Here is a 72,089-nt window from a genome sequence, read left to right on the forward strand (position 1 = left end):
TCCCGTGCCAGCCAACGTGCTCTAGAAGGTGTAAGTCAACTACCCTGGCCAGCAAGATCTCCGGATCTGTCCCCCATTGAGCATGTTTGGGACTGGATGAAGCGTCGTCTCACGCGGTCTGCACGTCCAGCACGAACGCTGGTCCAACTGAGGCGCCAGGTGGAAATGGCATGGCAAGCCGTTCCACAGGACTACATCCAGCATCTCTACGATCGTCTCCATGGGAGAATAGCAGCCTGCATTGCTGTGAAAGGTGGATATACACTGTACTAGTGCCGACATTGCGCATGCTCTGTTGCCTGTGTCTATGTGCCTGTGGTTCTGTCAGTGTGATCATGTGATGTATCTGACCCCAGGAATGTGTCAATAAAGTTTCCTATTCCTGGGACAATGAATTCACGGTGTTCTTATTTCAATTTTCAGGAGTGTATATATTCAACGACCCGCTAAATATCTCAGACCCGCTAAATATCTCAGAGTTTTCGAATTAGTGTTTCAGCCAGATCTCAGTTCCAAGAAAAATTTGAGCGCGAGAAATATCCTGGAGGGCAGTAAATTCGGTAACTTTATTACGAATACTTTGACGGTTTATGATAAAATCGTCACAGTCGAAGCGTCTATTCTGGACGCCGTTTGACTTCCCCTGCGGGCCTGTGTCCATCAGAACACCTTAAATTACCGCCTAGCCTGAAAAAACACTAATCGTCATGCGATAGGCGTCGCTGGTGCCGACGTGAGCAAACTTCTGCACCCTGAACGTTCGATAGCCACCGGTAAGGTCGCCTCCACATCTCGGTAAGGACGCCCGGCAGACATACCGAGTGAATATGCCTTTCTTTCCAGCCCTACATGGGTAGGAACGATCATCAAAATAAAATAAGAGAAATCAGAGCTCGAACAGAATGGTTTAGGTGTTCGTTTTTCCCGAGCGCTGTTCGGGAGTGGAATGGTAGAGAGATAGTATGATTGTGTTTCGATGAACCTTCTGCCAAGCGCTTAAATGTGAATTGCAGAGTAATCATGTAGATGTAGATGCACACCACAGGTACTCTGTTACCTACGTAACTGCATCCTGACCTATGAAATGTTCACAAATTCCCACACGGTAATGCAAATCCAGAAATCTGCAGCCTAGATCGTCACAGAGTCGACGAAGCCTTTGGTCGAGACCCTCCACTGGCTCAAAGCCAGAGGACCACAGTCAACTCTGGGAACGATGCTACTTGCACCCTGCTGGCGAGGCCAGCAGTCTTCACCTCCTCCGCCAGTACCCTTACAAAAACGTGAGATTAAACCTCTTAAACAGAGAGACACCCACAAAATTTAATAAATATACTACGTGGAAAACACAGCAAAGGATAAACAACATGTCTGGGCTGACTCCATGCAAAACCGAAACTGGAAATAATGTACAACTGGCACCTGTGAGCTAATAATTATGGTCTGTTTCCATGATGACTTTAAAACAGTGGGTGTAGCTGGGTTGTGATAGTTAAAAAAGCAGGATCGAACGATTCGCTAAAGTTTGTCGATGAAGGGAAGTCGCATTGGTAACTACCTAAGATTTTTTGAAAGATATGCTGTCACTGATGTGTTATTTAAAATGTTACAAACGACCAGTCTCATTGAATTTTGAATGTTCATTGCTCATTGATACCTTTCGTAATTATTTTTGTCTTCTGACAGGCAACTTATTTTTAACTGATCACTACTCTTCACTGATACTTCTGACATAGCTGAGTAATAGTTATCATATTCAACATTAACAAAAAAATTGCAGTTTTAGGATATGTGTCTTTCAAGGAAACCATTCCACAAACTGGCTAGCACACCTACGTAGTATTTAATCAAGATACTTTCTCTAAATGCGACTACCTTGTCGCCAATTTGCTTTCTCTCATATACAGTTTCTGCCAATAATGTGCTCAGGACAAAATTTTCTTCGAGACATTTTAGTAATATTAATTTGTAAAAAATTGCGCTGTGGCATCTGGCTTTCCGAAGTTTGTTTTACCCTGTTTCTGATCTATTTCTGTATGAATGTATCCAAATTCTATGCAAAAAACACACAGATGCCGACAACGAAGAGGCAAAGAACCTGCTACACCTACCAAATATCGTGTATTACCCCGCGAGCATGCAGAATTGCCGCAACACGGCGTGGCACAGACTCGACTAATGTCTGACGTAGTGGTGGAGGGAATCGACACCGTGAATTCTGCTGGGCTGTCCATAAATCCGTAAGAGTACTTGGGGATGAATAGCACGTTGTAAGGAATCCCAGATACGCTAAAGTTTGTGTCTGATGAGTTTGGTGGCTAGGGGAAGTGTTTAAACTCAGAAGAGTTTTCCTGGAGCCACTCTGTAGCAATTCTGGACGTGTGGGGGGTCGCATTGTCCTGATGGAATTGCCCAAGTCCGTAGGAATGCACAATGGACATGAATGGGTGCAGGTGACCAGAAAGGATGATTATGTACGTGTCACCTGTCAGAGTCGTATCTAGACGTATCACGGGTCACATATCCTTCCAACTGCACAGCCCAACACCATTACAGATCCCCTGCTGACACGCAGGGTCCATGGATTCATTAGGTTGTCTCCATACCCGCACATGTCCATCCGATCGAAACAATTTGAAACATGACTCGTCCTACCAGGCAAAATTTTTCCAGTCGTCAACAGTCCATTATCCTTTTTGAATGGCCCAAGTGAGGCCTAAAGCTTAGTGTCGTGCAGACATAGAGGGTACACCAGTGGGCATTTGGCTCCGAAAGCCCGTATCGATGATGTTACCTTGAATGGTTCGCATGCTGATACTTGTTGTCGGCCAAACACTGAAACCTGCAGCAATTTGCGAAAGGGCTACACTTCTGTCACGTTGAAAGATTCTTTTCCGTCGCCGTTGGTCCTGTTCTCGCAGGGTCTTTTTCCGGCCTCAGCGATGTCGCAGATCTGATGTTTTACCAGATTCCTGAAATTCACAATACACTCTTAGAAATGGTCGTGAGGATAAATCCCGACTTCATCGCTCCCCCGGAAATACTATGTCCCACAGCTCGTGCGCTGACTCTAACACTAGGTTGAAACTCTCTTCATTCTCGATAACCTGCCTTTCAACAGCAGTAACCGATCTAACAACTGCGGCAGACACTTTTTGTTTCATATAGGCGTTGCCAACCGAAGTGCCGTATTCTGTCTGTTTACATCTCTCTGTTTCTGAATACGCATGCCAATACCAGTTTCTTTGACTCTTCAGTGTACATTCCTTAATTTCATTATTTTTTGAGCAAATATGTATACACGAGCCTACTCACGTTTAGGAAAACACAGAACACCTTGAACGATTAGAGACAGGACGTTCATATTTACAGGACCTGTTACAACAGTGTATTGCGCAGAAACCCGTTGGTTGAAGGTGAACAAAGTACCTCTGGTTCTGATTATCGCCATAAACCGAAGTTAATGGATCAGTGTGCGATTTGAGACGGACAGGATGCCTCGCAGACAAATGCGCAAACCGTATCGTCAAATCAGTGAGTTCGAAAGAGAGCGAATTATTGACGTGAGATTAATCCATCTGTGAAATTGCTGGTCGGGCGGGACAAAGTTTTTCGGCAGTTGAGCGCGGTGTCTGCAAAATGGTTCACGGAAGACCATAAAACGCGACGAGAAGGGTCAGCTCGCACCACCCAGACCATCCCCGGAGAAGATCGACACCTCGTCCGAATGGCGTTCCAGTGCAAGAACATTCTGCGGGGCATTGATGTATGGAACGATGTCTCTGGCGACAGGAATGTTATGAAATGGTGTATTCGTACGAGTCCAGGTACTGTTTGTTTGAAAAAAAAAATGCCCGTCTTTTGGTTTACCGCGACAGGGGCAGCGGTATCACAGTGACCGCACTGGTACAAGACATACAGCGACAACTCAAGTCCTTATGGTGCAGAGTGGATTTGCGTGTCCAAGTCACAGTGACCACTTTGGACTACATGAATGACAATTTGCGATCTGCAATCGTACCCTTTCTCCCCAACTGCCCAGCCGCCATTTTTCAGCAAGACAGAGCACGACCACACCACACCACATTTCTTGGTGTCACAGGATGTTAGCCTTTTCCCCAGGACATCCACATCTCCATACTTGTCGCCAAAAGAAAAGTTGTGGCATATGGTACCTATGGCCTAAAGGGACGGCACGGCACTGAGTAAACGGATCAACGATCAACCTGAACAGGAGTCATCGGACATCCGCAACGAACTAATTCAACGAACACCCTAGAACAAAATGAGATAAAAAAGGGGTAGCGTCCTTCATTCATAATAAAAAAAATGTCTTTGGTCCCGGGTTCGAATCCCGCCACTGCTTAAATTTTGCTTAATAGAAAGCACTGGCGGCCATAGACCTCCGGCATAAGAAGTCACCCTCATTCGGCAAACGGCCTTGTCATAGAGGGCAGAGGAGCGGACAGAGGTTCAGGGCACTGTTTTCCTATGGGTGGGAAACTGCCAGTAAAGGCGGAATAATCAGCAATGATCAACGGCATGAGCATGTAGAGGGCCATGGAAACCACTGCATTAAAGACACGTAACGTGTATCCACACGAAATGTGGACTGCAATTGAAGTAGTGTTGTGATGATATCTCCATTGGCAAAAGATTCCGGAATAGTCCCCCATTCGAATATCCGAGAGGGGACTCCCAAGGGATAGGTTGAGAAAAAGACTGAATAATCAACGAAAGGATAACGTTCTATGAGTCAGGGCGTGGAATGTCAGAAGCTTGAACGTGGTAGGAAATTAGAAAATATGAAATGGGAAATGCAAACGCTCAATCTAGGTATAGTAGGGATCACTGAAGTGGACTGAGAATAAGACAACGACTTCTGGTCAGATGAGTATAGGGTAATATCAGTAGCAGCAGAAATTGATGTAACGGGAGTAGGATTCGTTATGAATAGGAAGATAGAACAGAGTGTGCTGCGTTGAACAGTTCAGTGACAGGGTTGTTCTTATCGGAATCGACAGCAAACCAACACCGACAACTATAGTTCAGGTGTACATGCCGACGTCGTAAGCCGAAGATGAAGTGATTTAGAAAGTGTATGAGGATATTGAAATGGTAATACAGTATGTAAAGGGGGATTTAAGTCTAATAGTCATGGCGAACTGGAATGCAGTTGTAGGGGAAGGAGTAGAAGAAAAGGTTCCAGGAGATTATGGGCTTAGGACAAGGAATGAGAGAGGAGAATGACTAATTAAGTTCTGTAACAAGTTTCAGTTAGTAATAGCTAATACTCTGTTCAAGAAACACAAGAGGAAGAGTTATACTGGGAAAAGACGGGTGATACGGGGATATTTCAGATACATTACGTCATGGTCAGACATAGATTCCAAAATCAGATACTGGATTGTAAGATGTAGCCAGGAGCGTATATAGACTCAGATCTCAATACCGTAGTGATGAAGAGTAGGCTGAAGTTAGTCAGGATGAATCAATACGCAAAGAAGTGGGATACGGAACTACTAAGCAATGACGAGATACGATTTAAGTTCTCTAAGGCTCCAGATACAGCAATAAGAAAGGGCTCCGTAGGCAGTACAGTTGAAGAGCAATGTATATCTCTAAAAAGGGCCACCACAAAAGTTGTGAAGGAAAACATAGGTACAAAGAAAGTAACAGCGAAGACATCATGGGTTAAAGGAAGAAATACTTCAATTGATCGATGAAAGAAGGAAATACAAAAATGTTCTGGGAAACTCAGAAACACAGAAATACAAGTCGCTGATGAATGAAATTAAGTAGCAGGTGAAGGGAATCTAAGACGAAATGGCTCCAGGAAAATTGTGAAGAAATCGAAAAAGAAATGATTGTTGGAAAGCCAGACCCAGCAAACAGGGAAGTCAAAACAACCTTGGGTGGCATTAAAAGGAAGAGTTATAACATTAAGAGCGCAACGGGAATTCCACTTTAAATGTAGAGAGAGAGAGAGAGAGAGAGCAATGTGGAAAGAATACACTGGAAGCCTCTATGAAGGGAAAGATTTGTCTGATGTGATAGATGAAAAAAAGGAATCGATTTAGAAGAGAAAGGGTATCCAGTATTAGAGTCAGAATGTAAAAGAGCTTTGGAGGACTTAAGATCATATAAGTCAGAAGGAATAGATAACATTTCATTAAAATTTCTAAAATCATTGCGTGATGTGGCAACAAAACGCCTATTCACGTTGGTGCACAGAATTATCGCACAATCAGCTTAACATCTCATGCAGGCAAGGTGCTTGCAAGAATAATATACCGAAGAATGGAAAAGAAAATTGAGGATCCACTAGATGACCATCAGTTTGGCACTGAGAAAGGTAAAGGCACGACAGAGGCAATTGTGACGTTGCGGTAATTAATGGAAGCAAGACGAAAAAATAATCAAGGCACGTTCATGGGATTTGTTGGCCAGGAAAGAGTGTTAGACAGTGTAAAATGGTGCAAAAGGTTAGAAATTCTGAAAAAAGTACAGTAAGCTATAGGGAGATACGGGTCGGGTCATATACAATATGTACAATAGCCAAGAGGGAATAATAAGAGTGGACGACCAAGAACGAAGTGCTCGTATTAAAAAGGGTGTAGCCTTTCGCCCCACTGTTCAATTTGTACATCGAGGAAGCAGTGATGGAAATAAAAGAAAGGTTCAGGAATGGGATTAAAATTCAATGTGAAAGGATATCAACATACGATTTGCTGAAGACATTGCCATCTTGAATGAAAGAGAAGAAGAATTTCATGATAAACTGAACGGAATGAACCGTCTAATGAGTACAGAGTGTGGATTGAGAGTAAATCGAAGAAAGATGAAGGTATTGAGAAGTAGTAGAAATGAGAACATCATGATTGATCGTCATGAAGTAGATGAAGTAAAGGAATTCTGCTACCCTAGGCAGTAAAATAACCAAGGAAGGACGGAGCAAGGAGGACATCAAAAGAAGACTAGCAAAGGCAAAAAGGGCATTCCTGACCAAGAGAAGTCTACCAATATCAAATATCGGCCTTAATTTGAGGAAGAAATGTCTGAGAATGTACGTCAGGAGTACAGAATTGTGAAAATGAAATATGGGCTATGGGAAACCGGAACAGAAGAGCATTTGAGATGCGGTGCTACAGACGAATGTTGAAAATTAGGTGGACTGATAAGGTAAGGAATGAGGAGGTTCTGCGCAGAATTGGAGAGGAAAGGAACACTGATAAGGAGAAGGCACAGGATGATAGGACATCTATTAAGACATAAGGAAATGACTTCCATGGTATTAGAGGGAGCTGTAGAGTGCAAAAGCTGTAGAGGAAAACAGAAATTGGAATACATCCAGCAAATAATTGAGGATGTAGGTTTCAAGTGCTTCCCTGAGATGAAGAGGTTAGCAGAGGAGATCAATTCGTGGCGGGCGGCATCAAATCACTCAGAAGATTGATGACAAAAAATGGTGAACTGACGGGTGCAGAGCTACGACCCAGTGCCAGCAACCACAGATAAACTTCGGAACCACGTGATTGCAGCGTGGATGGCTATGCCACAGGATGCAAAAAAATGTTCAAATGTATGTGAAATCTTATGGGACTCAATTGCTAAGGTCATCAGTCCCTAAGCTTACACACTACTTAACCTAAAATATCCTAAGGAGAAACACATACATCCATGCCCGAGGGAGGACTCGAACCTCCGCCGGGACCAGCCGCACAGTCCAGGACTGAAGCGCCATAGACCGCTCGGCTGATCCCGCGCGGCTACAGAATGCCATTGGCTTCTTATACATGTCGATGCAACCACCCTTGGAACACGTTATCCGGACCTATGGCGGACCCTATGCCTATTACGCAATAGGAGACGCTAAACCGAGGTGAGCGAAATGCTAATGATTTCTGCAGATTCTAATGTAAATGTCCTACGAATATGAACGACCTATCTCCAGTCGTTCAGGGTGTTCCTTTTTTCTTAATTGTATACTTGAGAGCTGGTCTGAGTTACCCAGAAAAACCTTACTTTTATCGTCTTTACCTGTTATCAGCGCAATATCTTCCATTTCTGTTCAAAAAGAATGACACAAAAGTCGGACCTAGGTCTACTTCTTTTTTGTGTTACATAAACGGAAGTAAGGGCCGCAAACCGCTTCGAGTCTACCTTTTGAGTGGAGTCACAAGGAGGTAGGGAGAGGGAGAGGGAGAGAGAGAGAGAGAGAGAGAGAGAGAGAGAGAGAGAGAGAGAGAGAGAGAGAGTGAGCGAGAGAGTGAGCGAGAGAGTGAGCGAGAGAGTGAGCGAGAGAGAGAGAGAGTGAGAGAGAGAGAGAGAGAGTGAGAGAGAGTGAGAGAGAGAGAGAGAGAGAGAGTGAGAGAGAGAGAGAGAGAGAACAGATTTTTTTTTTTTTTTTGCTTGCAGTTGTAACTATACACAAATAAGTCTGGCTGACCTGATATCAATTTTAAGAAATTAGAACCTATTGGGTCCCTGACTTCTAGAAACAGCTCAAAATGCTGACATTCGCTAGATTGCATTTCTCCTGTAACACTGCTCTCGTTCTCTATTCTCTAACATACTGTACCAAAGTCCATCGTAATTATCCCACTTCCTCACATAATCTCGCAGTCTTATGCCTGGAAAAGATTTAGCAGAATACACATTTTAATGATATTCTCTTAAAATTGAATCGAGGCCCACGCTGGGCGCCATTTTAATGATATTCTCTTAAAATTGAATCGAGCCTCACGCTGGGTGCCATTTTAACGAAATTCCTGGAATGAATGATTTGAAATATCGTAGAAATAAAAAAAAAGGAAATAATAATTTTATTTCTTGCTTAAAAGTTAATTTGCCTTAGTGCGAACTTTGTTGTAGAACCACTCTCTTCATTACGTGTGGTAATAAAAAAACAAATTTTACTTTCTTAAGGATTACGTACATTTAAATGGAAATTATTACGTGCACTCATATTAATTGGATAGTACTATCTGGATAAGAACTGAGTCTCTTAAATCATTCGGCCTTGGCATACACTTTCCAGAATGCAGTGGGTTTTTCTTTTTGTGAAATATTTTTACTGACTTTTATCCCGGCACTAGCCATAGAACACAAGAATATTTTAATTAACAGAAAATGTCTTAATTATTGCCAAGCCGACATTTATCACTGATCAAACCTACTACATTACGCATGTGATTTATAGATGACGTGGGCATGCTCATTTACATAAATAATTCACACTTTTAATGAATACTAATATATTTAGCCCAAACAACAAGTCAACTCACATTAATTCGTACGCTTTGATTAAAGGCGGCAAAGTCCCGACAGATACAAAAGAAGTACATCTTAACTCTGCTGGATAACCACGATGCATACACAACCTTTAGTGCCCACAATGCGGGTTAATGAATCAGGCGCGTCTAATGGGCGCGAGCGTAGCTGCACATCGCGTCTGCTAGAGCGATCAAGGATTAACACTTCCTCACTTCTTCCTCACTTCAGCTGCTCTGTCCACAACTGACCCTTCCTCACACTAGCGGCTCTGTCCACACACTGACTCTTCCACACACTAGCTGCTCTGTCCACAACTGACCCTTCCTCACTCTAGCGGCTCTGTCCACACAACTAGCTGCTCTGTCCATACAACGACAGAGAGTCTCCACATGCCAAAGATAAACAACGGCACGACTATTACGATTATTAACATTTCTTTGTAAATCGATTTCTAGCAAATATCGCTGATACCGCAAATACTGACACTTTTACATTCACATAATAAATATAGAAATTTCCTATCCTAATACAGAGAAATGTTACAAAAAAATATAATAAAAATAACAAACATATTTCATACCACATTCAGTAATATTAAGATATATATATATATATATATATATAACTTGCCCAGATCGGCGTATATGTTACAAATAAATTGTGAAAATGCCAGGGAACGTTACAACATCCAACCTGTATCTTATGTAAGGAATAGCTTACCAATTGCCGCGCGGGGTGGCCGCGCGGTCTAGGGCGCCATGCCACGTTACGCCCGGCTCCCCACTGTTGGAAATTCGAGTCCTCCCTCGGGCATGAGTGTGTGTGTTGTCCTCAGCGTAAGTTAATTTAAGTTAGATGAAGTAATGTGTATGCCCAGTGATCGATGTCCTCAACAGTTTGGTCCCATAGGAACATACCCCAACGACCACCTTATCAATTACTAAGTTCTGTGTAACAACGGTTCTTTTTCCATGTACTGGAAAGCTACAGATATGAAACCACAGAAATTCATCAGAGGTATTATGCCCATATTCCTATGACATGTTTTCGGCGACCGTCCTGCTCGCGGCTACCAGAGGTGAACTACACGCCATGCAAGATATATCTCCGGAAATTACTTAGTATGTTTCCAAATCATTAGAGTGGCAGGATATACTAGAAAAAAGTCGCTCCAGGTAAATGCTGTGGTGATTCTTTTGCAAGCACATAGCCAATTTTCCTCCCCTTCCTCGGGACAATTGTCTCTCATTACCTAGTTGTCAGCAGAAATCTCAATCCTAAACTTCGTTCCTCCCTAAAACTTCCCCAGCAAACGCCACAAATTAACTCACCCTTAAACCGTCCTCACTTGCTCATGATATTTGACATAAACATACTACATGAAAACTAGATACGTTATCGACATGGCTGTGTCAAGCGGAATACCACTAATACTGTTTTCAAACATTACAGGACAGTCTTTCCTACTCATCTGCATTAAATTACACATTTCTACATTTTAAGCAAGAAGGCATTCTTTACACCAAACAGAAACTCTACGTCATCCTGCATTCTTTTACAGTCACACAACGACCATAATTTCCCGTAGACTACAACGTTATCAGCAAACAGTCACAGATTTTTCCATCAGATTGCTTACATTCACAACAGCGGTCCTATCACACTTCCTTGAGGCACTCCTGATGACACCCTTGGTGTGGCGATTGCACACTCTAACCTTGTATACCAGTAACACAACCTGTTTGTAGTTGCAACACTTCTTTATTGATTACACATACACATGAATTCCGCAGCAGTAATCAATTAACAACATTTGCATTTCAAGGACCTATCCACAATTAGTATTTACAATATTAACCGTCACAATTGTGATAGTGGCCCCTTTACGTGGCAGTAACAACAACAAAAATAATAGATGAAATAGATAACCAAATGTTTACAATGTCGGCTATCGCCTTTCTCACTCAGTCTTACACTTACTGAAAAGGTAAAATTAATTTGATGCTATGTAACCTGAAGGGTACTATTAATTGTTCTGTTTACACTTAGCATCCTACTACGCACAACGTCCGGAAGATTCTAGACTTTAGCAAGCTTAAGGCAAAACGTCAATTTGATGAACATGTGATAGACACGAGCAAACGTTAATCTATTACGATATCACAAACACACGACCCATTGGGTGAACTTACACTCAACTTTGGGCAGTAGGAAATCTTCAGCCTAAAACAAGCCTCTCGTTGAATGGAATAGAGAAATCTGGCGTTAACGGGGTCAGGACGGCCCTGAGTTCAAATCCTGAGATTTCCGTGACACTGCAAGCTCGCGGGGCGAGGTTAGCTGCGTCGACCACTGTACACGTTTCTGAAACCAAGAAAACGCGAGCGGCAGACACACTGTAGCATATACAAGTTACACAAATATATATACTTTCATATAAACATATTACAAGTTAAACAATGAACAGAATTAAAGAGCTTAGTTTCCTTTTATAATAAATATATATATACGTGAAAAGATTTGTCAGTCCACACCCAATGATCTAAGGTTCACCTTACAAAATAATCTGCCTTTGCTGAATGGCTGACACCACATAAAACTTCAATAGGTCGCTAATGCAATAAGCACGTCCCCTATGGCCACAGACCATAAAACACAATGTGACCTATATTTATCATGGCCACTTGCCTCCCATACACACAAGACATTATTAAGAAACAACGACCACTAATTCGTAAAACCAGAAAATTCTAAATCTGTAACTAAATTAAGAAATGATGTTCACGTGGACGAGCTACCTTCAGCGTGCCACTAAGCACCAAATACAAACTTACAAATGCGAAGCGCTATTTCTAGCCTTCTTAGTAACAATTTCATGGTCGTTCCAGAACATAACTCGCCTCGCCACCACTGCAGTGAATGTTTTGCCGGTCACTAGCACGAGCAACTGCAGCAGTCAAGAGTCCTTAAGTCCACAATAATATTCACTATATATAGAAGGAGGAGCCCACCACGAAAGCTTGGCGATTAATTTTTTCTTCTTCATGTGAAATTCACACGTTATCAATCCACGTAGCTCTCGAGGTATTAGCAAATCCTGGTCGCCACTGGCCAGTCGTGTCAATACAACTTTAATACTCTCCGGCAGCGGCCCATGCTTCTTCGTTGCTCCAACTCAATCGGTGCTCAAGGCATACGGCCGTGCCACGTGACATGGTGTCGCCAACTCCCCACAACGACAACATCGAAAGGATGTCACGTCACAGACTGACTCGGCTCATGCGCGAACCCACTCTCCGCCACCATAAATAGCCAGCTTCAAAGACGCAAAGAGAACAAGGCACAGAGACAACGATAAAAGATGAAAGTAAGAATTGATATCGCCTAGCACCAGAAACCCACCGGCTCAACCCTTGTCTGAAGAATACTCGCCATCGAGGACTGATGCAGCCTGGCGATGCAGCCACTAGCCTTACAGTCGTGTACTGCGGGTTGCAGCAGCCCTGGCCTTCTAAGCACACCATCTCAGGAAATCGAACGGAAACGATCTAATAACCACACAGATACGCCGGGTTGTTGACAGCCAAATCTCCAGTAGCTGCCACAGTTCTGTGTTCCACCACTCTCGCCGCCAGGAGCATAAGCATCGCTATAAATGGTGCTGCCATTGCGGCACTCCATCGCCTCCGAGAGCCGCATGCCTTTGCTGGTAGCCTTCCGCCAGGTAACTGCCTAACCGTTCTGCAGTTATTTCATACTCTGAACTTTAGGTCGAACACACCTGCTAGATCCTCAACTGAAGCTTTTTCACCAAGCGTAATCTTCCCTCTGGAACGTATTCTTGTCTGCTTAGCAGTCGATCACTTGATATTCCTTTCGTCAATTGCACACTACGCTCTATACTGTATGCCACCACAGCTCACAGATTCAACGGACTTCATCGATTCCTTTCAAGCTCACCTCCAAACTCATCTCCTCACAGTACACTGTCACCATGGATTTCATTAATGTATGAGCATTCCTCTGGCAGTCAGCAGTTACCTGCTAAGGCATTCCAGAGCTTCACTGTTTAACAGTAGCATCAACACCTGTTCTACTATTATTTTATTTTGTTTATAAGATTCAACGAAGGTCTATTATTAATGGCTACCTGATGAGATCAGTAGTATTGTCACGAACAGACAATGACAAAGTATTAGGTTCTGTAACTTGAGAAGCCTTCTAGAAAATCACATATATGGGAATTTATTTCGTACACTTGGGCTTTCGTTACCAGTGAGCAGTAAGATACCATGTCAATTGCCCTAGAAATGGGGAACGTTGCCTCTCATCCATGGTAAGCTGGATTTGGTGTAATGAAAGTGCAAGAGTTTTGTACTAACGACGCTTTTTAAGTCAGTCCTCATTTATCGACAACGGCTTTTATATCTCTAGGTGATTTATTATATTCGAACTTAAAGAATTCTGCAGCACACTGATGTTAAGGATATGGCTCTGTAATTTTGCAAAATGGTTTAAATGGCTCTGACCACTATGGGACTCAACTGCTGAGGTCATTAGTCCCCTAGAACTTAGAACTAGTTAAACCTAACTAACCTAAGGACATCACAAACATCCATGCCCTAGGCAGGATTCGAACCTGCGACCGAGCGGTCTTGCGGTTCCAGACTGCAGCGCCTTTAACCGCACGGCCACTTCGGCCGTAATTTTGCAGATCTGTTATTTTATCCGTCTAATATAGAGGGGCTGCTGCGCTTTTTGAAGGCCGCTTGGGAATTAGCGCTGCGCGAGAGATTTATGTTAAATTCAGGCTAAGTGACTAAAGCAGCTGATTATTTTCTGTAAAGCAGAATCAGGATTCTGTCTGGACCGAGCGACTTACCTGTTTTCAGCACTATCAGTTGTTTCTCAATGCCCATTTTTATGTCCTCGGTACGAAAGTCCGTGCTATTGTCAAACGATGGTATGTCTGTACTATTCTCACAGGTGGACGACTTTTAAGTGCGAAATTAATCTCGTTTTGCTGTCTTCTATTCCGGCCGCGGTGACCGTGCGGTTCTAGGCGCTCCAGTCCGGAGCCGCGCTGCTGCTACGGTAGCAGGTTCGAATCCTGCCTCGGGCATGGATGTGTGTGATGTCCTTAGGTTAGTTAGGTTTAAGTAGTTCTAAGTTCTAGGGGACTGATGACCACAGCAGTTGAGTCCCATAGTGCTCAGAGCCATTTGAACCATTTTTTTTTTTTTGTCTTCTATTGTCAAACCAGACTGGTCGACGAGTGACTTGCTGGAAGCTATCGACCCACTTAGTGATTTTATATAGGAACAGAATTTTGTCGTGTAGTCGGCAAGCTAAGACACTGTGGTATTTATGAGGGTAATGGGGGAATGCCAAGTGTAGTAGTTAACGCTTTGAATGTTAATACTGTTGATAGTTACACGGAAAACTCAGATTTTAATCCCCAGATGATACTCGGTGGCCTCCTGAATGTGACACTTTCAACCAGTTAGATATGCCAGTGTCATCAAATCTGGTCGATTTCATTAAAGAAGTCTGCGCTCACTTTCCCTACAACAACTGTGGGCAACTTGCTTACCAGTCGTCTTGTAAAGACGTCTTGTAGCCTTTGTTCCAATTGGTTTCTTCTCCGCTGGCCGGCGGCTCTCACGTGAATGCAGTAAAGTGTGAATAACGGAGTGGCAGACGGGAAAGAATTCAGGGCTATCAGAAAAAGAAATACCACTTGATCGCCGGCCGGAGTGGCCGAGCGGTTCTAGGCGCTACAGTCTGGAACCGAGCGATCGCTACGGTCGCAGGTTCGAATCCTTTTTTGGGCATGGATGTGTGTGATGTCCTTAGGTTAGTTAGGTTTAATTAGTTCTAAGTTCTAGGCGACTGATGACCTCAGAAGTTAAGTTGCATAGTGCTCAGAGCCATTTGAAGCACTTTATCTTTTTAATGTTCCCGATGGAACCACAAAATCAATAAAATGATTACGAAACCAGTCTGCTACCAATACTCAAATTTTCTGAGTGCTTGTTATTTCTAGAGCACTGCAAAAAAATCACAACAAAATGCTTCACAAATGCTTCAACTGTTATCCCAGGAAACTTCTAGCCGTTCTATCAGTCCTTACGCTAACCAGATTCGGCACATGGCTTCCCCGGAAACCGATCGTAGATTCTTAGTGAGCTACCTTAGCAGTTCGGAGCCTACCCGCAAAGGGCGTGCCTATGATTGCCCCATAGTTTTCAGAAGTAAGCTGAAATATTTATCAAGTTCTTACATGTGGATCGAAATTCGTTGAATTATTAACAAGCTATCAATGCAGGTAATGTGAGAAATACGTCGGTAGATGTATATTAACATTTAAGTAGTAAATGTAAATAATAAGAGTTAGGTTCCTTCCCGGCAATCCTGACAGGCAAATGCCTGCTGTCTGTACAGGTTCCAGCACGATATGGCTCTCTCTTACCACATCGTTCTCACACTCTGAGACCATCTGTCGCCTGACATGAGTAGTACGATTTCTCTAAGTCCCTTGAGCATCTAGTTCGGCAGCCCACATGCAATGGTTACATCTTAGACCTTGTAGCTACAATTACGCCATACCGTACCGAAAATTTCGGTATAGAAACGGGGATTAGCGATCATGATGTCGATATAGCTACCATGACTACGAAAGTTAATAAATCAGTCAAGAAACCTAGAGTAGATAAGCAGTTATTAATAACATACTTAGCCAGTGAATAGGCATCCCAGAGTAAGAGTAAGAGATTCCTGTAGTGTACGTTAAAATAATAATAAAATTTAACTACATGAAGGTGGGGCAGTGACATAAACGCGGCACTCTGACCGTTGATTTATACTTCGCCCATCGATCTTTTTAAAGACTGCTTAATTTCTAATAACTTTTGGCTCTCGACATTTCACCCTAGTTTCTGACTCGAGAGTGCGACAGTCTCTGCTTCCTCGCCTCTTCCGAATTTTGTTATTAAGCGACGCTAGGTCTTGCTCGTCTTGAATACACTTACTCGACACATAATTCTTCAGGACGTGATTTACAATCAGTTTAGACCTTGCCGTAATTCCTCCACATCCATCATATTAGAACGAAGTGATGTCCATTCATTTTCTCAGTTGATTCTTTGCTCTTTCAAGCATATATACTCTCCCAGCGTCCTTGATGGATTTTTTAACTGCAGTAATCATCTTCTCTGCGATGACATCATGATCACCAATCCATATCTGTATACTGACACTATTGGTAATTTCAGATCTATTTGTAGTTACGAGGTATAACGTATTTACAGTGCGCGTGTGACGTCTAACTACCTGCTCAAATCAGTTTCCGAAGATCGTGTTTAGGACTGTTCCACACGACCATTGTCCGTTGCATTTGCAATGAAATTATATATGTCCAAGCCAGTACTCGTTAGGTTATAGTCGACTTCATTAATGAGAGGGATATTTCTGTGCTATGGCGCGCTAAATTTCTTTGAATGACCCTACAGCTGATGTGGTGGACTTGGATAGCCTGTAGAAACATCCAGTTCACCTCGGCTGGTTATAAGCTTCTAACTGCTAGAGTCGATTTCGGTCACACAGAGATAGAAAATACAGAGTCACAATTATTGAACTTTTTTTTATCAGCCTTCTAACTGGTTTGATGCGGCCCGCCACGAATACCTATCCTGTGCTAACCTCTTCAACTCAGAGTAGCACTTGCAACCTACTTCCTCAACTATTTGCTGGACGTATTCCAATCTCTGTCTTCCTCTAGAGCTTTTGCACTCTGCAGCTCCCTCTAGTACCGTGGAAGTCATTCCTTCATGTCTTAAAAGATGTCCTATCATCCTGTCCTTCTCCTTATCAGTGTTTTCGATTCTTTTCTGTTCCGGTTTTCCCACAGTCCGTGTTTTACCACCACACAATGCTGTACCCCAGATGTACATTCTCAGATATTTCTTCCTCAAATTAAGGCCGGTATTTGAAATTAATAGACTTTTCTTGGACAGGAATGGCCTTTTGCCATAGTTAGTCTGCTTTTGATGTCCTCCTTGCTTAGTCCATCATTGTTTATTTTACTGCCTAGCTAGCAGAATTCCTTCATCTACTTCCTGACCATCAGTCCTGATGTTAAGTTTCTCAATGGTCTCATTTCTACTACTTCTCATTACCTCCGTCTTTCTTCGATTTACTCTCAATCCATACTCTGTACTCATTAGACTGTTCATTCAGTTCAGCAGATCATGTAATTCTTCTTCACTTTCACTCAGTATAGCAATTTCATCAGCGAATTATATCATTGATATTCATTACCCTGAATTTTAATCCCATTCCTGAACTTTTCTTTTATTTCCATCATTGCTTCCTCGATGTACAGATTTAACAGTATGGACGAGAGGCTATATCCATGTCTTAGACCCTTTTTAATACGAGCACTTAGTTCTTGGTCGTCCACTGTTAGCTGTTGTATATAGTGTACATGACCCGTATCTTCCTATAGCTTACCCCTATTTTTTTCAGAATTTCGAATATGTTGCACCATTTTACATCGTCGAACGCGATTTCCAGGTCAACGAATCCAATGATCCAATGAACGTCTCTTGATTTTTCTTTAGTCTTGCTTCCTTTATTAACCGCAACGTTGCCTCTCTCGTGCCTTTACCTTTCCTGAAGTCAAACTGATCGTCTTCTAGCGCATTCTCAATTTTCCTGTCCTCTCTTCTGTAAATTATTCTTGTAAGTAACTTTGACACATGACATAATTATCGCACTTCTCAGCTCTTGCCATCTTCGGAATTGTGTGGACGATGCTTTTCCGATGGTATGTCGCTAGACTCATACATTCTACACACCAAAGAGAATAATCGTTTTTTTCTTGCCTCTTCCCACAGTGATTTTTGAAATTATAAAGGAATGTTGTCCATCCCTTCTGCCTTTGAGCGGTGCGGGGCTCGTTTTCATGCCGTTCATTGCTTGGCATCTTGGCATTGCGGTTACGGAATCTCGTTTCATATTCGATTTACTGGCGTCACTAAATTGCTGGCTTTCCTGCCCGTGAGTGGCAGCAGCGTAACTTATCGATACGAGTACTGTGGTACTATCTTTGGAGCGACCGCTAGTATTTCCGGGGCCACGTAGCGTGGAGTAGGGGCTACGAATGGACATCAGGTCGGTTGGGGGCGCAGCGGCGAGCAGGTCTGTAGAGCGCAAGGGCAAGCAATGGCCGCTGGCGGTGTGCAGTCACTGCCGGATCGAGCAGGGGTAGCTGCGAGAGCGACGACTTCGTCTCACGACAAACCATGACGTTTGAGTGAAGAGATAACCGCTAATGCAACCTCGAGTATTCTGAGATATCGCCTTTGATCAGCGGGTTGTTGCTCCCAGGGCCGCTGAGCCTGGCGGTAACGAGTGAAGTGTTTCGAGGCGGCGAAATATTGCAGCCGTCTTTCTCTATTTGTTATTCATGATTTAATTTAGTATTATTCTTATTAGTGAAGTGCAACCAGTGGTATTTCCTGCCTTGAGGTCGCTAACGCCCCAGTTACCTGCCTTGGAGGTTAGTGTACTTTTCTGGCAGTGTACCTTTCCTCGTCATGTTGAAGCTGTCCGACACGGTGTGTAGTTCGACAGCCTGTTGTATAATGTTTTTATTCCATTCTTTGATCACAATATCAATTCTTTTGTCGATGACCGGTTTCAGTCCGTAATGACCATCCTCAGATCTACAATATACAGATATATACACCTAGTGAGCAGTGTGTCTTTCAACACAATACAGCAATACATTTCACAATATACTATCATACACCCAGAGAAATGTACAGATAAAATATGGTAAAACGTACCTTTTCTACACCATTTCCTAAAGTGATAAGGCCATAATGGCATCGTCAAGACAGATAAATACAGGGTGTTACAAAAAGGTACGGCCAAACGTTCAGGAAACATTCCTCACACACAAATAAAGAAAAGATGTTATGTGGACATGTGTCCTGAAACGCTTAATTTCCATGTTAGAGCTCATTTTAGTTTCGTCAGTATGTTCTTCCACCTACCCCTCAATGGAGCACGTTATCATGATTTCATACGGGATACTCTATTTGTGCTGCTAGAACATGTGCCTTTACAAGTACGACACAACATTTGGTTCATGCACGATGGAGCTCCTGCACATTTCAGTCGAAGTGTTCGTACGCTTCTGAACAACAGATTCGGTGACCGATGGATTGGTAGAGGCGGACCAATTCCATGGCCTCCACGCTCTCCTGACCTCAACCCTCTTGACTTTCATTTATGGGGGCATTTGAAAGCTCTTGTCTACGCAACCCCGGTACCAAATGTAGAGACTCTTCATGCTCGGATTGTGGACGGCTGTGATACAATACGCCATTCTCCAGCGCTGCATCAGCGCATCAGGGATTCCATGCGACGGAGGGTGGATGCATGTATCCTCGCTAACGGAGGACCTTTTGAACATTTCCTGTAGCAAAGTGTTTGAAGTCATGCTGGTACGTTCTGTTGCTGTGTATTTCCATTCCATGATTAATGTGATTTGAAGAGAAGTAATAAATTGAGCTCTAACATGGAAAGTAAGCGTTTCCGGACACATGTCCACATAACATATTTTCTTTCTTTGTGTGTGAGGAATATTTCCTGAAAGTTTGGCAGTACTTTTCTGTAACACCCTGTATAATCAGGACAGCGTCGTCAAATAGATCTAAAACAAGGTGCAGAATAGGCCACGTCGTCCACACAGTCATTGTTGCAACTGCCTACTGAAGTACAATAGCTACCAGAAATCTTTTTGCCTATATCCTACCTAGTTCCGGAATCTTTTGCCAATGGAGATACAATCATGACACTTCTTCAATTACATTACGTGCCTTTAATGCAGTGGTTTCTGCTGCTTTCTGCATCCTCATGCCGTTGATCATTGCTGATTCTTCCACCTTTTGTGGCATTTTCCCATTTCTATGACAAGAGAGTACTTTGTACATCTGTCCGCTCCTCCGCTCAGTTATACAAGGCCTTGGCAGAATGAGGGTGACTTTTTATGCCGGAAGTCTTCTGTCGCCAATGCTGATTATTAATCAAAACGTAAGTAGCGGCGGGACTCGAACACGTGACCGGATACATCTTGATTATGAATCTAAGACGCTACCCCTAGTCCACGGGTGTAAATGAGCGAGGTGGAAAAAACTAAATTAGTTACAAACTACGGAGTGCACACACCAACCGTCACTACAGGTATTCGGATTTAGGTTATGACATGTCCGATATGCCTGCCATCATTGGCGATAATGTGACGCAGACGAATAGCGAATTATGCATGACCCACTGAAATGTCGTATGGTCGATGCTGTTGATGACCTCCTGAATCGCTGTTTTCAGCTCAGCAATGGTTTTGGGGTTATTGCTGTACAACTTGTCTTTGATATAGCGCCACAAAAAGGAGTCGCATGTGTTCAGATCCGGAGAACATGGCGGCCAGTGGTCCACACCAGGGGCCTCTGTTTACCCCAGAGGCAGAATGCGGCCTCCAAAGTGCTCCTCCAGGACATCGAACACTTTCCTGCTTCAATGGTGTCGAATTGCCTCTTGCATGAACTGCATCTGATCGAATTCAGGATAACTTTCGATAAAGGGCAGGAAATTAACTTCCAAAACCTTCACGTACCGTTCGGTAGTCACCGTGCCGTCAAGGAATATCGCACCGATTATTCCCTGACTAAACATTGCACACCACTCAGTCACCCGCTGAGAGTAAAAGACTTCTCGATTCTCAGTCCCTTAAATAAACCAATTTTGCTTATTGACGAAAACACCCAAATGAAAGTGAGCTTCGACGCTAAACCACACCATACAGCGCATACCAATACCCATCTTACACCGCGGCCAATCGTGCTGTTTGAACCTCTTAAAGTAAACAGTTCAGACCATATGACAGTTTTATTTCATACAGTCCAATGTTTGACACCCTGCATGATGATAAACCGCTTCATTTAAAAGAGGCTTTTAGTTTTCAAATATCACGACCTGTTGCGGGGTAACAAATTCCGATCTTCAGGTGTAGTATCACTGGAAACAAGCACAACTCCAAAGACAAATTTCTCATAAATTCTTGTAAGCAATAGGAACCACCTAAACTAAAATTTACATGCGGTTGGGTTAATTGCGGTGAAAAATATGAGAAACGTCGCAGAAAAACGACAGATGGGAAAGTGAGGATGAAAACATAGCCTATACAAAAGGAAGGGCATAATATAGAATAACAGGTTGAAACATACGTCGCGTGTTGCGACACCGAGCGCCGCGGAAGTGAAGAGTACAGAGGTGACTATCGCAAGCAAGGGCAGAGTTCGAAGTGGTGCACACGAATGAATAGGAGAGCTACAGATCGGTGGGGCGATGCTATTGCCATCTGTTAGCATGACTAAGAAGTGTCGAGATAGCGACTAGCCCGGCCGTTCACATGAAACTGACAAACTTAAAAACAAGCTGAGAAAGTATACTATGAAGTGATGTAACTGACGCCAAAGATGCATAAAATGTAAAAAAGATATGGTAACACCAACAACAAATTGGTTATTTAAAAATGCAAAGTTGAAAAAGTATACCATAAAGTAATGTGAATTACGTCGAAGGCACATAAAATGAATAGAATGCACTAATGGATTAAGTAAAACACATTATTATAAGAAAAACGATTATTTACACGTTCATAAATAAAAACACAATGAACAATCCTGAAAACATTCCTAAGTACTAAGAACGTGTCATTTATGATCAAACGTTTAGTTGAGAAGCATAAGACTGCAACCAAACATAATAAAATAACTATCCGAAACCAGAAAGGAGAAGGCATGAAGCTGGACAATGTTTCAATAAAGAAAAATTGTTGAGTGGGGCCGTGTGTTTAAGCGAGGTTTGTTCATTCAAAGTATACGCCGGGTATTGGAAATGGAAATGCCGTGTGGCTAGGACCTCCTGTCGGGTAGACCGTTCGCCTGGTGCAAGTATTCCGAGTCGACGACACTTCGGCAACTTGTGTGTCGATGGGGATGAAGTGATGACAGCAGAACACCCAGTCCCTGAGAGGAGAAAATCTCCGACCCAGCCGGGAATCGAACCCAGGCTGCTGATATGACATTCCGTCGCGCTGACCACTCAACTACCAGAGGCGGACACTCCGGGTATTCATGCTACGAAGTATTTCGATTTCCTCATGGCCTTTATTTTGCAGCTGTAGGGTTCTGAAATCCTTGTATACGTCTGAAATAGAGTGGCCATTAATTTCTAGGTGATTGGTCAAATCTGATTTTGAGTTGCTAAGGTCTTGATGCTCTCTGAAACGAGAGAGATCGGAAAACTCTACATTGAATGCGATACATACCCGACTGGCCTTAGCGACTGCACTCTTTCGTTTCAAGATAGGTCAGTTGGAATCCAACTTAACTGGAGACGTAGGAATCTGATGTAATCTTAGCTTTTCTAAGCTATTTATCAATCCCATAAGATATTATACCCAGATGCGGGCTCCTGCAAAGGATATTTACAAGGTTGTCTGTGTTCAGGGGTGATAAAGTAAATGAGTGACTCAATAAAATTTGGTGATAACCGTCAGAATGTACAGTAAATATAATTGTAACAAAGTCGCGCTGGTAGTCTTTTTCAGTAAGCGGGATACTTTGGCACGATTGAGCATTGTTCCGATAGCAACCATTTTGTGCTGTTTTGTGTATCACGCGGGATTATTTCCTGATCCAAAAATGGGAATGTTAAGCCCTTGTGGTAGTCCTAAGACACTCGAGTATTAGTATGTATTTTATTAGAAACCTGTTGAATGAGTAATAACTGAGCATTGGTTATATTATAAAGTCGTATAATGTTAACGATATATCTTTTATAACAAACAATTCTTTGATGGTGTCGAGGATGGGTTGAAAGGAATAGTCGATGTAGTTGCTATAAATATTAGCAACTACGATTGTGATAGTGGACCCAATGGCTAGCCCGTCGATTTGTATATATGCTATAGTGTTAAGTGAGAAATAATTATGATGCAGCACTAATCTAGGCAAAGTCGTAAATTCGTTAATGATCTGCATGTCTGAGAATGAATGCTGTAGTACGCTGCACTAGATGATATCAATCGCTTCTTTAATACGGATATTTGTATACATGTATGTAACATCCAAGCTTGCCAAGTTAGTGACGTTTGTAATGTTTATCTGTTTAAGGTGTTTAATGCTGTCATCCGTATTTTTGATAGCACATTCAGTGTGAAAATGATAAAGCATATTCTGTAGTTCCTTGACTAGCCCATAGCATTAACAGTTGGCCTCAAAGAAGCGCCATTTTACGGAGCTCCGCCGCGCCATTGAACGTTGAGGTTCTCGTGTTCATCGAGGTTTTTTTCACACAACGGGATAAATGTTTCCTTTCTTTTGCCAAAATTTCCATACGTCTTTTCAGTCTCTAGCAGAAATTATGAAATATTTTAAAGAAACTTGTGTTATCTTTACGCCACGTTGTAAACGCCGATTATTTATATCATCTATATAGGCAGTCTTTCCGTTCTTGGATCCACAATCGCCACTGATCTGCGACGTTTCATCTATTTTTCACTGCAACTCCTACGCTCGCTGGTAGACCATTGCTAAAATAGTTATTATTAATGTCCATTGCCTTATGCTTAAAAACATTTGTGAAAAATTTTCTTTAGCGTTATTTCTTACTTCTTTCCAGTAATATTACACCAGACGATGGGCATCTGCTATCCCAAAATCGGTCTCCATTTTGAAGAAATGAAAGCTTTTTGCCACTGAAATGGTTTAACTCCATATTTATTACGAACCTCATTTGCTGATGTTCAATCAACACGACCAAAAGTTACCATAGTTTTTGTCGACTGCAGTGAACACAGCCCCGTCCAACCTGTCTTTCCAGTATACAGGGTGTAGCAAAAAGGTTCATCCGGCTTGGCACGTCTATATTTCTGAAACTAACAAACATATGCAATGGATTTTGTTTTTTGATGAAAGGGAAACTCAAAAAGGTTTTTCATACCTTTTCATAGGTGTTCAATAAGCTCTACCTTGAGATGCATGGCGTAGGTCACTGTGGTATTCAAATTGTTCCCACACTGCAGCGATCATGTCTTGAGTTATAGCTTCCACAGCTGTGGTTATGCGATGTCTCAGTTCATTCATTGTTCTTAACGGAGACACATGAACAGAGTGTTTTATAAACCTCCACAAGAAATAAGCACATAGTCAGATCCGGTGACCTTGGAGGCCAGTAATGAAAGACTGAATCATTTGGTCCAGTGCGACCAATCCACCGTTCAGTAATCCTTTCATTTAAAAAATTCCCGCACTTCCAGATGCCAATGTGGTGGTGCCCCATTCTGTTCGGAAATGAAGTCGTTCAAATCAGTTTACAACTGTGGGAACAGAAAGTTCTCAAGCATGTCGAGATATGTGCTTCCTGTAACAGTGTTCCCGACAAAAAAAAAAAAAAAGGTTCATACAACCTTTCCCGTGGAACTCCACAAAACACATTACATTTAGGAGTGTCTCTCTCATGTTGCACAACTTCATGTGGTTGTTCCGTACCCCATATTCTCATATTACGATGGTTCACCCTTCGATTTAAATGGAATGTTGCCTTGTTACTAAACACTAAGGTGAAAGAAAACTGTCATCATCCACCGTGCCAAGTAAGAAATTACAGAAATCATCTCGTCGTTGTTTGTCACTTTCACGAAGAGCTTGCAGTAGCTAAATTTTGAGTGGTTTCACGTGTAAAAGTAGACGCAACCTAAGCCAGGAGGACACCGGGGCCATGTTGAGCTATCGAGCTGCAGGGTGAACGGATTTCTTGGACTTCTTTGAAATTATGGCGGATGCGTTCGGAGTCTGTATCAGATACGAAAGTCATGCTGAACAGTTATTACTGGTCAGCACTCTGCAAAACGCTCTCTTTTGTCCCGACACCATTTTCACTAGAACTGAAGTGGGTGCACACAGCTGCTATCTAATGGAAACCATATAAATCTTGAAAGTTTGCTCTTTCCAACAGAACCTTGTCGATGCACGTATCTCAAACAACATAATAGTTATGAATTTTTTTAAATCGGCTGATTCTTTGATTCACCCTGTACTTTCCGTATGGTCACATAATCTTTAGCAGTAAAGTGATACAGCTAAGAAACATGGTGCCCACGGAATATCACGATAAGGTAGCCGAAATCATCCCCGAACCCCCGCCATGCTTCACTCTTGGGACGACAGTCTGTCGGAAGATGGAAACATTGTGAAACTCGACTTACCCGGCCAAATAGCTTTCTTACACTGCTCCATACACTAGGATTAATAGCTTCGGTATCCTGTTATCCAGTTACAGGAATTTCCGTCACTAAAGTATGGTTTTGGAGTTCCAATTCGGCCAACAGTTCAAAGCTTTGTGTTGTTTTGGTGGCGTCATGGTTTGAGTGTGTGACACTATTCTGCAGTGACTTTCGCAGCTTTCGGCCTATTTTTCGTCCCAATCCTCTTCACTAACCGTCCGTCACGATCACTCCTCCCACACATTCGTCCTCGTTAGCTATCGAATGATGTTTTCTCGCTTTCTCTGTAAGCGGTATAAATTTTCGTTACGGTGCCACTAGGGACTACAAACACTTTGCTTGCCTTGTTTGCAGAAGCACCCACCATACTGATATGTGTTACAAACCGGACACAATAGGAAGGACCAGGCCCCTTTGTTTTTTTCTACCTACATGAAATATTGCTCCCAGTAAAGGTTAAGATAAGCAGTGACAAAACTTAGTTCTCTTAAGGGTTTCTGCTGGCAACAAATTTTAAAGAGGCAATGGAAGGTTTATATCAATTCAGCTCAAAAACGTAGATACTGAATCACGACACAGACACTTTAATAATTTCGGCAACAAATAAATAGCGTGAATTTGTACTCACAGTAACTAATCAACAGCCTTGCCATTGAACAAGTAGAAGGCCATTTAGAACGAATTAGCAACACCAGCAACTAGGGGAGTTAATACCAACAGTCTTTAAATGTCTTTCTCCCGCCGGCCGGAGTGGCCGAGCGGTTCTAGGCGCTAGTCTGGAACCGCGCGAACACTACGGTCGCAGGTTCGAATCCTGCCTCGGGCATGGATGTGTGTGATGTCCTTAGGTTAGTTAGGTTTAAGTAGTTCTAAGTTCTAAGGGACTGATGACCTCAGCGGTTAAGTCCCATAGTGCTTAGAGCCATATGCATTTTTTCTTGCTCCCCATTAAATAAACAACCTTACAGTAATTAAATGAATAACAAATCAAACACACTATGCTTCACACAAACTCTTCAGTGGAAGCCAAGCCAAAATGAAGATTCCATTAACTGACTAGCGCTGAAGTCACACTAAAGCTCATCTCTGTGTTCCCAGACACATATGGGGCAAACTTATACAAGACAAGATTTTGAATGGAGCACATCAGTAAAACCGGTAGTGGAGCTAACTCGTGCCACTGAAAATTAGGGTACTAGACCGGGGCACAAGGTGGTATACAATGAGGTTGCCTTAGTGCCATACTGTGCTCCAAAATATTAATTCAAGTTGCCAATTCAAAATTAAGTACACATAAACCAGTAATAATCAACGAGGAGTGACACATGGTCGCTCGAACGGATGACAAAACTTAAGTGAAAAGACGAATGCCGAAGGCGGCTGTAACATCAAACAGCTTCTTCGAGTTTTAACCAGGAGTCCCTTCCCGCTATACAAGTAAACATTTAACCAAGCACAAGGAAGGAACCCCAAAAAGAAAATTCAAATAACATCCCCAAAAGATTATAAAGGGCAGGGAACCCCAAATATTTAAATTTAAAGAATTAGCTCTCCCCAAAGGCAGTGTAAACGAGAAGGCCACACTCAAGAGGCCACCAAAATTGGTTACAAAAAGTCTTATACATTTGCTCATTTTCTTTAAAAGAAACACAAGGCTACTTAACTTCTGCTATACGTCCGGTATGGCTCGTGTAGGATACAACAGGCAGCAACCCAAGCTAGGCGGTCGCAAGGCACGGCGAGAAAAATCAGGAGAGCAGACAGGCAGGCAGCCAATACATATCCTCCATCCTGAACCGACAGACCGCGTACTAAGAACTCCACATGTACGTGGTTGCTTTCCACCTCGTACCTCGCGGTGTCTCTGCAGGTAGCCCGAGCAAACGTCAACTGCCGTTTGTGGTCAAACACAACAGTGTAGACCGAGCGAGTTGGCGCAGTGGTTAGCACACTGGACTTGCATTCGGGAGGACGACGGTTCAATCCCGCGTCCGGCCGTCCTGATTTAGGTTTTCCGTGATTTCCCTAAATCGCTCCAGGCAAATGCCGGGATGGTTCCTTTGAAAAGGCACGGCCGACTTCCTTTCCCGTCCTTCCCTAATCCGATGAGACCGATGACCTCGCTGTTTGGTCTCTTCCCCCAAACAACGCAACCCCCCAATCCACAACAGTGTAAACTGCAGGCTTGGTTATCATCTGCATTTATGTTGAAGCAAGCATTTCTCGCGGTGTTTGTGTATCTTTGTCCAATCCCAGTAGACGATTCAATACGTTATTGACACAGTTTTCGATTGCATTGCTTTCAAATTTAAATAAAAAATTGGTCCCTTGCCGCGAGACCACTACGGTCGCAGGTTCGAATCCCGCCTCGGGCATGGATGTGTATGATGTCCTTAGGTTAGTTATGTTTAAGTTGTTTTAAGTTCTAGGGGACCGATGACCTCAGATATTAAGTCCCATAGTGCTCGGAGTCATTTGAACCATTTCTTGGAATTTACCAAGTAACGGGCCAGATTTTCTAATAAAACTCAACACGTCGCTCTTAATGGAACAACAGTGACAAATATTATTAACCGGAGTACCCAAAGAAGTGTTTCGAATGTACATAAATTATCTATTAGAAAGCGTCGGAAGCTAAGATTTTCTATAAGAAAGTAGCAATGCTGTAAGACAGCATCGATTTGCTGAATGATCTGCAGAGGACTGTGGAATGGTGCAGGCTCTGGCGGTTGACCCTGACTGTAAAAAAAAGTAACATAAGACACATACACTGGACGAAAAATACACTATTGTGGCAACTACACTGTTAATGACAACTTGCTGGAAACAGTATATACCGTAAAATATGTAGGAATAACTGTCCAAATCAATCTTAAGTGGAATGACAACATGAAACAAATGGTAGAAAAAGCAGAAGGGAGAGCGAGATTAGTTGGAAGTATCATAAGAAAATGTAACTTATCCGCCAAGGAAGTGGCTTAGAGCGATTGTTGAGAATTATTCATCAATTTGGTATCCTTAGTAGGTAGGACTGATAGAAGAGATGCAGATGTTCCAGCGAAGAGCGGCGTGTTTCGTCATAGTATCGTTTAGTTGGGCGTGAGAGGATTACGGAGATGATCATAAAACTCCAGAGAGGCTGTGCATCACGGAGGGGTGTACTTTTCATGTTTAGAGAGAGCACTTTACGGGAAGACTCGGACAACATTAATCTCGTGAAATGGCCTCGATGAGGAAATTTGAGCTAATCGACAATTAGTGGTAACATAAGTACCGTCTGCTACACACCATTAGGTGGCTTGCGGAATATGAAGGAATTTAGGTCCACAACGAATCACATCTGCCTGAGGGTGCAAGAGCCTTTCCGTAAAATAGACATAGCGAATCCTCTCGTGACGCTGAATAAACATGTCCATGTTACAAAGCGATGAAGGAAATAAGAAGTTGCCTTAATCATCTCGGAACAAAAACGAATGCGGTAGACCGTTCCCTGACACCAGGAATGGCGCTACAGTTTCGGCGAGTGCTGGACCTCGATATGAACATTGTTGGGGAGGCGGCAGCTGGGGCGAGTGCATCGTGTAATGGTGGGTGTGTCGTGGTCACGAACAGTGGCTTCCACGGGCGTAAATGCGGATAATTACCGGCCCCTAAAACTATTAAGGCTAATGGAGCGTCTAGTCTCGGTGCCTGCCGTGATGGCCTGGCCGCCGCTGGGACCTGTGTGGGATTTCCAACACGGCGCTGTGCCTAATATGGTTATTCATTGCTCGGGAAATATCAGCCCCATAAGCAGTTATTACGTACGAGAGGACAGAGAACTTCATTGCCTGCTGAAATCACACCTGCTGCGAACCCACACACAGTATGTCGTACACTTGGTAACATCTGTACACTGTTAATGGTGACGCCATTGCACGTAACAGGGAAATCATTGTTAATATGGAAAGTAGCCCTTCCGTCTCCTAACCGAATAAGTGCAACGAAAATCAGTTTCATTGCTGTTGGATTGGGTTTGAAAACCTCTCTCCAGTCATTAGATGAGAGCCAAAACGCACACGGCAATAATTTAACAGTTTACAAATGAGGCAAACTAGAAACAACTGAACTGCCGTAACATGGAGGGAACGTTCGTTGAAAATAAATGATTCTACTGAAAAGTGCTCAGTATACTACGTCACAGGAAAATTCCCTGCTTTAACACCACAATTTACCTTATTGACCTCTCCCTCTTTATCTACAAATCGGTGTGGTATTGGGCAATTGAATAGGCTCCAGGCGTCGTTGTTCGGAAACGGAATGCAATCAGAACCACGCAGTCTGAATTGCAAAATACTGCTTACAGCCGAGAAGTGATCGGAATGAATCTCTCAGGGAGATTCGGACGCTTAATTTAAAATTAATTAACGAAAGTACATTAACTATACCCGATTGTTCGTGTCCGAATAATCTGCCGCCCCCGGCAGGGTCAGGGATTTTCTCTGCCTCGTGATGACTGGGTGTTGTGTGATGTCCTTAGGTTAGTTAGGTTTAAGTAGTTCTAAGTTCTAGGGGACTGATGACCATAGATGTTAAGTCCCATAGTGCTGAGAGCCAAATCTGCCGCCAACATCGCCTACTTTACCGGTAACATGTGATGAAAACTGCATTAATGACTAAAAGGCGTGAATTTAAACGGTGCCGACGCAATAGTTAAACAACCTTTATCACTCATATATTAATATACACTTAAATCCGCTCAGCTCGAACTCCTTCGACAAAAAGGCCATAGTACAAGCAAAAGATAAAAGGGCATCGCCATTTTCTTTTCCATTTAGTTGCTTTACATTCAACACTTGTTACGGTTTCTGGAAGTTTCGGTATGTTAAATGCAATCTTTGAACATATATTAAAATCACAGGCCCTTTTATACCTACGTTACGGATTATTAGAATAATTTAGGGCAAAACTATAATGAAAAGTTTTAGGCTTTAATTCCTGTTGCTTATTGATTTTATTATACAGAATATTTGTAAATTACCTACCAAAAAATAACCTTTAATTGTGAAAACGATAAATAACTTAAAGTAATATCTGATATAGCCCTGAATGCAGTATATCTTCCAGTTTTATTCCCATCTAACACTGTTAATTCCTGACATTCCCTTAGGTAACATGCTCCGATGGGTTTTTCCTAGTCATCTCGGAGTCGTAAAATGGTGCAGAGCGTGCGCACCGTTGTTTATGGTTCCATGAGTCCAAATCGGCTACTACGGTTCAGAAACAACTTAGGACTGATTGTCGCAAGTCACCACCTCAAAGGCAATCAGTTATTAAGTGGTACAATCTTTTCACCGAAACTGTGTGTCACACACGACACCAGGTCAGGGTTGGGCAGCAGTCTCTAACGCAGTAATTCGAAGAGTTCGGCAGTCTCACATCCGTAGTCCGGATGAATCAACGAAACGTGCCAGCATGGAACTGAATTTTCCTAGCGTTACAATGTGGAAGTGTTACGAAAACGATTGTCTTTAAAACCTTCAAATTGCAGATGTTGCAGGTTTTAAGAGAAAATGACAAAGGATTTGCGTTGATTTGTGTGTAGAAATGTTTAACAAAATTCAAACTGAAGATGATTTCCTTAATAACACTGTGTTCAGCGACGAAGTCACGTTTCATACTTGCGGTAAAGTGAATCGGTAAAACGTTAGGGGATGAAGTGAGCAGAAACCACGTCACGTAATCGAACATGTACCGGATTTGGCAGGACACTGATTACACGAGTGACTTTTGTCGTGTTACAGAAGATGGACTTACAGAACACCTGTAATTAAAATTTGAAGATATACTGCATTCAATGCTGTATCAGATATATCTATCAGTTATTTACTTTTTTCACAATTCAAGATTACTTTATTATAACTAACTTATAAACACCCGCTGTCACGAACTGCTCACACAACACTTTCTCCTTATTATATATACTTGCACTCTACATTTACGTACTCTCTATAGCACATATAAATGAAACAGTTCTGTACTTGCTCTTAATCATTTTTCATTGTTGAACACACTCCTTCTTGAGAACTATAAAGAAATGTTCACTTACAAAAAGCCAATACAAAGCAATTTCCGCACACTTTACAATAAAGTGGCTTCAATTGAAAAACCGTGTTAAATGGACAACGGTTACGGAGAGGAGCTCCGACTATTGCTCTACAAGAAATTACTTTTTGCCCTCGTTTTCTTTAAAACTTATGCTTTTCGCTTACGTATATTTTTCAAAACCAAGATGGATTTAGTTCATTGCAGTATAAAGTACGTCTGAACATTTCACGCTTCTGAGCCATTAACTGTTACAAGATAATCACTTAATAGGAAGAGTAATTGAAAAAATTCGTCCATATTGTATATGTAAGGTACTTATACTATTGAAAAGTGGGCGCTTCCTGGCGTATCGAGTGTTCAAATAACATAAGAGAATGCAGGTGGACGACGTGTTCCAACAACTATCGATATTTCTACATGTGAACACCCATCCGCTTCTATTTATAAGGACATTTGCTACTTTGGTATCAGTATCTTCCTTAACAACACTATTCTAGTAACAAGAAGACCCTTATGGTCTTTTTGATGAATGACATGCCACATCTTCAAGAGATACGCCAAATATTTATCTTACGCAAACAAAGGTCATCCATTACAGTCCTTCAAAGGGCCCTTGTAATATAACTATCTACGGCTTTATCCACTTTCACTTTAATGGCCTTGAAAAGTGTAAATTCTGCTGCTGTTTGACTATATGTCAGAGGCAAATGCCTGATATCACATGCCTTATCACGTGACAAGCCATACAATCTCCCCTTATCTTATCTGTGACATCCATAGCCCAAGAAGCCACACCTCATTTCTGGAATGGTAGCAGCCGGCCGGAGTGGCCGAGCGGTTCTAGGTTCTACAGTCTGGAACCGAGCCACCACTACGGTCGCAGGTTCGAATCCTGCTTCGAGCATGGATGTGTGTGATGTCCTTAGGTTAGTTAAGTTGAAGTAGTTCTAAGTTCTAGGGGACAGATGACTTTAGCAGTTAAGTCCCATAGTGCCCAGAGCCATTTTTTTGGAATGGTGGTAGCGATTAAAAAGGAACAGGCAGGCATGGTCTAGTAATCTACAGGCCATTAAAATAAACAAACTATTATTTTAGAGATGTGAATAAACAGGACCACTGCGACTGTTAGAATTCTTTATTGGAGAACACGACCGGATTCACAAATTTAATGAAGAATGATAACATGCATTTCCCAGCATTAGCAATACCGTTCAATATTCAACGTAATACTCTAAAACGAAGAGTTCTACTGAAACATAGACATGCAGTTAGCAGTAAAAAGGCTACGGGCGGCTTCATGGCAGTGTTCATTGAAGAACAAGAGCAAGAAATCTACATCTACATCTACATCTACTTTTATACTCCGCAAGCCACCCAACGCCGTGTAGCGGGGGGCACTTTACGTGCCACTGTCATTACCTCCCTTTCCTGTTCCAGTCGCGTATGGTTCGCGGGAAGAACGACTGTCTGAAAGCCTCCGTGCGCGCTCTAATCTCTCTAATTTTACATTCGTGATCTCCTCGGGAGGTATAAGTAGGGGGAAGCAATATATTCGATACCTCATCCAGAAACGCACCCTCTCGAAACCTGGCGAGCAAGCTACACCGCGATGCTGAGCGCCTCTCTTGCAGAGTCTGCCACTTGAGTTTATTAAACATCTCCGTAACGCTATCACGGATACCAAATAACCCTGTGACGAAACGCGCCGCTCTTCTTTGGATCTTCTCTATCTCCTCCGTCAACCCGATCTGGTACGGATCCCACACTGATGAGCAATACTCAAGTATAGGTCGAACGAGTGTTTTGTAAGCCACCTCCTTTGTTGATGGATTACATTTTCTAAGGACTCTCCCAATGAATCTCAACCTGGTACCCGCCTTACCAACAATTAATTTTATATGATCATTCCACTTCAAATCGTTCCGCACGCATACTCCCAGATATTTTACAGAAGTAACTGCTACCAGTGTTTTTTCTGCAATCAAATAATCATACAATAAAGGATCCTTCTTTCTATGTATTCGTAATACATTACATTTGTCTATTTTAAGGGACAGTTGCGACTCCCTGTACCAAGTGCCTATCCGCTGCAGATCTTCCTGCATTTCGCTACAATTTTCTAATGCTGCAACTTCTCTGTATACTAGAGCATCATCCGCGAAAAGCCGCATGGAACTTCCGACACTATCTACTAGGTCAATCCTTAATTAATCCTTAATTATATTTTTTAAATGGAAAAGCATTTGTATGGAATTACAGTGAATGACCTGCGGCGATTAGCATTCCAGTTGGCAGAGACTAACAAAATACTGAATCGCTCCAACACGAGTCTGAAATGACAGACAAAGACAGAGTGGCATGCTTTAGGGAACGTCATCCCAATATTAATCTTAGGAAGCCAGAACCTACCTATATGGCTGGAGCTTCTACACACAAGCTTGTGAAAAATTTCTTCGCAATATTCCAGGAAGGACTAATTCACAGTTTAAAGTGAGTGCACTCTTGGGTGAAGCTTTTCTTTGTGCAGCGGTTTCAATGACAGCAATGACTTTGGCGAGTGTGGAATTTTTCCTCTAGACCCTAACGTTTTTACCGGTGAAGGATGTACACTGCAGCTAAGGTTACTGGTATTCCTATACATAACGTCACTAATATTGTTCCTCGTTCAAAGAATTGTTTATCTCAATGAGAACCTGCTGAGTGTTCTGCAAGTGCCGGTCCCTCTGGACGCCAAACTGCTGTGTCTTCTTCCAATAGACTTCCTGGATCATTTCCGGAACCAACCGTCTGCAAGTACGGGCGGCCTTAATATTATAACTCATAAGCGTAGAGAAGGATGCCGTTAGGGTCCAACCACTGAAGAACGTCCCTCTGAGTATCCAACAGGTGGGTTCCACGTAAGTCCAAAGGATGTGAAAAGGACAGACTGCAATATTCACTTCAAGCCCATATAAAAATTCGTTGGGTGAGGATAAAAGGGAGAAAGATGAAGAGCTTTTAATGAAGAAAAAAGAATTTCGAAGAAAAACAAACAGACAAGGCCAATATTCTACAATTTGAAAATAAAGGTAGGAAGCTAAAAGTGCGACCATTCTGCCACAAGGTGACTCTTTTTAAGAAGAAATATAAGAAGAAAATTCCACTGATGACAACAGTGACACAGAGTACTTTTACTGCAATGAAGCGTTTTAGAGATCTGAAGAAACTGATAGATGAATAAGATGCCGGAGATATAAATGCTGGATGTGATGAGGACGACTTCAAGTGCGAATTTTGCACGTGACTTAATATTGTTTCTGTGTGTATAAATTATGAATGAACTAGTCTGAAATAGTAACCGTAGTTAGTCGTAGATTTCTCTATTTACATCTCCAAGAATAATTAATGCTTCTGATTTGTTGACCTTTTTGTGCCAACAATGTAATGCATCACGTTTCTTTTTCATCTGTATTATTGTTCTCTGAATAACAAACGATGATGAAACAAAAACTGTAAGTTTGCACATTCTTTTAAAAAATTAATAGTCTATATTGGAATGATGGCAAAGGACTGGCCAGTTTACCCATTTGGTAGTAAAAAGTGAACACTATGTAAGCATTCAGAAAAACGATTGTATATCGTATAAAATAGGCTTTAGCCTTAGCTATAACATTTGGTTTGATACCTTACAGCATTTGGATTCGCGATGTATGTACCATAAGCTTCTGTTAACAGCTTTTCATGAAAATTTAGTTTCAGATAGAGTGGCCTTCCCCTACTTAGCCAAATTGCCACGTTTGTAACATTAAAAGAAACCCAGTTGTCAATAGTGTCACACTTTACCTCCTTTGTAGACAGGCTGGGAAGGAAGCGTTGCAGTTGTCGGCGCCAACGGATATCTGTAGGCCCGCGCATTCACAGTGTCACAAACATTAAGTACCCAGATACCTTTACTGAAATGTTGGGGCTGGCTGCACATCTTAAATTAACAAAGTGTAATAATCAGAAATAATACACTTCGTTTATGAGTCACATACTATAGAATTACTGTTACAACTAATTTCAAAAGGATTCCTGGTACTATATAGTGTCTTACGTGCCAGCACTATCCAGTGCAGTGACCTTAAAATTAATAAAATTGTTTTCACAAGTGAAAATCCTTTTACATTAATAAAAACAATGGTATGGGTGGAAAACACCATTCATTTAAACAACCAAAGTTGGCTAGAACGTTTCTGTGGTGTAAATCTGTCTGGGAGTTGATGATCTTTTGGGGCTCTTTTCAATACTCTAAAAATCTCCAATTGTTCTAAATCATTTAGAACATTACCCTTTCTCTCCCAGTGAAGTATTTGAAGACTGGTGGCAACATCAGAGACTGTGTGTCCCGCTTCCTGCAAGTGAGAACTCAGAGCTAACATTCTACTGGAATTAACAGTATATTCCCCAAATCTTTCGTTAAAACATCTCTTCGTTTGGCCCAATTATCTTGAAGGGCAGCTCTCACAAGAAATACTGTACCTCACCCGAGCTTTAAATGACTCCCCTTTTGACGGCCAAAAATTTAGACACAGAAAGGAAGTAAGAACGGAATTATTTAAAGCTCCGGTGATTTACAATATTTCCTGTGAAAGATGCTCTTGATAATAATATTATTTATCAAAATATATAATATTTCAAACACAAAACGCACAAGACATTACTGTCGCAGTTCAATTCTTCTATAAGACTAAAGAAAAGAAAACGGATGGTCTGCATATTGGCACTTCTGTAAATACTAAAGGTTAAGGTACACTGGCGCCGCCGAATGTTTCATATTTTTTCACACTTTGCAAGGCACAAAGAATCCGATCTGACACGTGTTATCACGGTCCGCGCGGCTCTCTCCGTCGGAGGTTCGAGTCCTCCCTCGGGCATGGGTATGTGGGTCATCCTTAGCGTAAGTTAGTTTAAGTTAGATAAAATAGTATAAGATTAGGGACCGATGACCTCAGCAGTTTGGGCCCATAACACCTTATCACTAACTTCCAAATTTTTTTCCACAAAGAATCCTGAAACAGTTCCATAACTTATTTCTTAGTTGTTGAGTAATTGCTGCAGGATTGGAGCGGATGTGTTCCGTGGACTTGCAGCATTGATTATAAAAAAAAGTTTTAGTGTTTTTGTTTGAAATGAATATGACATGTATAATGTCCGTCTTACGCAAATTTACTGTGTGATGTGTTGTTGAACAGATGGTGTGCTTGATCAGTTTTACTGTAATCGAAAAAAAATTAAATAACCGAGTATGAAAAAGCAATATACAATGCCTATAATGTAATCAGTCCCTCTGAAATTTACCCAGTCTCGTGAGCACCATGTTCTATGGCCCTGTTCATATAAACAATCAAATTAATTTTCCTTAGCTCTAGAGTCGCAACGGATGTAATCTTGATATTCTGTTCTCTCCACATTAAGCATAGAACATATTCAATCTTGGCGTGGCGAAGTGCAATACCGGCCGTAAAATAACGTCATACAAATAATACCAGTAGGTTAGCTGATAAATGAATAACCTTGAAAATATTCCGAGAAAATACTCAATATTGGCTCAGTGCTGTGCAATGCTGCCCTCATTGAAACTGTGACAATCATTAATACTTTGGTGATTCTGGCACATTAATGTTTCTCCGATTCTGATTGAAAAATCATTTCTTTTAAAAAATATTCATTGAATTTAAATAAACATGACATGGAAGAGGATGAGCCACTGATAAGGGCGTAAGCTAAGACCAAATGCCCCAGTTCTTCCGTCACAAAATCTGATATGAAACATTTTACATTAACTTCAAAATCAGTGAACTTCTCAGCTGTTCTACAATTCTCATTTACTATCGTAATTAAAGATACTTGGATTGTTACATGAGAAAAGGTCTGACATCGTTTGACAACATAGATTTCTAAATTTAACTTCTCTGTATCAGGATTACAAAACACACCAAATATTACCAGTGGGGTATACCTAATAGCGAAATCCACAACCTGCGTTGCTGCATAATACAAAATACAAATACTAAATAGAAAATGTCATTGCCTTATACATTTGTTGCAGTTGTTTTACCTTTGAGTTACAGAATCACTAATCATTTTATAAAAAAAACAAATTATGAATTTGTCGCAGTTGCTTTACCTTTCAGTTACAGAATCACTAATCATTAAAAAAAAACTTTATTATGCTACGTCTATCATAGACCAATAACTAAATTCTCACAGCTGGCCACTAGCTTCAAGTCTTACCTCCTATCTACGTACCTCGTATAGCAGAGTGCAATGGAAACTACTACTGCCCTCCGCGCGCCCCTAATCACAATCGATTCTGCCACTCAGGCAGCATCTTTGTTCAGTGATGTCAAAAACACAATCTCTTCTACATATGACAATCGTTTCAAGTCATTTTTCAAGTATTATATTACAAACGAGGATAATGGAAGGTAGTCGAATTAAGTCGGATGATGCTGAGGGAATTAGATTAGGAAATGAGACACTTAAAGTAGTAAAGGAGTTTTGCTATTTGTGGAGCAAAATAACTAATGATGGTCGAAGTAGAGAAGATATAAAATGTACACTGGCAATGCCAAGGAAAGCGTTTCTGAAGAACAGAGATTTGTTAACATCGAGTATAGATTTATGTGTCAGGAAGTCGTTTCTGAAAGTATTTGTATTGAGTGTAGCCATGTATGGAAGTGAAACATGGACGATAAATAGTTTGGACAAGAAGTGAATACAAGATTTCGAAATGTGATGTACACAAGAATGCTGAAGATTAGATGGTTTGATCACGTAACTAATGAGGAGGTATTGGACAGAACTGGGGAGAAGAGGAGTTTGTGGCACAACTTGAAAAGAAGAAGGGACCGGTTGGTAGGACATCTTCTGAGGCATCAAGGGATCACAAATTTAACATTGGAGGGCAGCGTGGAGGGTGAAAATCGTGGAGGGAGACCAAGAGATGAATACACTAAGCAGATTGAGAAGGATGTAGGTTGCAGTAAGTACTGGGAGATGAAGTAGCTTCCACAGGATGGGGTAGCATGGAGAGCTGCATCAAACCAGTCTCAGAAGACCACAACAACAACATATTACAAAATCGGGCTCCACGTACAAGTGAACCCCACACAACAGAAAAGTTGATAGACTGGATGCTGCCCAGTATAGACACATTATTAGGTTCCCATCAGTGCGACAACTGTTGATGCTTGAATAATCTGTTTCCATCAGGAAGAAATGAGCGATATTGCAGGAATGGTTTCCAGAACAGAATGAAACTACCCTTTTCCACTGGCCACTTTGCGCACCAGACCTAAGCCCTATTGACAACATATGGGCAGAGATCAAATGGACCCTACGAGGCACTGGTCTGACCCTACGCCAAGAACCTCGTGGGACAATAACCTAGCTGCCACGGAGGAGGTAGTAGAAAATACGAGATTAACTACTTGATACTGTTCCTTTCTCGCAAATTTTGGAGAGTGGCGACAGTTGAAGGCCTTTGGTCGGGTTGTTAAAGGGAGGTTTACTATCTTTGGCCCGAAAAAAAGCATGTTCTTTGAGAATTTTTGTCTTGGGATGTGTTATAGATATAGGTGTCAAATTTGGTCAAAATGTTTATTGATGTTTCCTCTACAAATTGGACTTTTTTCGACCGGAAATGTCGAAGAGCAAAGGCGGAAGTGCCGTCGGATCGAAAACAATTTCGATGTAGACCTCCACGCGCGGTATGTCACAGGTCAACCGGCTCGTATGAAATCAAAATTGACGTTAGCGAAGTATGTAAGATTCTTCACGAGTTGTACCTCGCTTAAGTAGGAGAATAGGAAATAAAATGGCAGCCATTTGAAAAAAACACGTTTTATTTTCATCGATTTTTCGACTTCGTCGGCCAACTAAAAATATTTGTAGTTCATAGAGCAGATTAAAAGTGGTACAACTCCTAGACAACTTAGTTAGCTTCGTCGGAACATAGAATCATCCCAATCGGTTCAGTAAATTTGAAGTTACCATACTGCGCGATAAAAAAATATCATTTCGAGAAAAACGCGTTTGAAGTTTTGACTACATATATATGCAATATTATGCAACATACGTTTAATCTGCTGTTCCGGATCCATAATATAGTCCTTCCTCTTCTTCATAGAGGTCGTTCTGTTCTATATGGGCCATCATGCGCTGCTCCAGAGCGGCTTGTACGGCCGATGACAAGCTGTATTTGGCCGCTTGAATCCGGTGGTCGTCCGGATTCTTGGCGATCTGCGTCGAATAGAGTCAAAGGGTTACGTCCATCTTTGTCATGGTCTTCAGAATTGTTGAATGCCCTTCGTTGAAGCTGCTCACCGCCAGGAAAGTGGCAGTCTCCACAGTCATCGCACCAGAATGCAAATGCTTGGGGACTAACTTCCAAACACACGCGTTCAAACTTTCATTTGAATTTTTTATGTTTCCTCCGGCAAGCACCGATAAAATAACTCGTCATCCGAAAGGGCCTCGTAGATCGGTTGAATAGCTTTTTGAACTTCTTTGGAGCGAGACTGGTCGTGTTGATATTCGTCCAGATGTCCGGTAGCCTTTGCAATGTGCCACTTGCATCAACGAGTTTCCCCAGCTGGACAATTTTGGTGTTGTGGGTGGTCATCCGTCGAACACTTATGGAAATACGTTCCCCAAATTGCCTTCTTCATCTGTTCCACCGAACTGGAATTCTGTGGGATTGCGAAGCCGTACTACGTCGTAAGCTTCATGAGCAAACACACAGAATAATTTTTCGCGGCTACAAAGCCGAAATTCCCGAAAAAAACTAGTGCGTGAAAAAGGCCGATTTCAGGCAGGTGAATTTTTTTGTTCAACCGCGAATAAGAAACATTTCCGTTCCGTATTCGGAAAAACCGTTTCAGGGGTGCATTCTAAACACTTGTATGGATCCAAAAATGCAATTTTAAAAAATAGATTTTTTGAGCTAAAAGATAGAAAACCTCCCCTTAAGTGGTCAAGAAATCAAGAAATCACATACTGTGCTGTTTTGGGGGCCGAAAATGTCTTACTAACAACAGTGAACTGTTCATTCTATTAATTTTGTGATTTATGCAGAATAATCACATTAACAGTGTAAAAAATAAATTTCACTACGTCAAATAGGAAAGAAACATCATTTGCATATTAAACCGTCAATTATACCAGTGAGACACTAATTCATTACGCTACAGCTCCCGACATTTAGATCCTTCTTACGGCCGTTCACATCACAAAATGAAGATCTTTACAGGGTCTACGCTGCTACAAATAAGGCGCCGCGGTTTTCGAGTGTGTTTTCCGAGGGCGCCTCGTTATACTAGGTATAAAGAAATAGAAGTTTTGACATCAGTTGTAGTTGAGTTTTGAAATAAATTCAATGTAGATGAACCGTGATTTATTTTCAAAGAATATTCTTAAGAATTTATTTTATTTACTAGCGATTCATCAAGAGCATTAACACATTTAATCACACTATGGAAGCATGGAAGTAGTAACCAAATTCCTTTTAACAAATGGGAATTTTATTCTCTTTAATAGAGCCTAAAAGCATTTTTTAAAAGAAACAAATTTAAAATTATAATCTGAAAGCACCCTCTAAATATCAAAGTTACAATTTATTCAGAGGCAGAAAGAAACAAGTTTTAACTGTATGAGCTTTCGGGCAGAGAACTTTGCCGCTCCCTTTTGACATTGCCGTAGTTACGACCGCTCACAACAGCCTCTCAAAGACTACACTGGTGCAAATATGCAACACACCATATAACTTTAAACTAAGAGTTTTAACAATTTACACAAGCACACTAACTATGCACCCCCCTCCCCCCCCGTAGGAGGGATGAAAATGGTACAAAACACTAACAATTAAAATATTAACCTTGCCACAGAAGGTGCTACTTGATTTTAACTTCTAAGAAAAGTCTTACGGTGAAAGGGTGGCAACTTTATATACAAAAATGATCATTTAATTAAAAGCCCATGAAATGCAATATTATATAAAATTCTACAAGGTTGGTCAAATAGTTAAGATGCTCTACAGTACAGATACCACCTCTCAAGATCATAGGCAATAATATCAAAGTTTCCAAAGCTCAAAATATATTTGAGGTATTAGGCCGTTACACACCAAGCAATAAATTCGTTAACACACCAGATCCGACAAACATGACATAGGCAGCTACTAACGTACGGTAGATTGATAGGGAGATTACCGAACAACCCGAACCGCAGGTTGCTCTAATCCGCCCCTACTCTACAAGGGAAAAACGGACCACCCAATTTATAAACTACCTCCTTCCCTCGGGTGGGCAAACGGAGAAGAATAGTGGGACGACCCCAAAGCAAAACGGCTGGTGACCTCACCAAGAAAACAAGTAGAATTTGACAAGAGTAAATCAAACAACATATCACCAATCACTTAACTTCTAATAAACTGCGATTTCTCGAGAAGACCTGGCGCAGCACCCCCAAATCGCTCTCCCGAACCGTCCGCTGCCAGCCGCTTCAACGGACCTAGGAAGGCACTCCGATCTCCCGTCTCGCGGTGTCGCAGCTCGCACCGGCCAGACTGATGTCGTGGGTCGACTCCTGTTGCTCTCGTGTCGACCGCGAAGTCACTACCCCTCGCCATACGCCGTGGCCCACTGGACTCACGTGGCGACCTCACATGCGCCGACATTCAAGACGGACAAGTCATCTTGTGTCTCAGTGCACGACCGACCAACCGATCGATACAGCCGCCAATGACCATTGCCTGAGCAAACTCGAGCAGACTGGCGGCCTAACGCGCAGACTCAGATGCATGAACTAAGCCCCGACCGGGCGACCACTCGCTGAGTTCTCCTACTGGCGGAGTGGAAAGACTCTCATTTTGCCGGCTTTAAAGGTTGATTCGAACGACAGACATACTAGCAATCAGAACGACAGACAGACAATAACTGCCTAACGAATGCGGACGAGAGACAGACCCGGACTGAGCGACTGGCGAGCTCACAGCGCCCCTTAAATGTACGTGAACAGGCAACCTTTCCCCTTTGCCGCCAGAGGGAGACACCAAAGCTGTGACTGCCATAGCGCCGCCACCGCCAGAAACGGAGGGCGACTGCTTCACACTACGCGCTGCGCGCGCTCTTCAAAACAGCAATTTTTACCACGCTTTAGTCGACACGTGTGAATTTGTGCCGGACCGGTACTCGGACACGGATTTTCTACATTACGCAAGTGGTCGCCTTAACCGCTTCCGATATCCGAACACATTTTCCTGTCCAACCGGAAATCCCAGCCTGTCGCAGACTACTGACAAATCGCCTCCTGTCTACCAGACACACTGCATGCAGCCTCAGACTGGAGTGCCTCAAGAGCTCGGGAAGGGGGGTGTATCCTGACGGAAATGATCTTGAATCGCCATCAAGGCGTATGCATGTATGTACACATTTATGAAAAAAAAAAAACAACACCAAGAATGAGTCGTGCAACATAAACGAAAGTTTGTAGGTGTGGGTCTACATCTGCAATATGTTGTGTATTCAAATTTCAAGTGAATCGCGTAAGAGTCGTGGTAGTAGCTCCTCTATGAGGATGCAAATTAAGTTTGCCTGAGATACAGACTGTAACGGTCGTGATCGTTATCTACCGGGTGATCAAAAAGTCAGTATAAATTACAAAACTGAATAAATCATGGAATAATGTAGATAGAGAGGTACAAATTAACACACATGCTTGGAATGACATGGAGTTTTATTAGAACCAAAAAAAATACAAAAGTTAAAAATATGTCCGACAGATGACGCTTCATCTGATCAGAATAGCAATAATTAGCATATCAAAGTAAGACAAAGCAAAAATGATATTCTTTACAGGAAGTGCTCAATATATCCACCATCATTCCTCAACAATAGCTGTAGTCGAGGAATAATGTTGTGGACAGCACTGTAAAGCATGTCCCGAGTTATGGTGAGGCATTGGCGTCGGATGTTGTCTCTCAACATCCCTAGAGATGTCGGTCGATCACGATACACTTGCGACTTCAGGTAACCCCAAAGCCAACAATCGTACGGACTGAGGTCTTGGGACCTGGGAGGTCAAGCATTACGAAAGTGGCTGCTGAGCACACGATCATCACCAAACAAGAGATCTTTCACGCATCTAGCAATATGGGGTGGAGCGCCATCCTGCATAAACATCGTACGTTCCCGCAGGTGTTTATCAGCCAGGCTGGGGATGATGCGATTCTGTAACATATAGGCGTACCTCTCACCCATCATGGTAGCAGTTTTGCTGTCCAGCGCCATCTGTCGGACATTTTGTGAACTTTGTTTTTTTTGGGGGGGGTTCAAATAAAACCCCATGTCATTCCAAGCATATGTGTCAATTTTTACCTCTCTATCTACATTATTCCGCGGTTTATTAAGTTTTCAAATTTATACTAACTTTTTGATCACCCGGTACTTTTGAGATTATACATTGTGAAGAATACTCTTAAGGCAGCAAAGAAGCCATTGTCAACAACTCACTGAATTTGAATCAGGTCTTGTAGAATAACTACAAGAAACTGGAAGTTTCTTCAGCGATACTGCAGAAAAACTTGGCAGGAATGTAGTCACTATTCGTGACTGCTAGCAGCGGTGGTCACGGGAAGATATGGTCGCAAGAGGGCCAGGCTCCGGACGGCCACGTCGCTCTGTCTAGAGGGAAGACCATCGTGTTCGGCGTACGGCTGTGGCACATGGCTCAGCAACTGCAGCAGCAGTATGAACAGCAGTCGGTACCGCAGTGAATTGCTACAAATCGCTTACTTCAAGAACAGCTCTGACCCAGACTTCCTGTAACATGCATTCCACTGAGCCCAAAACACCGCTATTTGTGACTTCAGTGATGTCAAACGAGAGTCCATTGGAGGGCAGGGAAAAGGTCAGTTTTGTTTTCTGATGAAATCTGGTTCTACCTCGGTGGCAGTAATGTCCGTGCGTTGGTTAAAAGGAGGCTAATTGAGCGCGTGCAACCAATCTATTTGCAGGCTAGAGACACTGCAAGACTGGACCTTCAGCTGCAGTTATGGTCCGGGGTGCATTTCTTATGACAGCAGGGGCACCCTTGTGCTTTTCCCACGCACCCTGACTGCAATTTTGTACGAGAGCCTAGTGATTCAATCTGTTGTGCTGCCATTCATCAACAGCGTTTAAGGAGGTACTTTCCAACAGAATATTTCTCGCCCACATACCACTGTTGTAACCCAATACGCTCTAGAGAGCGCTTACCTGTTTCCTTGGCCTATTCGATCTCCAGGTCTGTCTCCAGAAGAGCACAGACTCAACATCATTTGACGACAGCTCCAGCGTCATTCACTAACTGACCGAGCAAGTGCAACAGGCGTAGAACTCCATCACACCAACTAACATCCGACACTTGTACAACACAATGCACGCACGTTTGTATGCTTTCGTTACATTCTAGCGGTTACACCTGTTATTAATGTATCAGCGTTTCAAATTTGCAATGGCTTATGTATCGCTTACATTAACATGTGCTCTTTGAATGTCATTCACTCAAGGAGAGACCCGGGCCCCTATCTCGCCCATGTCATTTCATCAATGTTAATGACCCATTATCTCAGAGACTGTTGTAGATACGGATTTAAAATTTCTGCCATATACTAACTATTGACCCTTTATTCTACTGATATACGATGGAAGTATTTGCATCGAAACAAAAGGACTTACAAATTTTTTACTGAATGCCCGTATTTTTGCCAACAATTTGTTAACATAAATATACATAAAAATAGCTGAGCTGAACGTATATTCTTGGTTGTAGATCCATGGCTTACTGGATAGTTGTCCAGGACCCTGTAAAAGTTTCAGTGCAATAGGATGAATAGTTTAGTGAAAAATGTATGAACTGAGAAAATGAACTACAAGCGACAGCAGTGACAAGAAAAGTGCAGTGCCCACTCCCTGTCACTCCAGTGCTTCCAAAAGGAAAGTTGACTTTTGAGTTTATGAAGAGCTCAGTGTAGAAAAAGACATGGACACGAATATAATTGTGGAGTTCGGTATTTTGGCTCGCGTTCTAAGTCAAGCAGTAACACTGTCTGAAGATGAATCAGATACGAAAGGAATTGTTCGTCATTTACGTATTTCCTGTCAGAACTGCGAATTCTCTAAATCGCTTTGCACATCAAGCTAGTGCAAAAGGACGTTTAAAATTTTCATATGAAATTTCTTACCTTTATTCTTACATGACGTTTTAAAAACACCCTGCTCCATATTCTAGGTGATCTTCACCACCAGTTCTATCAAGTAACAGCTGCCTTCTCCTTTTCCTTGCATCTTTGGTCACATGTTTTGTGATATACTCAAACAAGCTTCATCAGCTACACATTATCGGTAAAACCTGTTACCTTTGTTTGTTCGCTTCTTGAATATTCCGCATGGTTTTGTCATTTTTCTTCTGCAAAATGCTGTCAATTTCTGCTTGCTGCGCGAACTAAAACCCACTAAACAGGAAGCTATTCATGAAACACTTCGCGCCATTCAAACAAAGAGCTATGGAAACAATACACTGTGTAGAGCAGACTGGTAACTAAAAAACAACAAAACCACAGCCTTCTATAGTAAACAGTTTCGTAAACATGACCGTTCAAATGACTCAATGTAAGTCGCGAGGGGAAAGACTGACAATGCAGATGTACAGTAAAGGACGATAACACCAACAAGGTATAATAATAATAATAATAATATATCAGAATGTTCAGGAGATTCTGTAGATTTTAATGAAACAAAGAAATTAAAATCAATTTTTTTTTTCCATTTTCTGCCCCGGGTGGATGAGAACAAAGCGCAGTCCACTCTCCTTCGGGTCAGTGGAAATGCTACGTGGTAGAGTATTGCTCTTTCGCTTCGAGTTCGTAGAAGGAGTTTATTCCACCGTGAAATTTTCCGATAGAACGGCAAGAACTAGCGATCGGCATCCCTTTGATCGGCTGGCGGTCTCCTTCAGTACTACCTCTCCTGTCCCTTGTACAAAGCTTCTGTTGTTCCTATCTCGCCATCTGCACTGTGAGCTTCCAGATCACAAAATACATGTTCGAACGAAATAAATAAACGAGGGCACCTCTAGCATGATTGTCTTCTCGTGTTGCATCTACCAAACAGTATTTTTTTTTCTGCAGTCTCTTGCTATCGTGGCATTGTCTTGCATGAAACAGCAGCCTGGACAGTGCAGTTCGAAATTTGTACACAACAGCCCTTACATAGAGCGAAATAAAGGGCACAATATCTACATTCACAAAAGCAGAAACAAGTCTGAATCCCCACGTTCAGACCCAATAGGTATCTCTACAGCAAAACTGTTGAAATTTCTCCTTGTACACGAAGGATTCGAAATAGTACGTTCCATTTCCAAATGTGATCGTATGTATACAGGAACTAAAAACTGGAACTATTGTTACCAAACGTACCGAAAAAGCGTATAGTTAAGATTACAGTGAAAACTTTGTCACTCATATAATATTGCAACACACCTCAAATACATGTGTGGTAAGAGAATAGATTGACATATAGTAGAGAACAATATTACATCCCATTTATTGCCAACGTTTTCAGCAATTAACGACATGCCAAATAACTACATCCGTAAACTGAGGAGACAAAAGTCATTGGATAGCGACATACACATATACAGATGGTGGTACTATAGCGTACACAAGGCTTAAAAGGCCAGTGCGTTAGCAAAGCTCAATTGTTTTCATGTGATTCGTATGAAAAGGTCTCTGATGACATTGTGTCAGGAGGTGGGAGTTACCAGACTTTCAAAGCGAGGTGGTGGTTGGAGCTAGACGCATGGGATATTCCATTCCGAAAATTGTTAGTGAGTTCAATTTTCCTAGATCCACTGTGTCACGAGTTTGCCGAGAATCATAAATATCAGACATTACCTCTCACCGCATACAAAGCAGTGGTCGGCGACCTTCACTTAACGACCGAAAGCAACGGCGATTGCGAAGAGTTGTCAGCGTTAATAGACAAGCTTTACTACAGGAATTAATCGCAGGAATTAATGTGGTCATAAAATGAAAGTGCGGCGCAATTGCGCGTTAATGGATTATGGTAGCAGACGCCCGACGCGAGTGCCTTTGCTGACAGCACGACATCACATGCAGCGCCTCCCCTGGGCTCATGACTTCACCGGTTAGGCACTAGACGGCTAGAACACTGTGGTCTGGTCTGATGGTTCTCCATTTCAGCTGCTAAGAGCTGATGGTTCGAGTGTCGCGCAGGTCCCACGAAGCCATGGACACAGGTTGTAAATGTGCTGTGGCGGCGGTATTCCCGATCGATTACCGATCGTTGGGCCTCCGAGTTGTGCTTCTTTCTCCGTTGCGGGGCGCTTCCTGGCGGCGGGTGGTGCCGTCTCTGCCCAGTGGCGTGCGCGCGGGCAGTCAAGTTTGGGCGCATGTGGCGCGAGCATTGCGTTTTGCGTCGGACGGTGGGTCCCTCCGCGCTGTCGCTGGCCGGGGTTGGTGTTACATGCTGCTCCCCGGGTCGGTGGTTGGAGTCGTCGCCTGATTACCAGCTTTCCTGCCCTGTCTGACTACGCCTTGCTGAGGTCTGGGTGGCGATACTCGTGCTGGATCATCTTTCTCGAGGTGATTTCCCTGGACCGCCCCGTGGCAGGAGCTTGTGGCTGTGCTGCTCCCGGATATAGTTTACAGGGGAGAGCTTTTACGTCCGCGGAAGTTTGGTGCTGTTTGTCTGTTTCAGCGTGCCATGGCTAAGAAGATTATCTTCGTTGATATGACTGTGTCGGAATCGTGGGCAAACCCCAGTGTTCGTGTTTCTCGCCATTCTGTGGAGTGATGTACCTTACTTAGTGTGTTTTTCTTGACGTTCTATTGTGCCGTTGCAGAACCTTTTCCCTCCTTACTATTCTGCAGAGTGCCTTTGGATCCTGTGGCCTGTAATTCCGCTAGTGCCAAGTTCCGCGGTTTGGGGGGAAAATTGATTAAATTATGTTTTGTAATTTATGGGATTCTTTGTGTTTGTCTGGGGTTTTTGCTGGCCTGTGCCCGTACGATTTCCCTTTTCCTCGCCCGGGCGTCGTTTTTTTTTTATTTTTTATTTATTTATTTATTTATTTTTTTTTCGCACGCTGCTTGTCCTATCTTCCTGGCTTAATGTTGGCTCCTCTGTGCCCGTGCGCGAGTGTGTATGTGGGCGACGGTGATCGTTTCCTGACTTGTCTACCGTTTCTTGCTGACCTCTCTGCATAGACTGCCGAATCTGTAATTTGGTCTATGCCATGTTATAGTAGCTTCAAGTTGGTTCGCACACTCCCCATGGAAATGACATCTGCGCACCTATGAGATTGAATAATGTTTTGAACTATTGTAAGCTGGCGGTTGTCGCCGTGTGTGTTAAATTTTAACTTGTATTTGAGTTTTGGTGTGATTGTATTTTGTTAACTGAGTTAATTTTATCTTGCCTACTGCTGCGATGTCAGAAATGTTAAAATCTAGCCTTGGACTCCTTGTGAATTTTTATGTTGATATCTTTTACGTTTTGGGGATTTTATCTTGGCAAATCCTTGGGGTTAAATTGTGCAGCTTGTGTCTATGATCTATGGAAATGTTGGGGTGGATTGCACTTTCTCGTTAGGCCTATCACTTATTGTTTTACTAAAGGCACTAAGGGATATTTGTTGAAAGTTCTTAAAAAATTAACTATCATAAATTTAATCTTACCTGTAAAGCCATATTTGTGGAGAGTTGTTATTTAAATTTCATTGTCTACTGTTCACTCCAATAAAGCTACCCTGTTAAAAAATTTTTGGTGCTACCATTTGTTCCCCCTTGTTCCCCTACCACGGCTCAGTAAACAAGGTACTCTGCAAGCTGGTGGTGGATCCATAATGGTGTGGTATATGTTTACATGCAATAGATATGAAATGAAATGTCGTGTGGCTAGGGCCTCCCGGCGGGTAGACCGTTCGCCTGGTGCAGGTCTTTCGAGTTGACGCCACTTCGGCGACCTGCGCGTCGATGGGGATGAAATGATGATGATGATGACAACACAACACCCAGTCCCTGAGCGGAGAAAATCTCCGACCCAGCCGGGAATCGAACCCGGGACCTTAGGAGTGACATTCCGTCACGCTGACCACTCAGCTACCGGGGCCGGACATGCAATAGATGATAATGGTGTTTGGTTTGTGTGGCGTTCAACTGCACAGTTATCAGCGCCCGTAAAAATTCGCAACCTTTGCTCAGCCCAATCTCGCCACATTCGTGAATGGTGATGAAAATTAATGATGAGGAAAACACAAACACACAGTCATCTCGAGGCAGGTTAAAATCCCTGGCCCTGCCGGGTGCACGTAATAGACTAAGTCCTCTGATGCAACTGAACCGATCATTGACTCTAAGTGGCTATGTTCGGCTAGTTGGAGACCATTTGCAGCCATTCATAGACTTAATGTTCCCAAAAACGATGGAATTGTTATGGACGACTATGCACCATTTCACTGGGCCACAGTTGTTCGTGACTGGTTTGAAGAACATTCTGGGCAGCTCGAGAAAATTATTTGGCCACCCAGATCGCTCGGCATGGATCCCATGGGAAGTTTACGGGACATAATCTGGAGATAGCTTCGTGGAAAAAATCCTGCACTGGCAACGCATTCGCATTTATGGACGGCTATAAAGGCAGCAAGGGACTTCCAACGAGTTTTTCAGTCAATACCATGTCGAGTTGCCACACTACGCCGGGCAAAAGGAGGTCTGGTACTGTATTGATAGCCCATGAATATGGTCACCTCGTTCTATGTTCCAATGCCTGCACAGCGACAGTAGAAGTCCACGTTTGGGCATTGTGGAGCAGTGGGGGATGTTGTTCTCCTGAGTAATTAAACCAGCCACTTCCGCTAGCCTAATATAATGGTCCTTACATAAACAAACAGTTCACTTTGGTGCATGTTTTGTTTAAAATTAATGGTCAATTACTGCCATGCTGATATCAGTTATTGGGTAACAACTCTTATGGTAATTACTATAATTTATGGAAAAATGGCCGTCTGGGGGAGGACTTGTCTTCATGTTTACTTTCTTCATGCCTTTAGCTTAAAGTGTTAACTGTTATTTTAATGATGGTAACTGAAAAACCCCAAAAATCTGATGCTTCCACTGTTCTCAATGTATTGCTATTCGTTGTTCCTCCACTGCTCCTTCGTCTCATTCTCTGACACTAATTCTTAATGTGTGTCTCACTGGAGCAGTAGCAGCAGCAGCAGTGACATTAGGTGATACCGCAAATTTCCTTCACACCATAGCACCCAGGTGTTTTGGCCTAGTTGTCACGAGTGTCTGACACCCACGCTATTTTCTGTAACATGTGGCACTATTTATGGTTTTGTGGAAAATTTTAATGATTTTTGTAAGAAGATTTTAGTCACTTTTTAAGAATATAAATGTAAATAGGGACTTCGCTACTATTCCCCCCCCCCCCCCCCCCCACTAGGAAGATACATGTAAATACTGGTTTCGTGGATAATATGGCCAATTTATCAAGAAAACACCCATAAATACCGGTTTTGGTGATATTTTACTGATTTATTATGAAAACATATGTGAATATGGGTTCCTAAATACCACCACCATAAATGCCTTGCAAGTAAGTTATTGTTTGATACTGTTTACAGTTTTCGGGATATTTTACCAAATATTTCAAGAAGAGGCACGAAAATACTTTACAGAGAATGTACAAAAATTGATCCATCACATCTTTTAAGAGGACATACCACTGATATGCTCGGTTTTACCGTTTTTTTCCTGGTATTCCACACATAGGTATTTTTTACAGAAGGACAGGCCAAAAAATACGAACCAAACAATTTTTACATTGTGGTAATATAACAGATTACACCAATATTCAGGGTTAAACAATTTTTACTTAACAACAAAATACGTACTGCGGATGAGTTTCACTTGAAAACGAACTCCTCCCTATCGTATTGTGGAAAACACGGTGTCTTCTCTGCACCACACCGCATGTTCCTGAGCGTGAGCGTGTTATGAGGCTCTGTATTTGAGCAGACCATATGCGAGAATTTCTATCCTTCCTGAAAGCTTTTTTACGTATCCAGAGGTATATGACCACGCATGTTACATTCAGTTGAAGTTTGACAAATACAGTACTAATTTACACCACTTCGAAAGAATGTGTTCCAGTTACACTCAAATCGTAGGTGATAGCTATCCTTCCGCTTCAGTTCCGCTATCGTAGTGATGAGATATATACTGCCACTCCTATCAGTTGTCGAACATACTTGTTCTTTGTCTGCAGTTAGAATCATTCGTAATATGCGTGCGGAAAGACTGTCTATTTGGCGGTCAGAAGTTCTGTGCTGCAGAGTAATTCAATAGCTTTGTTTAGTTTATTGCTGTAAACGGTTACAGGCTATCTGTCCAGTGTCATCAACTACATAATCATAATTTAATTGACTTTAAATATAATATAAATACGTTAGAACCTGCTTTCATTGCTGGTAAATTCATTTGCCCGTCACTGGCAAGTGCAAAGACTGTCTTTCAATTCAACAAACTTATTGAGATGCAGATCAATGCTTTAACTTCACAGAACTTGATCTACGAGTCAGAAATATAAATGCGGTTCCTTATTTCTAGATTTCTGGAAAGCATTTGACACAGTGGCCGACTGCAGCCTGTTAAAGAAGGTATGACCGTATGGTATAGGTTCCCAGATATGTTGGTGGTTCGAAGACTTCTTAGGTAATAGAACCCAGTGTGTTCTCCTAGACGGCGAGCGTCCATGAGAGACATAGGGAATCGTTATAGCAACGCTATTATTTCCTATGTACGTAAATGATCTGGTGGACAGGGTGTGCAGTAGTCTACGGTTGTTTGCTGATAATGATGTGTTAGATAGAAAGTCGATTGACTATAGTAGGATACAAGATGACCAGACAACATTATCTGTTGTAATAAATGGTAGTTAGCTCCACACATGGGAAAATATAGATTAAAGCTGATGAGTAGGAGAAAAACCGACATTTAAATATGTGAGCGTAACATTGCAAAGCGATATGAAATGAAACGAGCAATGAGGGTGGTGACAGAGAAGACGAATGGTCGACGTAGGTTTATTTGTAAAATTTAGGGAAAGTGAGATTCTTCTACAAAGGAGACCGCATATAGGACGCTAGTAGGACTTCTTTTTGAGTACTGCTCGAGTGTTGAGGGACACGTAACAGGTTGAGGCAAAGGAAGACATCGAACCGGTTATGAGGCCGGCTACTATATTTGTCACAGATAGGTTCGAATATTACGGAGATGCTTCGGGAACTCAGTCGGGAATCGCTGGACAGAAGGTGACGTTCTTTTCGAGGAAAGCTATTGAGAAAAATTAGAGAACCGTAATTTTAAGCTGGATGCTGAACGACTCTACTGCCTCCAACATACATTTCATGTAAGGACAACGTAGATAAGATACGAGAAACTAGGGGTCATACGGAGACACATACACAGTCCTATTTTCCCTCGCTCTATTTGCGAGTGAAACATAAAAGGAAATGAGTAGTAGTCCTACAACGTACCCTCCGCCTCGCACCGTACGGTGGCTTGCCGAGTTTCTAGGAGTACATGTAGGTATAAATTTATGTATTAAGATGTGAGTCCATCGAGTTATAGAGACAAGAACTCACGGAAAAATGTTGTCTCTTATTTATTGGGAAAACAAAAGACGGAACTTCGGCTGCTGAATGTCTATCGGTAAAAACCTTCGTATTTGCGCCAAATTTTCTCACTGGAGTCACTTCGCAAGACTTATGTGGGAGGAAGTAATATGTTTGGTCGCAACGTTTAGAGGACGCAGTATAGAGCTCCCCCCTCAACTCCCCTACTGACAGAGTACCGCTTACCCTTATATTCTTACCATACACAATTCTCAAGTTTTAGATATATATGACATCTCTATTCAACTGAATGAGGCCGGCTCTAGGTGTCCCCAGCCAAGTCACAGACACCTGCTAATTCTCTCGAAATCCCATAGCGTTCTGAAAGCACTGCTCCATTAGTTAAAGTACTGTGTAACCCCTATCCGTCACTGGGTATGCAGAGCGCTATCACAACGAGAAAATTAGCACACTAACGTACGTGAGGAAATTTACGACTATTCAGACGCTTACGTCCAGGTATTTTACGATTTGTGTTGTTCGTAGTTATTTGTGGTCAGTGACGTAATGGAGCAGGTCTCTTTGGCTATTTAGATTCGATAGCTACATCTATTTAGTTCAGCTCCAACTCCGTTCCTTCGTTAATCTTCTGCAAATCACGGTAGCCTATCAGTTTTGCAGTCCTAAAATAGATAAGAGCTTAAATCTAAACATAGACTATATTCCGCAAACCACTGCACGGTGCGGACTGTATCGTAGCAGTATTATTGATTTTTTGGTTGCAATTGCGCTCACATTCGTAACGATCGGGTATAATATCAATGTCTGTGTACCTATGTCTATAGCCTAATTTCTACTATTATCGTCAAGCCAGATGTAGGTTTTTTAATGGCCAAGGAAGCTCTACTGCTGCAGCTTTAGTACATGAACTACTAAACGAAATTCAGAAGCACAGAACCTCTAATTCATTTGTATCGGATGAATGTCTATAACTATCTCCCTGTAGATATCTGTCTCTTTTATCGTATTCCAAGGATAACTAGGCTAGAAATACGACAGCGTAATGGTGTCAGAGTCTTTTCCGTTATCATGATGTATCGTGGGAAATACATCAGCCTCTTGCAAGTAGGGCATAGCCCATAATACGAATGTGACAGTATCACAGAACTTCTAATACGCTATCCGTTCAGTCGTTATAATGGTGCTAAGACCTCACTCCTCCACGCATAATTGAGAGCTACTGTACCAGTAGTGAATGATTCGGGACTTAATCACAGTACTGTTAATTCCTCACCCCGCAGCGCTAGAGTGGACGTACCATGTTACTGTATTCCGTCGAGAGCAGAATATACCCACATTGACAGTGCGTAATGTTATATAGAAGCAAACACAGTACTTACACGATCATCCGATTATCGAACATCGTGAGTCAATTAACCAACAAGTTGGAGCCAGTCCAAATCAGTGTCGATGTTTCCTCCAGCAACAGCAGTCATCTTAATGCCTCTTATACCTCGCTCCGAGTTGCCATTGTCTCTAGGTGACATACTAACAGGAATTGCTGCCAGTCACCTCCTACATTGTGGATTACATCTCCTTAAAAATCTTTTCAAATGAATTTGAGCCTGTCATATTCTTCTGATTTATCTCACCGACATGACAGTTTATGATTTTGGTTGCTTCTCTTAAGAATCTAGCAAATAAATCGGAGCCCGACATATACATTATTGTTCAGCTCCCTTCAGATGCTTACAGCTACGCATTTTAAAGCCGTTAACGCTTTCGATGACAGCATACGAGACTTATAGACTTATTAATGTGCAATACATTTAGTTACTTACAGCCCCACCTTAGGTCTTCCCGCCTGTTGCAGACAACTCCATCACCTGCGAACATTCTACATGTAAAACGAGTACGACACAACTTGCTGTGCAGTACATGGTGGATGGTACACTGCACTAGCATAATCGATTACCTAGCCACTCAGTCTCAAGCGCCGATCGAGACAAAAATTATTGTTTGTATACTTCAACAGATACCCGAAACCACCCCTATGTTTACTGGGGAAATACGTCTTCTTTCCCAGAATAGAGTAAGCCAGCCTATACGATCTTAGCTGAATCCACATAATGCTTTTGCTTCACATTTCAACCACCTAACACTAAGGGATGTGGAATCACATGATTGGTGGACATCGACGATGCAGTGTCGAGCAGTCGAATCGATGTCACTATTCTCCAGTACGCATCATATAACCAGAAACTAGTCTATGCGTGTTGATGTGGGGACAGCAACTGACAACGAGCTCAGAGTTATTGTGGAAATTGAGACCGTATGGTGAGGTATGACTGTGGCGCTCGTTCAAATAGAGTGAGAGAAGCTCTGCACCAAACTGACATATATGTCGTGGTGCAGATAACGGCTAAGTACGACATATTTTATCTCGACATCCTGTCTCTGATAGCAGCCGTTTTAGCGCATCAATATTCATTGTGCCTGGTATTGCTACGCTAAAATTAACGGGTCGAAAGTCGTACCAGAGCATGCTTTAAAAGTAACGGAATGTCGTAAACAAACATGGTCTGCAAGAAGCGGTATGCGCCGCAGTAGTGGTATTGTCTTCCTTAAAATAGTGTGAGCATTGAGATGGGGCTGTGCTGTTTGTGATTTCGGTCACACAAACATTCTAAGGCCAAAGAAGGGTCAGTTCAAGATGGTATACCTATTATTAGATGCAATAAACGTGGAAATCAAAGCGTACAAGAAACAATTATTTACGAAACACTGTCGCATAGTTTCCAGACGTCAGTAAGTGCTATTTATTTTGTGTGGGGCTCACACACACTATTAACAAATGTTCAACTGAAACTACAGTCTGCCATTACACATACTTGCGTATAGACTCCCTTCTGATTTGTAAATATAATTTTCTTAGGAAGAAAATAATACCCAGTAATCCAGAGGCGCAATGGAATCAGATGCGTGTAACTTACACTCCAAACATCTGCAAGGCCATTTAAGTAGAGTAATGCTGTGTTTGGTACTCTCTCCCACCATTTACAAATGTTCCATTAAGACTGCAGACTTCGATGTCATATACGTGAACATACACTCTCACCTGATTTTGAAATGTATTTACTTAGAAAGAAAAAAATGTCCCGTAATGCAGCGGTGCAGAGTGAGGAGATGCGAGTAACACTGGTTCAAAACCTCTGTCGACGCTATTTCAGCACAGTGATGCTGTGTAGGGTACACCCTGTCACCATTAACAATAGTTCCGTTAAAACTACTGTCTTCTGCTTCATATGCATCCCACACTGATTTTTGAATTGCACTTTATTTTCGCTAGCAGGATGTGTGCATTTCCATAGTTGTAAAACAGAGCTTATAAACAAGGTGTTTTTGATTGAAGGAAGATGTTTCTGCGAAACATTAGGTAGTAGTGCAAATCCATTCTGTGGAACATATCTCATTTTCTTATCCAAAACCAGAACTTAGTAGTCATATATAGAAGACCACTGCAGTATTACAGACTGGTGGTCCGCGTCAGCATCCACCAGTTCTGCTTTAGATGACTCTCTTATATTTAGTGTACATACATACCAATCCCTACTCCTAATATGACTCTTGTTTCTAACAGTGACAAATGGCACAATGCCTCTAGAGTACACAGACTTACTTCCCCTTACTGAAGTACTGACATATGACATCATCCTTCCACCCAACGTATAGTGCATACATTAAGAAATCAAGCACCTTCTACCACCAATTACGATTACATTCGCTTTGTAATGCTTTTTTCTAAGGTAACGTGAGACCAGGCCATGGGAAACATTCAGATTTTATTTTGCTCCCTCCAACATATCCAGGTTCAGAATCTAGTCGGTCCTAGCTTAGTTGGATGTATATGTCGCAACGCACTTGTTACTGGATCAAATAGGACTGTATAGCACAGGTCTAACAATAATGCGGTACTGCAGGAAGAAACAATGTTTTCTTAACCCTAAGAAAGACAGCATACTCTGCCAGAACAGTGGTATTGTCTGTCATTTCTATGCCTCGACAGTAAAGTTTCATAATTATACTACTCTGATCAGGAAGTGTTAAGATCACACTGTAATCGTAGCTATCATATTAAGATCAGACCTAAGTGTGATTGATGTAGGAAAAAAAAAAAAAACAAGAAAAGAATGCATTTTGACGAAATGCTTTATTCTTCCCAATGTGTGTCTACAAATTATTAAAAGTACATCACAAAATAATAGTATCTCATCCATCATCATTGCTTTCGTCAAATATGTACTTATTGTAGGTAAAACAGGTCTCTGACACACAACACACAAGGAAAGGGTAGGCCCACATTTAACACTAGGAGCAACACGTGTCCAGATTTTACACAAATTAGAACTGTCAGAAGCTCTCACAGTCACGTGGCGTTCTGATGCTGTTTTCAGATGATTTTTGGGGAGGTTTAATATTAGCTGCTTCATTTGGAGTCACTTTTTCATCTCTGTTCTGACAAATATTTTCCATAAAATACTTTCCCTTCCCAAGAAGCACAAACAAACTCTTGGAAAACCCTACAACATGTTCACCAAATGTGTTCTTCATTTCATTTCAATATTTCAACCCTCCAGCACAATCAAACGGACAGTCTCGTCTCCACCACTGGTATAAAAGAATCCATCTCCAATTCGTTTGTCACGTCGTTGCTTAATAGCTAAGCACCAACCTTTGAAAGACGATAGCCTCACATCATGTTTTCTATATTTAGGGTGAGCTAATACAGTGTCCGTCACATCATACATTGAACTGCATAATGATGCTGAATCAGGTGACGATAGTTGGAGTATCTCCATTCTGCACAGTATACACGTATCATACAAAAGAAACAGTTCAGCACACCGATATACCTCCATAACAGACTCAGACATCCACTGGATTACAGAGCAACCTGCTTTCAAAGCTCCATACTCTAAAGATCGAAGATGCCGACACTTCTGCTCACATGAGCATCACGTCTCTTCTGGTTACATGTTCTCCTTTTGCTTTTGAATTTAGCACAGTTAAAAATACCTGTAAGGTGTCAGGCAAATCCAACACCTTCCATGATAACCCTGACATGATAGCAAATCCTGGCAGGGTTGCCATTCTCTGGCATTCTGCGTGGTGTCTGTTTAAGTCGTGTCCCCCTACTACTTTCGCGCAACGACGCTCTGAGCGTGTTTTTTATGGAATTAACTAGTTTGAACCTATGACCTGTTGCTGGTAAGGAGACGCCAGACCACACATGACATGTAGAGTTCAGAGGAGTTCAGTGAGACTAGCGATGATATAATCAAATACTTAATGATTTCAGCGTCAGCTCCACTGAACTCCCTGTAAAAGAATCTTAACACTAACTAAATTTAGTGGAAGGGGTTCAAGGCTTTCCTATTTTTAGTTAGCTGGTAAAATAACGTCAAAAAGCAGTTAAGTTTACCATTGCTTATAAATTGCGCTATTGATGAAAGGAAACATTTTAATACAGGATGATAAAAACCAACCAAGTTCAACAAAAATGCGAACGAATATTCCCTGAATGGGTTTTACAAGTTCTACAATGAATCGAAGGATGACGTATGCCATATCACATCTATAATCTAGGTTTTAATTAAGTTTCATAAAAGAGAAAACTATAAAAAATGATCTACAGTGACCCTCAATTATCTTTAATTATTTATTTAATTTGTCGTAAATTACAGTGGCTGATGTGGCTTCTCAATAATTATATAACAGAAAAATCATCGCGTTTCAGATTTTAACTTCAAGTAGCTAATGTCAAATGTGAATACTACGAAGTTTAATTGACGATCGACACTAGTATTTCATAAAAAGGGGATGCAACAGATAAATACCTAGCACAACCGCGCTATTGTTCTTTATGTGCGTTTATCGATTCCTCTCATGGGGCCCCCAGAATCCACCCCAGACCTACTGCTGCTGAATCCACCTTCAGGCACAGCCCTGGACATATCATGGGTGAAGCAATCTTTGAACCCTGTCATGGGTGTAAGGTGTGATGGATCCACCTACGAGCTCTGTCCCGATCCACTCTGTAGTGTATCGACGTAAGTTTCTTATAAATGATTCTCTTTCGACATATGACCATGTGTAGACTTCGTCACCTACGTCAGTTACAACCCACTTCAATATTATTTATATTCTTTTTAAATTGTCTCAGAATGGTTCTTGAACGAAACTGTAAAACATCATTTGAGTCGTATGCGCAGAATTACGTCACTCGGGCCAATTGGTTTGCGTAAACTTTTTCAATTTTAGATGTCGTTTGTTTCTCCTCAGAAATTATATTGATACACGTTATCTGATTTAATCGATATTAGAACCACATTGAATAAACTTTTGAGATTCAAAGTCGCGATGAACGCTGTCAAAATTCAATAATCTTGTCAAATATATTATTAATTCATTCACATAATTCTTCATAAATAAATCCTCGGAACACGTATTTCAACTTTAGTAGCATCCACTAGTTTATTATCTTCCTACATACAGACGTGAACCTGAGCCTTGACAAGACAAAACCAACATTTTCAATAAGATTAAACTTCCTATGATATCATTGTTGTACAAAACATTACAAATTCTCAATTATTTTATTTTTAGAAGCACGACGCAACAACTCGGTTTCAGGATCTTCTGTTGCTCTTTGGCTGTCGACCCGCGACGTATAGTGGCCGGCAATTTTCTCTCTGGTCCCGGCAGCGAAGATGCTGTCTCCGTTCGTTGCGCCGCCCTCTCCGTACATGAAACATAAAAAATAAATACAAAAACTTTAGACAATTCACAACCATTACAAATATTACAAAAATACATAAACAAAACTAAATTAAACTTATATTCACCTGCAAACTGGGCTGACACTGGTGGATGGGTGACGCTACAATTTCGTCCCACTGCAACTCCTGGACCCACTCTGAATCATGGGGACACCCAGAAGAAACTGATACACACTCATAAAGAAAAATGGCGCAATTGTTGTTATTGTGTTTACAATTGTACTACATTTATAAGCGAATTCAGAATGTGACCAGAATTGACACCATGATCACTTGAGCATAAATGTTGGCATCTTGGACATTAAGAGTAAGCTGTATACAGCGAACGTTGAAAACAGGTCGCTCTGTACCATAGTGGATGTCAGAGGCTGCAGGGGAGGCATATCGGTAGGATGAACTATTCCTTTCCTACGATGCTTGTAACCTATCTCCTGCATCAGCATCGTTTTGCAGTTCAACGTGTGAAGTACAGGAGATTATGTTAGCTCATCCAAAATACATAACATACGATATAAGGCTGGCATCTTTCAGAGACTAGTCTTTAGCTATTAAGCTAAATCCTGAAAAACTAAGTGAAGCTGGATTCTTTTGTACTGGTGAAGGTGGTGGAACCGTGAGTTTCCATTGCGGTGGAGGGATGAAATATTTTGATGAAACGAACAACCTACGCGTTGAACATGCTGTGTGGTTTTCCCAGCGTTTGATTGTACTTCTTCCAAGGGGTAATGAGTTTGTGGATAATCTTTGTCATAACAGAGGTGCAAAAATTACTGCGAAGGATGTACCTAATATTATACCTCCATCAAATATTCCGAATGCAGCATCAGAACACAATGTGACTGTGAGAGTTACTGGCAATGTTCACCCTTATAAAAACTATTTCCAGAAATAAATGGGGGTACTGTCTTTCCCTGAAGAGATACTACTGTTTGCGTTAAATGTAGGCCTAACATTTCCTCCTGTGCTATGTGTAAGAGTCTTGTTTCGGCTACAGTAACCACATTTTTGCGAAAGCAACGCTGTTGTACAGGATCCTAGTATTTTATCACTTTTTTTACATATTACGTTAATACACATTGTGAAGAATAAATCATTATCATTAAAATGCATTCTTTTCAAATTTTTCCTATATGAGACACACTTAGCCCTTATTTCTAATGTGGTTGCCGTGTTTAGATGCTGATCTTAACACCTCCTTACCTGTGCTGAAGAATCGTGATTTTTTTTAGCGTTGTAGCGTAGAATTTACAGGTGTCATCGTCTTCCAAGGGGTTTGAAAAAAGGTAATTTCGTCCCCTAGCGGAGTACTTTTGTTAAGGCTTGTCCTAATTAGTTCCATATGATCCAGTTACAAGTGCTTAGCGACATCTACACCACACTAAGCTAGTAGCGACTAGATGAGTAATGTAGGAAGAAAAAGAAAATCTGAGCGCCGTCTATGCCCATGAGTCACATTACTTTAGTAAATAGCATTAGACAGCAGATCCAATCGGAATTGGCTGAAGAAAATGCTTGGTTCATAATGTATGCAATAGTGTTGAATGGAGGGATGATATCATGTATCAGTACTTTAATTGGGCGAATTCATTACACTCTAGAGACATTGAATCATTTTCCACAGTTAGGAGCAGGAGATAAGTTGGTAGAATTTGAAATGGATGCATTGGGAATGTAAGGAATCCACCTAAATCATGTTATCTCCACTCTCCTCCCTTTCTCTCATGTATTGCCCACATTAACAATGCCCAATCCAAGTAATTAATGATAAACATCTTTTACGAAGATTTGAGAGGATCGAAGATTACAATATACTTTCAAGTTTACTTAGCTTGTCATGTTCAGGTGCCTCCTGTTCTTGTTGTCTAGGGGTCTGATTCTTGAAGCTGAGTGTCTAACATCAGGTCCTCACTGTTGGTTTGAACTAAATAAATTGGAAGATTGTTGTTGCAGAATTTTTTACGTCAGTATATTTTCCACTGATTTTCTCACATTTTAGTATATCACACAGTATTCTGATTCTTCACATTAACAAAGCCGAAATTACATTGTTCGCACCTATCATACAAAATTGCGGCCGATCATATCAGAGGCAAGCTTACGATTCTCACTCTCTGCGGAAATGAAAGTACTCCAAAGGGTTTACAATTTTTCTTAACAAATGAATTCCTATTTGTTCTCGTTACATTATTAATTTCGATTATTATTTCACAATCGAATCTAGAAATAAACTTAGTAAACTGTAGGAGGTTGCTTAATTAATAATACAAATTGTAAGTGTGCAAATAATTCGTAATTTCAAATGTTACTAAAAATATTTTAATTTTATATTCAGAACTAGTACTTATCGATTATAACATCGAAACTAAAATATTTTACAAAGTTATTCCTTTTCATAAAATTAAGCTTAAAATATAGCATACTGTGTATAAAACTATATGAAAGTTTTCAGAAATGCAATTCAGATAGTGGTAACCTGTCAAATATTCGAAATATAATACTGGTATCGACAACTATCGTTGAGGAACTGTATTGCTGGAGAAGGATGTCCCGTTACAAGCAGAACTGCTGGACGTTGAAACAGACCATTTGTCTGCTGTGTAGCAATGGCCTTCTTCACATGACTACTACCGTATGGATTAGGATAAAATGTGAGATATCTTGTAGGCGTAACATTTCCTCCTGTGCTATGTGTAAGAGTCTTGTTTCGGCTACAGTAACCACATTTTTGCGAAAGCAACGCTGTTGTACAGGATCCTAGTATTTTATCACTTTTTTTACATATTACGTTAATACACATTGTGAAGAATAAATCATTATCAGTGGTGTCAGTTGAGTCTTTCAGTAGTTTGGGTTTAACTAGGCAATGCCTGCACCTCAGTAGGTAGGGAAAGGGGAGGCTGGGAAAGCTTATAGGTGACAGTGTAGTGGGTGGTAGTGGGATAACTTATGGAAAAATTCCTGTAGTATTTGGTGTTAGAGCTGCACTTTTTTTTAGATTGAAGTCAGCTTATAAGTTACGTTCCCTTTTGCTGCTATTTCCAGAAATGTTTACGTCTTCCTCCACTAAAAAGAACCTGCTCGTTAAGCTCTGATTTATAGAAAGGGAAATAGACTGTTCGAATCTGATACTGTCTAAATGCTAGAGAAACGGAAATACATTTCAAAAATCAGTGTGGGATGTATATGGCGAGGAAGGCAGTAGTTTTAAAGGAACATTTCTCAATGATGGTACGGTGTACCCTATACGGCATCAGTTTACTTCAATTGCCCTGTCAACATTTAGAAGAGGTCGAACAGTCGCCTTTCCCTGCGCTGCTATTTTACCACTTGTAATGTATTTCTACTGTTGCTTTCAGTGTCTAGCATCTTTAGAGCATTTTCCAGACAGGCTCACTCTTGTTTTATTGTAAGTGGTCAGCCAGTCACATTCCCCTCTGCTGCTGTTTTAGCTCTTCTCTCGTATTTCTTGCTTTACTTTCAGTATTAGCACCTTTATGCCATTTTCCCTACAAGCTCACCCTTGCCTTTTGTAAGCGGTAAATAATCCATCACGGGTGGAAAAAATTTGTGTGGTCGTCTACCCAGACGTAGCAAACACAGTTAATAGTCATAAGTGACTGACAGGCTGATGGTCTTCGTTCAACAAATCAGGCCTCATACTTGGTCGAGTTCCCACAAAATATTTACAAGGTTCTACCTCTCACGCAAACTAACTTTCTCAAGAGTTTACTTTCAGTATGTGTGCAGTGATACATATCCTTCTAAAAGAAGAATACAGTCAGTGTACTACCAAAGTTCCTGAATCAGGTTACGACACCCAACGACGGAGACAAGACCATCGGTGGAGCTGCGGAGTCCAGGTGGTGTCCATCGAGGAAGTGGCTACTCGGCAGCAGTCAGTGGCGTCTAGTGGAGCGAATGTCCGCCTGTAGCTCTGGTTCGACTGAACTGACGCTGCACGGTGGTGCACGAGCCTAAATATTACAGGGTGGCAGGATGACGCAGGAACTATTTTAGGTTACGTGGGTCGCGGATGGAAATGAGTCCCCCTCTGGTCCGCGATCCTTGGTGCCGTTGCTAGGGCCGCGTAGAATGGAACTGCTGCTGCAAAACTGTTTTCTGGTGCAGCGTAGCAGCGTAGCAGTGTAGCATTTAGGCAAACCGCGGCGATGTTCCGCCGGATGGGTTGACGCACAGATGACAAAATGGTAGATATCGAAATAGACGACAGAGGGATAGAGAAACAATTAAAATCGCAGAAAACAGGAAAGGCCGCCGGCCTGATGGGATACCAGTCGATTTTACACAGAGTACGCGAAGGAACTTGCCCCCGTTCTTGCAGCGGTGTACCGTAGGTCTCTAGAAGAGCGTAGCGTTCCAAAGGATTGGAAAAGGGCACAGGTCATCCCCGTTTTCTAGAAGGGACGTCGAACAGATGTGCAGAACTATAGACCTATATCTCTACCGTCGACCAGTTGTAGAATTTTGGAACACGTATTATGTTCGAGTATAATGACTTTCCTGGAGACTAGAAATCTACTCTGTAGGAATCAGCATGGGTTTCGAAAAAGACGGTCGTGTGAAACCCAGCTCGCGCTATTCGTCCACGAGACTCAGGTAGATGCCGCATTTCTTGACTTCCGCAACGCGTTCGATACAGTTCCCCAGTCGTTTAATGAACAAAGTAAGAGCATATGGACTATCAGACCAATTGTGTGATTGGATTGAAGAGTTCCTAGATAACAGATCGCAGCATGTCAATCCCAATGGAGAGAAATCTTCCGAAGTAAGAGTGATTTCCGGTGTGCCGCAGGGAGTGTCGTAGGACCATTGCTATTCACAATATACATAAATGACCTTGTGGATGACATCGCAAGTTCACTGAGGCTTTTTGCTGATGACACTGTGGTATATCGAGAGTTTGTAACAATGGAAAATTGTACTGAAATGCAGGAGGATCTGCAGCGAATTGACGCATGGTGCAGGGAATGGCAATTGAATCTCAATGTAGACAAGTGTAATGTGCTGCGAATACATACAAAGAGAGATCCTTTATCATTTAGCTACAATATAGCAGGTCAGCAACTGGAAGCAGTTAATTCCATAAATAATCTGGGAGTAGGCATTAGCAGTGATTTAAAATGGAATGATCATATAAAGTTGATCGTCGGTAAAGCAGGTACCAGACTGAGATTGATTGGAAGAATCCTAAGGAAATGGAATCCGAAAAAAAAGGAAGTGGGTTACAGTACGCTTGTTCGCCCACCGCTTGAATACTGCTCACCAGTGTGGGATCCGTACCAGATAGGCTTGATAGAGAATATCCAACGGAGAGCAGCGCGCTTCGTTACAGGATCATTTAGTAATCGCGAAAGCGTTACGGAGATGATAAACTCCAGTGAAAGACTCTGCAGGAGAGACGCTCAGTAGCTCGGTACGGGCTTTTGTTGTTCGAGAACATACCTTCACCGAGGAGTCAAGCAGTATATTGCTCCCTCCAACGTATATCTCGCAAAGAGACCATGAGGGTAAAATCAGAGAGATTAGAGCCCACACAGAGGCATACCGACAATCTTTCTTTCCACGAACAATACAAGACTGGAAAAGGAGGGAGAACCGATAGAGCCACTCAAGGTACCCTCCGCCACACACCGTCAGGTGGCTTGCGGAGTATGGATGTAGATGTAGATGTCAAGTGCTCAGCCAGTTACGTTCCCTTGTACTGCTATTTTATCTCCTCTCCCCTATTTCATGTTTTATTTTCAGTTTTAGCACCTTTAAACCATTTTACAAACAGACTCACCCTTTTATTCTGTAAGTAATCGGCTAGTCACATTTCCTTGTACTGTTATTTTAGCCCCTCTGTCTTTTCTTAGCGTTTTAACAAGAGGTTAGAACCTTTCTTCTTTTCTCCAGTGCCTTACGGCGTGTGAGTTGGAGTGATTGTGTGGGTTAAGGCGAAGCAGGTGGGAGTGAGTGAGTATCGTTTTGTACGTTTACGCTTCACTGTGACAACATTTTTAGCTCTCTTATCAATATCACTTTCGTTTAATATTTACGAGGACGCTGAAAACCTTGCAGTTGAGCTCCCGTTAACTTCAAACACACACACACACACACACACACACACACACACACGCACGCACGCACGCACGCATGAGATTTATGTGTGGTAACATATCTGTGCTTGCTCCTGGCGGGAACGTTAATTAGTCTCGCAGGTATTGTATGTAGTATTCGGAAATGCATCTTAGTCAGAAAGCTTTATCATTACTGCAGTTGGTGAAAGTATGTCATATGCCAGGTTTCACACAAAAGATCCACCACATCACATTGCTGCCTAGTGCGGGGTTGACTCAGGTGACATAGCGTAGGGGAGTTACATAAGAATTTTACGGAGGAGGATCAGGTAGCGATAGTGGGTAGAGTAGGGAACAGTCTTGATAGGGACGGGGAATATGTTTTGGTGGCACTAATGTGCATTTCGTGCAACTGTTTCAGCATCATGATCTCTCTCATCTTAATGTGGCTGTTAGGCGCGTTAAGATGGGGCTGGAGAGGGCGCTGTTGGCAGAGGTTATGGGTCACAGTTCAGTGGTGTCAGTTGAGTCTGTCAGTAGTTTGGGTTTAACTAGGCAATGCCTGCACCTCAGTAGGTATGGAAAGGGGAGGCTGGGAAAGCTTATAGGTGACAGTGTAGTGGGTGGTAGTGGGATAACTTGTGGAAAAATTCCTGTAGTATTTGGTGTTAGAGCTGCACTTTTTTTTAGATTGAAGTCAGCTGATAAGTATACCTGCTTAAAGGAAGTCCCTCTAACTACGGACTCACCTTCAGAGGACGTCATGTTTCCAGGTAGAATGGAATTAGTATATTTCATCAAATTATAAGAGGTATTAGAGATAAAATTAGTGAACTGCTTCTAGATGTTGACTCTGAAATTATTGGTATACAGGGCCACTACTAAAATAATTTGACAATTCAGAGGCTTCCTTTGCCAGGATACAGATTAGCTGGCTGTTTTTCAAGGAGTTCCTTGCGGGGTGGGGGAGCGAATATTTATGTAAAGAACAATACTACTTTTGAGTCCACAGACGTATCACGGTACTGCACTGAATAGATATTTGAATGTTATGCAGGGACAGTTGAATTTAATGAAACTATACGTCTAATAGTTGTTGTTTGTATCGTTCAAATTGCTCTAGCACTATGAGACTTAACATCTGAGGTTCTAAGGTCATCCGTCCCCTAGAATTAGAACTACTTAAAACTAACAAACTTAAAGACATCACACACATACATGCCCGAGGCAGGATTCGAACCTGCGACCGTAGCACCACAGCGGTTGCGGACTGAAGCGCCTAGAACCGCACGTTCTTAACGACCGGCTGTTGTTTATAGGCCCCTAACTCAGAGCATTTCTGCTCAAGCTAGGGAGGGGTCTTGATTCACTTTGCAGGAAGTATCAGAAATTAGTTATATGTGGGACCTCAATACAAATTTTGTATATGATGGTGCAAGAGAAAGGTCGTTGGTAGATCTCCTAAGTTCATATTATCTGATGCAGACTGTGCTTTTCCCAACTAGGGTGCAGGGGATTGGTAGCACAGTGATAGACAATATTTGTATTTATTCTTCATTGCTAGATGTGCATTCTATTAGTAAAAGAGTGAATGGCCTTTTAGACCATGATGCACAAATTTTAACAATAAGAGGCTTTTGAACTCAAACCAGTGTCAAGTGTAATTACAAACGACATAGCAAAGTTAATCCAACAGGAACAGAGAGTTTTTTAAACCTTCTCAAGGTACAAGAGTGGCAGGATGTTTATAGTACCGATAACATAGATGACAAATGTAATGCTTTTTCTTGACACATTTCTCATGCTCTTTGAGAGTGGCTTTGCATTAGAACATTGTAAATGGGGTATAGTTGTAATAGGCAGCCTGGGTGGCTGACTAGACAGATAAGGATATCATGTAGAACAAAGTGGGAATTACATCAAAGTGATAGAAGTAGTCATAATCAAGCTACAGTAGCCCATTACAAATATTACTGTACTGTAAGGTGCTTAAAAATGTTATTAGGCAGGAAAAGAGTATGCCGTATGCAGATAGAATAACTAATTCACATGATAAAATTCAAACCAAATAGCCAGTTATGAAGGAAGTATCAGGTCAGCAGCACAAGGTCGATGATTTAAAATCAGTTCGTAGTAAAAACATTTCTGTTACTAATAAATCAGATATATGTACAGTATTTAACAATCATTTCCTGAACATTGTGGATGAATTAAATAGAAATATCATATAAATTTCTTAGCAAATGCCTTTCCGAGATTAATATCTGAAATACCCCTCTGTGATACAGAAAAGAGGGAGATTGATTCAGTTATTAAATCACTGAAGACTAAGGACTCTCATGGATATGGTGGAGTGCCTAGCAGAATAGCAAAGTACTGTGCTACACATGGTAGCCCTGTATTTAGCCATATTTGCAATTTTTCCTTTAGAAATGGTCAGTTTTCCGAACGATTAAAGTACTCAGCAGTAAAGACGCATTATAAATAGGGAGAAAAGGATGATGTAGACAATTTTAGACCTATTTATATGCCATCAGCGTTTGCTAAAGTTATTGAAAAGGTTATGTATGTAAGGATAATTGATCATTTTATATCAGGCGATCAGTTCGCCTTTAGAAGTCGTTTAACAACCGAAAAGGCTATATTCTCTTTTCTCTGTGAGGTACTGTATGGGTTAAACAAAGGATTTCGAACACTAGGCATATTTTCTGATTTAACTAAGGCGTTTTGTGATGTTTATTACAAAACATTGCTCCAGAAGTTGGTCCATTACGAGATATGGGGAGAACCTCACAATTGGTTCACCTCATACTTTAGCAACAGACAGTAAAAGGGCTTTATTCAGTATGTTGAGAATGGCTGTGATGTGGGGACTGAGTGGGGTACGGTCAAGTGGGCGTTGCCCCTGGGATCAGTGTTGGGTCCACTCCTGTACCTTATTTATGTAAATGATATGCTCTCTAGTATTATGGGTAGCGCTAAAATATTTCTGTTTGCTAATGACACTAGCTTGGTAGTAAAAGATGTTGAGTGCAGCATTCCCCCAGTTTCAGACAGTGCAGTTCATCATCTAAGTTCACGGCTTGTAGAAAATAAACTAACGCTAAATCACAATAAGACTCAGTTTTTACAGTTTCTAATTCACATTTCTACAATACCTGACGTTTTAATTTCACAGAATTGGCATATGATTAGCGAAACTGAAAAGTTAAATTTTCTAGGTGTTCAGATCGATAGTAAACTGTCGCGGAAAGCCCACGTTCAGGATCTTGTTCAAAGACTTAACACGGCAACTCTTACTATTTCAACGGTATCTGTAGTGAGAGATCGTTCGACACGAAAATTAGTCTACTTTGCTGATTTTCATTCGCTTATGTCGTATGGTATTATATTTTTGGGTAACTCTTCCCATTCTAAAATACATTTGGCCTAGAAAACGGAGGTTCAGGCAATAAGTGGTGTAACTTCACGAACCTCTTATCGACCCCTGTTCACGAGTCTGGTTATTTTGACATTGGCCGATCAATATATACACTCATGGAAATGGAAAAAAGAGCACATTGACACAGGTGTGTCAGACCCACCATACTTGCTCCGGACACTGCGAGAGGGCTGTACAAGCAATGATCACACGCACGGCACAGCGGACACACCAGGAACCGCGGTGTTGGCCGTCGAATGGCGCTAGCTGTGCAGCATTTGTGCACCGCCGCCGTCAGTGTCAGCCAGTTTGCCGTGGCATACCGAGCTCCATCGCAGTCTTTAACACTGGTAGCATGCCGCGACAGCGTGGACGTGAACCGTATGTGCAGTTGACGGACTTTGAGCGAGGGCGTATAGTGGGCATGCGGGAGGCCGGGTGGACGTACCGCCGAATTGCTCAACACGTGGGGCGTGAGGTCTCCACAGTACATCGATGTTGTCGCCAGTGGTCGGCGGAAGGTGCACGTGCCCGTCGACCTGGGACCGGACCGCAGCGACGCACGGATGCACGCCAAGACCGTAGGATCCTACGCAGTGCCGTAGGGGACCGCACCGCCACTTCCCAGCAAATTAGGGACACTGTTGCTCCTGGGGTATCGGCGAGGACCATTCGCAACCGTCTCCATGAAGCTGGGCTACGGTCCCGCACACCGTTAGGCCGTCTTCCGCTCACGCCCCAACATCGTGCAGCCCGCCTCCAGTGGTGTCGCGACAGGCGTGAATGGAGGGACGAATGGAGACGTGTCGTCTTCAGCGATGAGAGTCGCTTCTGCCTTGGTGCCAATGATGGTCGTATGCGTGTTTGGCGCCGTGCAGGTGAGCGCCACAATCAGGACTGCATACGACCGAGGCACACAGGGCCAACACCCGGCATCATGGTGTGGGGAGCGATCTCCTACACTGGCCGTACACCACTGGTGATCGTCGAGGGGACACTGAATAGTGCACGGTACATCCAAACCGTCATCGAACCCATCGTTCTACCATTCCTAGACCGGCAAGGGAACGTGCTGTTCCAACAGGACAATGCACGCCCGCATGTATCCCGTGCCACCCAACGTGCTCTAGAAGGTGTAAGTCAACTACCCTGGCCAGCAAGATCTCCGGATCTGTCCCCCATTGAGCATGTTTGGGACTGGATGAAGCGTCGTCTCACGCGGTCTGCACGTCCAGCACGAACGCTGGTCCAACTGAGGCGCCAGGTGGAAATGGCATGGCAAGCCGTTCCACAGGACTACATCCAGCATCTCTACGATCGTCTCCATGGGAGAATAGCAGCCTGCATTGCTGCGAAAGGTGGATATACACTGTACTAGTGCCGACATTGTGCATGCTCTGTTGCCTGTGTCTATGTGCCTGTGGTTCTGTCAGTGTGATCATGTGATGTATCTGACCCCAGGAATGTGTCAATAAAGTTTCCCCTTCCTGGGACAATGAATTCACGGTGTTCTTATTTCAATTTCCAGGAGTGTATATTCTTTACTGTCAACTCTTGGTAACAATATTAGCTTATTCCCAAGAATAAGCAGCTTTCACTCAGTTAATACTCGGGAGAAATCACAGCTTCATCTTGATCTGGCTTTCACAACTCTTGCGCCGAAAGGTGTGCAGTATACTGCTGCATCCATTTTCAGTAAGCTACCACCTGCATTCAAAAGTCTTAGCAGTAATCCACGCGCTTTCAAATCGAAACTGAAGAGTTTCTTCATGGTTCACTCCTATTCTGTCGAGGAGTTCCTTGAAAAATTAAGCTCATTCTTGTTGTATTGTTGATTGCGTTTACCTAAACTCATAGACCGACATTTTCCTGGTTTATGTACATTTTATTTCTATTTCTTATTGCTTTTATACTGCAATTTCATGTACTGACATGTTCCATGACGTTGGAGATATGCTCCTTAATTTGGTCCTACGGAACTTGACGTGTAAATAAAATAAAATAAAACTTTTTTCCGCAAAATGTCGTCCTACGGAAGGACAGTCGTGCTGCAGAGACTAACGACGTGGAGATGTTGAATATTTAGTTTCCAGACTCCACGGTGGCGGTATTTGACTGTGACAGGAAAGTTAACGCGGTAGAATTATGCACTGCAGTCTGAAAAACTGGTGGGCAGTGATCTATTTGGCGGGTGCAGCACCGCGATATGTAGAGAATCAATTTTGCGGTAAATTTTGTGATGCGCTTTTCTGTTCAAAGGACAAAACTACCCTATAACTCAAATAGTGACTGCTTTAAAATGTTTCATTACAGTTCTAAGAGAC

The sequence above is a fragment of the Schistocerca nitens genome, chromosome 8 (assembly GCF_023898315.1).
Source record: "Schistocerca nitens isolate TAMUIC-IGC-003100 chromosome 8, iqSchNite1.1, whole genome shotgun sequence".
NCBI lineage: Eukaryota > Metazoa > Arthropoda > Insecta > Orthoptera > Acrididae > Schistocerca > Schistocerca nitens.